Source organism: Aulostomus chinensis, chromosome 19, assembly GCF_037954235.1.
Source record: "Aulostomus chinensis isolate RoL2024-O1b breed Wild chromosome 19, RoL_Achi_v1.0, whole genome shotgun sequence".
In the NCBI taxonomy this organism is placed as follows: domain Eukaryota; kingdom Metazoa; phylum Chordata; class Actinopteri; order Syngnathiformes; family Aulostomidae; genus Aulostomus; species Aulostomus chinensis.
Window position 1 is genome coordinate 13900669 of NC_141338.1, and position 60512 is coordinate 13961180.

Consider the following 60512-nt stretch of genomic DNA (forward strand, 5'->3'; position numbering starts at 1 on the left):
AACAGCGGTGACAAAAACCTTCCTTTCAATGGGAACAGACGTCTCCTTTGACCGGTCAGGGGGAAAGAGAGCAGAAGAGCGGGGCAGAGACAAAGACAGATGATGGAGTAAGACAGATATACAGAAGGAAAGAGAGGGACAGAGATAAAGAGGGAGAGAAGGGGGATGTGAGCAGGTGAGGCAGCTTGAGCCTCTTCAGGTCTGTAGCCTCCTCCTGCAGGATCTGGGAAGCGGGGAAGCACAAAGTCTCCAGAGATAAGCAGTTGAAGGTGGCTGAATGGATTGGTGGATAGATGGAGGTGCCAACTACTCCCTTGGTTTGATTTCCTTAAAAAGAGCCAACACCTTCTACAAATTGAGGCCATCAGTGAGTATCTATTTAATTCATGACCACATCGTACGAGACATTGCTACAGGATAAACAAGTAAAAACACCGTTTCTCTTCTGGGTTTTGTCTAATACTTGAACTGAAGGGTCCTAACTAAGATCCTGTCCCACTGGAAATGAGTTCAGGAACAAGTCTTTTAACTGCTATTGTCTTGTGTCTAGAGAGCAAGAATACTATTAAATTAACAATGTTGTGTGTGTGTGTGTGTGTGTGTGTGGGGGGGGGTGGCAAAAGAACAAGAAATACCAGACTTGTATTGCAGTTTTATGCCTCTGTGACCTTTGGTTACCAAAATCTTTTCCTTGAATCCAGGAATTTAAAAAAAAAAATTCTCTGAAGGGGGTCATGAAATATTAACGAAGACTGGATGGAGAGACAACACGGACACATGACACGTCAGGCCGGCGGCCGCCACCAGAGGCATCATCAGCAAACAGTCGCTTTGTTGTCAGTGGATCGTGACTGCGTGCTGACGATGCACTGCTGTTCCTTGCACCTGCAGGTGGTTCAATTTGAGTGGAAAATAAATATTCTTGTGATGGTTCCACTCCCGTCAACGTGGGACAACTATGAAGTCTTGACATTATTTTTGAAAAGTGGTGTACTTGTCGCCTGGCACTTTGGTGTCATAAATCATGTCATAAATCCACTGAACCTTCTGACAGGTGGCATTCTCCCACCCTGAACTAATGTACCTTTATAAATTTGAGGGAGAGAAGGTGCAGATCAGATGGATTCTTTTTCACCCCAATATTGTCTATTGATCTGTTTACCTGTCGTGCGTGAGAGTGTTCAGAGCGTCTAAAAAGTTTGAGTGAACTGAAAGGACCGCATCCCTCTTCTTTTAGGGCCTCCTCAATAAGTCGATTTGACATCACGGTGATCATCTTAAGGCTCTGTGTGTCCTTACAAAGGTTATCTTTCTCAACATTTAATCTTGTATGAGTTTGTACTCTGCCTGCGGTCATCAGGGAGACGTCTGCGAACAAGTCTGTAGCCTGGATTAACTACACGCCAGGTCATAAACAGCAGCACACACCCGTAGGACATTAGCTGAGCAGCTCTCGTTCAGAGGCTTTATCGGCGTAGCTGCTGCTGCACTAAACTTCTACGGAGGTTAAGTTTTGGGGCCAAAAGAAATAATTTCTTCCATCTTATCAGTCTCCCCTTCCCAAATGAAGGGCAGAGCGGAAAATAAGTTACAAAGCGGGTGAGTCCCTCTCCACAATGGGAATGAATGAAGGTGAAAATAAAGAAAAAAAAAGAGTCTAGTTTATTTTACACGCAGGTTACGTGAACCTCGGTGACAAATTAAAGATAGAGGAGCCACAATTAAATCATGAATGAAACTTTATTGACAGTTTTGATTAGAAAGTCGTTCCGGATTCAACTCATCATAGTAAAAACCAGGAACAAAACTAGAAGGCCACACGCTGGAGCTGAGGGACAGAGTACGAGATGGTAGCACCTCATTTCACTGACAGGTGAGGTGCTGAGACGAAGGACAGCTGAAATTAAGAGGAAAACAACAGTAGATCGTAGAAGAGGGAAATGAAATCAAAACATCACGAGCCTTCATAGAAGGAGAGAATAGAGATCTCTTGTAGCGTTCAGAAATGCTGCAGAGAATGACAACACTGCTGTTCAAACAGGTTGTTGAATAACAAGTGGATTTTCTCACTATTTGATATTCCCTGTGCCAGAAACATATCAACTGTTGATATGATGTCCCAAGTGACGAGCTATTTTCTCAGGTCAGCAGTGGAACAAGAGATTCCAGCACCTGAACTTCACTCTCACGTCGCTGTGCAGGACATAACTCAGCCAGTCTGAATGTGCTGATGCTGAAATCAAGATGAAACGCTGAACGGGGTTTGACACAGACTGGAGCCGACCAAATCTCCCGCATGTAGGATAATGCTGATTGGCCAAAGGTTGTTGTGAACTGAAGGGGGGGTGGGAGGGGGGGCTGCTTTGTCTATGAGGTGGGAGGCTGGAAGGTCTTCGAGGTGGCAAGCATGGCTCGAACTTTGGCCATCAGATCCTAAACACAGAGACAGAGAACACAAGTTTATCGTACTACACATTTCCAAAATGAAAAAAAAAAAAAGGGACTGCTACGTTCGTCTGGAACACTTCAGTTACACAATTAAAAATAAGAAAGTATTGCTGCTTTTATTTTGGAAGCAAGATCACTAAACTGAGTTTTGTGGGTGAACATTCCAGGATTGTAAAATACGAGAGATGATTTCCAGTTACTGTCCAAATGAGAACGCGCCCCTCATCCAGATTGTGTTGTTGATGCCAGAAACTGACGAGGAGAGTACTGCTACACGTTTGAATACCACTGAGCAGAGAGCGCATTCATGAAAACTTAAGTGTCTTGCAGATCCTCCGATTAGAAAAGTTCCACCTCTCCTTAATTGAAGCTCCCAGACATGTGAAAGAGCTGCTGGGAATGCTGGGAATCATCTCCCCAGTCAGCAGAGTCTCTGCAGCCTCCAGATGTTTAAAGCTTGCTGGTTCATTGTAGCGTCGTTGTTTTGCTTCCTCGTGTCCCTCTGGCTCCCACCCAACTCCCCAAATAAGAAAGAGGGCAGCTACTTTCTGCTCTGCGGAAGCTAATTGGGGTTTTTTACCTGCCCAGTTGGAAATGGAAGTGAAATTATGAGAGCGCGACGTGTCTGGTACGTCAGGGAGACCCAGATTTCCCCTCAGGTGTTTACGGTTGATACACTGTCAGGATATTGGAGACGGAGCACGTCAGGAGGATGAGGACGGAAGGAGGGGAGGCCGTTCAAACGCGTAGCGTCATCAGTTGGGACGGCTCAGCATTGTACGGTTTGGAGCTGTCATCTAAAAACGGGTCTGCTACAGTAAAACTATTAAGGACTCTACTCAAGTGCTTTGTACTACAGTCTTGAAGTATCTTTACTTGAGTATTTGCACTGCAGAGGACATGTACGCTACACTTTTCGGAACCTGTTCCTTCCAAGTTACTGTGAAGGAAAATATACTGCACAGAACAACAAGTCATGGGTGCAGCTGCACTGAAGGACACGTCACGTTCACAGGTCAGTGGTTCCTCACACTCACGAGCTCTGGAACACTCAAACTTGTAGAATGTGTACTTTTACTTTTCATACTTAAGTAAACTCAGTCGTGAAAAATCAAAGCAAAATAACACAGCTGTTGGCTGTGTGAACTGGATTCTTATCTCGGCTCGTACCACACCATTTCACCTCGTTTAGTAAAAATCGGCCTCCGGTTGTTGTGGAATCCTGCTGACGGACAAACAGTGCAGAGGGAATAAAACCACCATTCAGAAGAAGCTTCAGCTCTAAAGGTTGCAGGGAGCTGCTTTCTTCCTGCCTCAGGTAAAAATGTTAATTTCTCTTGACCAGGCCACGGCTGCTTGCATTGCTGAATAGGAGGAGTTCATTTGCATCCCCAGAGTGGTTTTTCACACATGGACACCCCCCACCCTCCCGAGCTCTCCTGACAGACGAGACAAATTAGCGTCTGTAAACACTTCAGGAAGGAGCTGTCATACCGCATCACTCACAAAGCTCTTCCTGGAAGCCCTGGTGACCATGAACACACTTCTTGTCAGCTGACCGTCGTCCCCACGATACAGATGTATCACATGATTTGGTCATCACAAGCAATGTGAGCATGACAGGCAGGGCACCCTCACACTGGTTGCTGCTCCAACTTTGTGCAGCTTCTACTTGCACATCTATTGTGAGGTTGAATAATAGCAGCTCGAAAAGTACTGTTGGGAAAATCCTTAGGAAATTACGCAACAAGCGCGCGCGCACACGCACACAAAATTCTCCAGTTCTCCACTCTCATTTGTCCTGACGACACTTACGCCAGACTTTGCTCTTACTGTCACACTTCTGCCTCTTCCGAGCTTGCAGCCACTCTGTGGTGTGTGTGTGTGTGTGTGTTTACTTTCAGGAGTGCAGACAGAAGTGCAAGACTCAGGCAAAAAAAACAGCTGCCAGTCATCGTGATTAACCCCAGCCATAAATGCCAGGTTCAGCCTCCACAACGTCGCCAGACCGGGGAGACTCTCGTTACGCTTGCAGCCGTCTTTGGTTCTTGGTCTTATTTTTTTCTTATGTTGTCTTTGATTAATATCCTTCCCTCTGCTCACTGTTAACCTCAGCCTCTGGTCTCCAGACCTCCTGTCTCGTCGCTCTCCGTCTTTGGCTCTGCTCGTCTCTTCCAACCCCCCCCAGCTTCCATCCTGTCCAGTAAATACGCAGACTACTAATAGGGCATGGTGGTCGTGCTTGTCACGGTGACCTTGACCTTTGATCACCTAAACACTTTCAGTTCATCCCTGAGTCCCAGAGGACATATGAGCTAAATTTGAAGAAATTCTCTCAAAGTGTTGCATAGATTTGAGGTAAATAAGGACTGGACACACAACCTGAAACATAACGCCTCCTCCACTGAGACAGAAAACCTGTTCAGCGACTTAATGATAAAGGAACACCCAGCAGGTCTAAAAGCAACCCTCAAACGCCGTTAATCAATCTGAATGAAAAAAAACAAAACCGAACAGCAGAGAGGAAGAGGAGACTCGAGTCCGAGGAACAAAGATAAAGAGGACGAGGAGAATAGCAACCAGGCTATTAGGAAGCGCTGAATTATTCAAGAAGTGTTAGTAAAACATCCCAGATGGTGTATTAGTGTGAGGTTGTGCATATTGTGGAGAACAGCGTGTTTTTGTGATCGAGCTCATGTTGGCATGTTGTGATACAGGCTGGGGGAGAGATTGTGTTGCTCTGAGAGGGAGAGAGAGAGAGAGAAATAAATAGAATGTGTTTGACATGCATCAAGAGACCCGAGATGTGTGCTGCATCTGGCCAGTAAACACTGGAAACCCGATCCCAGACACTCCGTCACTCTCCCCCAGTTGCACTGATGGCTCTATGGAGCGTTTAATGGGGGACAGGAGTTGCGGTGTGAAAGCTCTAGAAGGGGGGAGACAGAAATAAAGAGCATCTAATGATCTTGGCACCTGCTTTCCTTCCTTCCAGCCGTCCAGTTTACAACCTCCAGCCAATCACGCACTTTCCCTCCACAAATGGCACACGTTTGATTATGATGCATTTCTGAGAGGCGACTGGTGGCAGCCATAAATTGGACAGTGTAATGTTAAACAGGGTGGAGCTGAGAGAATGTGTACCAAGGTCACAATTCATTTGTTGAGGTGTGTGTGTGTGGTTACACTGAGTAATGCGTTTGTGCCGCTTTCAGACACACAGCATCCCTTTAGCTGTGAACTCTTACACTTAAATGAGGGGCACAATGTACCAGAGTTAAAATGCGTGCTCTCTCTCACACACGCGCACACACACGCACGCACGCACACGCACACACACACACACACACACACACACACACCACACACACACACACACACACACAGAGCCTTTAGACAACCATCTTTGTGGCAACTGTTTGGAGAAGGTGTTCTGCTGGCTGTAATGGTTCCTTTTATCCCCACCGATGTAAGTGAGGGGAGAGAATCAACACTTTTCGCTCTTTCTCAAAATTCATTCCAAAGTTGAACTTAATTTCATTTGGGAGCTTCAGTTACTTGACATAATCAAATCAAATCTCTCCGGGCGGCAGCGGAGAGATCGCTAGAACAGAGAGGAGATGTTGGACTAAAATCAGGCTGTGATTTGATAAATTTGCCCGACTCAAACACATCAGTGTCAATAAACCTCACGTATTTTCATCCTGGAGGAGGGCTGCTCTGTTCCTGCAGCCACGCTAGGACCTTACCTCTTTTTGTCTATTGTTTCAATGTACATCGTTGATCAAACCGCCCTCGAACTAAGGGTCCCAGGTCACTGAGGGGAACTGGAAGCAAGCTGATGTATCACACCAAGGGCCCCACTGATGTAGGGTGTTTGGTGTGGATGCTGATATCAGGAAGTCAGAAAATTCCATTATTGCTACCTGGGACTGGGAAGACCAGGATATGTAATGGAAGCTAAACTCCATGTATTTAAATAAGCAGAACTTAAACGATACTGGATTTTGGGTGCTGAGGCTAGCACCTATATTTGGGGGTACAATCTTCTAAATTTGCGATATCAACCAACATTCTTTCTGCAATAATCCCTTGGGTCAGTAAATGAAAAATACCACACTCGTGAAATTTGAAGCATTTATGTGTCTTTAAAACTGCGGCTTCAACCAAGAGGCTACAGAGAAGAAGCGTGAGGTTTGCCGTGGCCGTGTTGAGGCCGCGTGTTTGCGGAGGAGTTTGTACAAAACATGACTTTGACTTTGTGTCCTTTGCGATTGAATTCACAGTTCAAAAGTCATAATAGTGAAGATATACGCATCACAGCATGATATTGACAATATATGTGCTACCACGGAGGATGTGATGAGGCACAGCCGCCGTATTCTGTAAACATGCGTTACATAAACGACAATGTGTAGATGGATGACAAAAGAATTCAAATCCCAAGAAAGTACAGAAACTGTTCTCTGCTGTGCGTGTGTGTAAAAATGAAAAGCACTTTCCATTTTCCTCTATCCATGTTGAGAACAACAGCCGGCACTGTAAAGCTCAAGAGAGGGCATATTTAGGATAAAAGCAAAGAGCAATACCTGAGTTATTTTGGACTGAACGGAGGACACTATGGAGGAGGACACAGCCTCTTCTTTCTCCTGAGAACCATCCCTGTCGAGAGAGGAGATGCAGAGCGGTGAGAGACAAAAGAAAAACAGAGAGAGCGGAGGACAAAACCAATCATGTTAACAGGCGAGGCTATACAATATGCATGACATCTTCTGAAATGTTCAAAGTGCGACAGGCATCTGGAGGAGAGAGGGAAAAGACAAGAGACGTAGCACATGACCTGTAAAAACAAAAATATCAAGCCGCCACATCAACCAGGACAAAGGCAGCCTGGCTTTCTGGCAGTTTTAATCTTGTTTACTTTATTGCAAGTTTTCTAGAACACGTTAATCTAATCGAGTATAACACACGCACACAAACAGAGTTCGCAAGCTGACGCATGTGACTTCCATGTATTTAAAAACCCTTTGACGATGAAGAAATGTCACCAAAGTCAAACTGCCAGAAAGCAGCTGCCCCCTTGGTTCAGCACAGAGCTAAAGGGGGGGAGGAAAAAGGTTTGAGTTCAGTGTCTCATGACACCTGTCTGAAGCAACAGGTTGGTTATGTACCGCACAACCAGCAAAAAAAAACAAACCAAACAAAAACAAGACACCCTTTTTCCTGAAATTTGAAACGAAATTAAGTGGGAGGAGAAATATGGCCTCGCTCAATTTTCCACACTGAACAAAGGCCAATCGTATGTCAAAATATAGTTCAAAGCAATTATTGTGGTGCAACTTAAGCTACCTGCATACTTGTTATATTCTACAGTCTGAAGAAAAACATTTTCTGCATTTGCTTGACAAAGATCACATAAAAAAAACAACGGCATGATTTTGAAAGTTTGTCAAGGAAAATGAATAAAATGTGAAATAAACATTCCCTCTTCAAAATCCCAAGTCGTGCTGCAATTGCACCTGCAATCACAACATTTCCAACAGGGTCTTTATTCCAAATTTGACCGTGAAAATCCTTTCAGTCCATCCTGTTGTCCCAGTGGATGCCTGATCATATTTGAAGACATTCCTGACATGCCAGTGACTTTGATTCTTCCTTCAGTCTCAGCGGACGTTTGCTGAAGATTTGGAAAACGATTCTCAACGTTTTACAGAGATGTTGCACTTGTGAGGTGACTGTGACCGACTACTTCCTGTCAGCTCCTCTTTGAGTCATGGTGGCTGTACGCAGGGAGGTCAAGACGTACAACAGACAACTTGAGAAAACCAAGTCTATGTCTGGGGTCTTCAGGGAGGTGTAAAAAAAACCCAAACAAAACAAAAAGAAAAATCAGCTCAGAAGTCTGAGAAAAACATTTTCTGCATTTGCATGAAAAAGATCACATAAAAAAACAACAACATGATTTTGAAAGTTTGTCAAGGAAACTGAAAAACGGTGTAAAATAAACATTCCCTCTTAAAAATCCCAAGTCATGCTGCAATTGCACTTTCAATCACAACATTTCCAACAGGGTCTTTATTCCAAGTGTGACCGTGAAAATCCTTACAGTTCATCCTGTTGTCCCAGTGGATGCCTGATCATATTTGAAGACATCTAAAAAGTGATTTTAAAAATTTGGCAAAATTGCTTCTTGCAACGTTTGCACACACTCAGTTCTGCTCAGGAGATCTGATGAAGCTCAACGTGCAGTGTCAGTAGATTTGTAACTATTCATCATGTGTTGGCGCCAGCTTAGGCCTGGCGATATGGACTCAAAACAAAAACCCTGATTTTTTTCACAATTTTTTTCCCCGTGGGTAAATGATTCCACCCCAGTGAGCTGTTTTTTTAGTGGGAGTTTGTCGGTTGTAGCGGTCTTGTTCCCTTCGCAAAGAGCGGCATTTCTCCCTCTCAGCTGGATGCCTCTGTTTTAGATGCTGAAACAAGTTTGTTCTGCTGCTGCCTTTTGTTACAACGGCTTCAGACAAACTTTGCAGCGCGCAGTCACTTGTTCAACGTCTGTCGCTGCAAACCCAAACCAGTTCCAAACAACTGACGATACTACACCTTTCTTAGAAACCAACTTCTCACTCTCATTCGCCATGTTGCTGCTGTGCGTGGGCAGGAAACAGGGGGAGGGGTGAGGGGGAAAGCTGTGGAAGCTCCTGGGGGACAAAAGGTGCGCCATAGCAAGAGGAGTAAAAAACTCAAATTTTTTATTTTTTAAATTGTCTGCAACAAAAAAACTCGAATTAACTGATAAAATAGATATATCGCCTAGGCCTATACCAGCTGGTTAAAAATTGCGTCTCGTTGAATTTTTAATGCTTCCATCATGTTTTAAAATGGGGCCGACATGGCTCAGAGGTAGAGAGGCCGTGTAGCAACTGAAGAGTCGCTGGTTTGATCCTCACTTCCCCCGGTGACCATGTCCAAGTGTCCTTGAGCAAGATTTCAAGACTTCAACATGCTGAGAAACCAAGGTCTGGAGGCTTTTTTTTTTTTTTTTTACTTTAACTTTATTTACCCAGGCAAGCAATTAAGAACAAATTCTTATTTAAAAGGTTGTGACTGGCTGGTTACTAAAAAGTGGAAATCATTGTTCAGGAGGGTAAACTCTTTTGACTCAGCAGCCAAAAATATCTATTTTAAGGAAGGGATAGTGTTTGTCAAAAGCCTTCAGAGGGTAAATTAATTGACCATCATTTTCAGTTTGGCCTTTCAATGGACGTGCAGCCCAGTTTAGACAGGCTGCTGAAGTGCTAAACTTGAGGACGTGTGTGTTATTGATTCAGCGAAGCTTCACAGGCCTGGAGGCCCTCTGACATTTTCTTTCATGAGTAAATGACATTTATTTTTGCTAGAAAGAAAAGAGAGATCTAAATTGTTAGTTGGTTGATGGACTGGCTTGAAGAGCGGTACCTGGAGTGAGCCTGGCTGGAGGCGGGACTAGATGACGGAGAAAGCGCTCTGCTTGGAGAGGAATAAGGGGAGAGAGAGGAACCTGCAGTTTGCATCTGGCCTGCACTCCTCCTTTTATCAAGAGGGGACCTGGGAGACAAAAGTGTGAACAGCAGGAGCTTCAATGTTTCAGATTCAGGTGCAACACTGCACAAAGTTCCAATTTATCAAGGGGGTGGGAGACGTGGTGAGGGCGGGGCTTGTGTACTCAGCAGATCCTGCTTTGAATTCATGCAAATAGAAAGAGTCAGCTGCAGTTTCCACTGGTGGAGATTAAGAGTCTTGGCTTAAGTTGAACTTTAATACACTTACAGGCACGTTGTACAATACTGCACAGCGAGTGGTAGATGCACACAAGAAGCAGTGTTCCTGTTGTATTATTAATGACCTTACATACGAAAACCACACCAGGGGAAGTCTTCCTGCTCCTCTCCGGCTGGACAAACCAAACTAAAAGCAGCCTGTGTACGGAAGACTTGAACTGCTTACATTAAACTAATCTAATCAATTATTGTACTCATAGTTCAGAGATAAATAATCATTTAGTGTTGAGAGGGAGCTAATATGAATGGAAAGATGATCATTTCTTACTTTGGCAGGACATGTGCACTGATATACTAACAAAATAATTAAAATGACTTGTATTTCACTGTATTTGTTTGATTTGTGTGTGTGTGTGTGTGTGTGTGTGTGTGTGTGGTGGGGGGTATTTTTGTAGGCAAATCCAAGAAGTGGGCATTGCCATGGAAACCAAAATCTGAAAGGATGTTTACGTTGGATTTCAAATATTGCAGAAAATAAAGTCTGAGGCAAAAAAACCCAAAAACAAAAACATAAATGAGACGTTTTTTGTTGTGCAAAATAATCTTTACTGACAAACTTCACTTTAACGATTTGCTGCAGCGTAAATGCAATTGGTGGCAGTACAAGGCAAATGTAATGCTGTGAGCCAACGACATCCTGAACGCATGAATTCAATGTCAACTCAACTCGTTTTTCACATTTTTTTTTTGCTTTTGCTCTGATGACTGTTAATGCCTTTGTCTTCTTTAACCCTCGGTAGTGACCAACATTTTTTAATCCTGTAAATGCTTTAAAATCATGAGCGTGGTGATCAATGAATTTTTTTTTTTTTTTTTTTTTAAGACAAAGACCAAAGCATTAAAATTTCTTAAAGCTGTGTTATCTTATTTCAGGCAATTAACTGAGAACCCTGCGACTCTGAGTGGCGGGAACCGGACCCTCAACAATGCTAACTTGGAGGTTTCAGGGCTCATTCCCGCACCGCTCTGTATCGCCTCCTCTCATCACCGACTGTGGACGCCTGCTGTTAGTTTTACCTGGATCTAGAATGCCCCCTGGACAGTCTGGAGCTGCTGCTGGGATGATAGCGCTCCCGTTCTCTCTCATCACGTCTCCGTTCTGATGACGGAACCCTCCTGTCCCGTCTCCCGGGGGAGCGTGAATGTGATCTTGCCAGACAGGGAGGAGAGAAAAAGCGTAAGATGGGAGGAGGCAACAGTGCCAGAGGCCACAGAGAATAAATAAAGTGAAAAATCGGTAAAAAGAAGAAAGGAACATTGTTTCAAGAAGACTCCCAAAAGAACTCCAGATTTACAAATTACTGGACCGCAGGACAAAAGCACACATCATCATTAGGAGAATTACATCAATAAACACTGTTCTACATGGGCTCTCAATACAGTTTCCTACACAAGCGTGAAAGAGAAACAGGATTAAATATTTATGGAGAGTATAGAGAGATTAATTCACTTCACACATTTGTTTCCATGAAGAACATTCAGGTTTTCTGCTGGCTGATGTGCAGAGCGTGCCATTTAACAACTTCAAATAAAGAAATAGTGAGGGTTACAGAAGGAAAGTGTGTCCTTCTCCACTCAATGAAGGCAGAAATGGGAGGCCAGAGGAGTGTCAGCTTGAGGTGGGCAGGAAAACAACGTTGCTCACTTTAGCCAGACAGATAAATGTCACAAACCAAGAAACAAATCTTTACATTGAATCACTCTCTCACACCTTATCTCCCTTGTCGAATTCTCTCTTCAAATTCTCACTTCAACTTTTAATACCCCTCTGCTTCCTTTTACCCCTCTACATTTCATTCATGTGCTCATCCCACTTTCATCATCTTTTGAGTGTAGGAAGGAATAGAAAGCGTAAAGGGTGATGTAAAGACAAGCGGGGTGGGGGGGGGGGTATGTAACTCTCTTGTAGACTGTGCTGTGTACTACAGCTATGCATGACGTGGAATAAAAATCAGAGCGTGATAAATCCTAATGTTCACAGACTGACATGTTTTATATCTCCCATCTTTAACAGCAGTAGCACCGTTCACAGACTGCTGTTTCCTTGACGTTTTATTGGATATATTGATTGTGGGGGGATTAAGGAAATATTAAACTCAAAAGCACTCAGGGAGCGTACACCTCCAGCAAAGCAGCGATGAGCGGGCCCTCGCGCACTCACACGCACATCACAGTGTGTGGCGGTTACATTCAGCCTGATATTTGCATTTGTATGAAGGAGAAGACCGACGCTGCACTGTGCCGTCAACATGACTTCCTGTGTCCATTAAGCGGCGCTGAAGAAAAGACACTGTACACTGCGTTGCTGTACATCAGGTGAAGACAACGCAGTGCAATTTTCTTGTTTGTTACATCAGACCTCCTTCCTGTAACCACGAGGAAGTGCTGTGACTTCAGATGCAGCAATGTGGGGCTGCGAGGTACACCGCGTTTGTGAGAGACATTTAAATGGTTCCATTAACAGACCTTTTCATTTAAAAACGCGTGTTTGCTGACGACAGAGTGAGTCGTGTTTTCTCTCACTCTAAGATAAGTTCTTGACTGATCCTTGTAAGATGTCATCCATCCAACTCTTTGTATTTCATAAACTGAGAAAAAACAAGAAAATATTTATAGCTCATTTGACTTTGTCTCTTTAAATACTGAGCCAGGGTTAACAATTCAACGTAAACCTTAAGGGTCCCTTAAAATGGGTTTGTTCTGTAGCAAGACAGCTTAAAAACAGTAGAATTCTTTTAAAGTGCACTTTCCAGGGTTTTGTGCCTGCAGCGACAAGAAGCTGACCTGCAAACTGTCAGAAGACAAAAGACCCTTTTCTCTCACGTCATGTGCAATAGTGACAACAGCTTACTTTGGAGGCATTATTCTGTAATGAATTTTGTCATGGGGGGGGGGGGGGGTTTAAAAGCAAAAACTTTGCTTCATTGAAGTGCAGAAGTTTGAATGTCTGCAGTATCTTACCGGGACCTGCGCGATCTCCTGTAGGCACTGGGAAGGGAGTGTCTGCTCTTCGACCTGGACGCTGATCTGGATCTTGACCTCCTCTTGTGTTTTTTCTTCTTTTTTTCTTTGTCCCTCCCTTTGTTTCTATCTCTGTCTCGGTCTCTGTCTCTATCCCTATTCCTATCTCTGTCTCGGTCTCTGTCTTTATCTCTGGCTCTGTCTGTCCCTCTGGAGGTAGTGTAGGAGGATGAGGACGGGGCCTCTCTGCTGCGATAGGTTCCTTGGTTCTCTGTGAGGGGCCGCTGATCCTGCAGATAAGCTGCCGGTGCAGAGGACGAGTGAGGAGGCTGTAGGTCCGACAGAACTGAGAGGGCTTCTTGCATCTAGAGACAGACGGGAAGACAGAAGAGCGCGAGACCAAAATCAGACACAGATGCTGGGAGTTGTTAATTGCTGGTCTAAAGATAAAACCAAGAACAAACCTTGCATTGACTGAGTGAAACAGTCTGTTTGTCTCTTTGACATTGAGGACATTAAAAGAACTCCCAGATGCCCAATTTCTCTGTACAATTTCTGCGGGATCAATACGAGGTCCAGCGATTGAAGGAGATCCTAGTCATGCACAGAGCTGGCTGGTTCCACATGTGCACTGTGTCCACCCTCACCAGTACTTTTCCAAACTAAACACTACTTTAAATATGTGCATGAGTAACAACTTGGGGATTCTTGCATCAAGGTGCTCATTCCACGGCTGTTTGCAAGCTGGAAATACTCATACATTCCAATACTCTGGCAAAAACTTTTAACAAAACATAAATAGTAATCATCAGTACTGGATTTCTTTTCAACAGCAAGAACAGCAGACATATTCAGCTAAATACTGTGGGGCGGACATGTATATCAGACGATAAAGAAGACGCTACCAATAGTAACTGACTGTTGGGCCACATGTGGCATTTGAAGGATTACTCCCCCAAAAACAGTGTTCTTTTCTTCCTAATACTCACACATTGATGTCCTGAGCTCACAATGTTATCCCTTCTGCATCACTTCATCGTGACTCAAGAATGCAGAATAAGCCAGCCACGTAAATTTAGCTCAAGGCTAATGGTACCAGACAGCTGACAACAGCTGCAGCAGCAAAATTGTAAAAAAACAAAAACACAAAACAACAGCAGCAATATATGAAGTGTCAAGCACATCATTCAGAATAATCCACATCGTCTTAATCCAATCATATGCTCTGTAATTACCGAACACTTTGATTTGAGCTAAAAACAAACAAACCCTTACCCTTCAGGGTTGAATGGTTCAACTGAACGCACAAGCTGGTCTCATTCCATGCAACCATGAACGAGCCTGAAAGCTGGAAGGATTATAGTTTGTTTTTAGCTCTTCTGTTGCCCTACAAGGGTGCCTTTCCAGCTCAAAACATGCGGCTGGCACTTCCTGCATTCTGGAGTCCCAAGCAAGTGAAGCAGGAGGAAAACCGTCCACCAGCTTCCATTTACTTGTCTTGACCTTTTAATACACGAGAGGCAAAGAAAGATATATCGTTTTCACTGGCACACGTGGCTGAGATATGTCCTGGCAAAACACACGAGGGCCGTACACTTCCACACCTTTAAAGTCCTCCTCTGACTCACTTGCGAAACTGAAGCAAAGCACTTGGCCCAGATAATAGCATTCTTTGAATTTGGCTTCCTCCAGGAAGAAGTCTGGCTTTGTTATGATTTAGTTGTCGTACCCTTGGGTCGGATTTGGCTCGTCATTCACTCGCTGCTCACTTGGCCGACATCCATGCCAAAGGAAATTAGCTATCTGGGATGTGGGCACTAGACCTGGCCTGGACTTGTAAATGCCTGGTTGAGACAAAGTCAAAGTCTCTCCTCTAAAAAAAAAAAAAACTCTCTCATTAAAAGATGGCGTTTGCTGCACAACACAATGCAGTCGTCTGGCTCTGCACTTATACTTATAACAATAAGCGGCAGAGTGCCTCTAATTAGCCGAATGTGTCTCTGTCTGCTCATATTAGATTGGATTGCTGCTGGATTCCCTCGAAAAAAGATGGCTTCCGTCCATCAGCGGATTAAACACGACACTAAATTGTCAGAGGTCATGTTTTATCTTCCAGGGTTAGATCTTCTATTTCTACTGGGGTCATCCTATTCCACAAATGTATGCTACCATGAGGATGTTTGGGTAAAAGAAGACATCTGACATACTTTATATGCCAACATAAATATAAATGATAGGAGAGCTCCAGTGATAAGTAATGAACCTTGAGGGCAGAAAAGAAATGAATGTTTGTACACGTGAGAACTGCATATTTTACTTCAATCACTCCATTTCAATCACTTTCCTCCCTTTACCAATCTCCTAATTTTTTTAAGAAATGGGTGGAGCATAAGAAGAGGGTAAAGGAGGGTTAGAAACAGAGACGGGATGATGATGAAAGAAGATGAAAGACAGAGACAAGCAAGGAAAGGAGGTCCAGGCAGTGTTCGCCGCAGTAGACAATCAATATTTATCTAAAAACAGGCAGCAACATAGAGAGGAGGAGGAGGAGGAGGAGGAATATTTATCACACCTCTGTTTGTGCACTATCAGGTGTCTGGGCTAAGGCAGAGATAATGAAATGACAGGAAGCAAGGTTCGGATTAAAATTAGGTCTGACGTATGGGAAAGCTTATCCCAATACCAGGAGAAGAAAATGTACGACGTCTCACACCTGCTCCAGCAAGATACTAAAGTTCAGGCCGTAACGAGAGTAACAAGGAGAAGTAGCAGTACTGGGGGATGCGCAGGGATTAAAATGTATTATAAAAACAGATGATGTTTGTGTGTGCGCGCGCGCGCGTGTGTGTGTGTGTGTGTGTGTGTGTGGGGGGGGGGGGCACAACACACGAGTGAAGCCACTGTGGCAACATTATTTATGTAAAATGTGAATTTACTCATGTTCAGTTATGATGTTCCTCAACAAACCAAGGTGTGTAATAGCGTATAACATTTACCACTACATACAGAGGGCAAGTGGTAATATTTTACAGAATTTACGAGAGTGTGAAAGAGGTCGTTCATTTGAAAGCAATCTTAAAATTCCCCCGGCGATATGTGGCCCTCACAGTGACCTTGACCTTCGACAACCAAAATCTTTTCACCTCATCCTTGAATCCCAGTGGACTTTGGAGCCAAATTTGAAGAAATTCCCCGAAGATGCTGCACTTTAATGAGGATGGGACTTTCTTAATTGGAGTTCAATAATCCACTGCAGTTGTGCATGATGAGGGCTGCTTTAGTGTACGATTAATTTAGCTGCAAACTGGGATTAACAGGGAGAAGGTGGATGAATGGGAAATAAAACAAAAATTAACAACATTTTAATGACCAGAATGCAACTACAACTAATAAGCATTGAAGACTCTGCCCGAACAGAGAAACCAAGGACAAAGGAATGAAAAATACACACGACTAGAAGGATTTGCGAATTGTTTTTAACTTGCATTTTTTGGATTAGTACCCAGAAAACCTCAGTCAGATACGCAACTAAATATGCTGTCAATTTAAAAGGTCGGTCTGTTGTCTGAATGCACTTGTTACTTTTATGTGGGAGTAATGCGTACGGTGTTACTAGCTCAGACCAGCTGAGAGCATTTTCAACACATCAGTCTTGATAAAAGCAATACGAGCTAAATGTGGGTGCGCAAGATTTCGCACATGTAGCGAGAATTGTTCAGATTAATCTCAAAAACAAAAAGCGCTCGTTCACACGATAACTGTTTTCACATAAGTCTGCTGTATGGAAAACGCTCTGCGGGAACGGCAATAAAATGCAAACATCTTGTCATTCTGTGCTTGTAGGACAGAGGTGAGGTGAGGCAGAATTTGGTGCAGAATAAATGAGAATATTTAAGGGTAAATGTATTTATGAGATTGACAGTGAAAGGTGAGTCTCTCACAGTCACGGTCATAAATCGAAGTTTTACCCAAAAAATAAGTTTCAAATCTATCACTGATGGCAGCCTGTGAGGAATGGAGAACACTCATAAACCTTTGTATATTAATAATTCACCAGTGTTGTTGGCAACACTACTCACGCACCAGGGTGTGAATGTTCAAACAATGTGTACTTTTTCTTGCACATAAACTGGTATCTAGTAAGGAGCAATGTGCAGTGACATTATGTACCACGGTATATTTTACAGCAAAGCCTCATATGGTGAAGGGGGAGAGAAAAGTCATACTGATATGACCCTAAAACCCTCAACTTAGTAGTACTTCGTAGCTTGCATTTCTTATTAACGTACTATATCAAGTATTCACTGACTACATTGTAGATAATATAGCGTGACATAAATGTTATATTTATCAGTTTTAGTAAACTGTGGTGCTACAAATCACTGCAGTTGCTCAACTCTCGTACCTGACGATGGCCGTTATGCTGCATTATTGATTTTTGCTTCATAAATCTAGACTAAAAATGTACAGCAACGCCAACTGAAACATTCCCCAGTGGTCTGAAGCCACTTGGAGTTCTATCGCGTGGAAGACTAAACTGCATTCCTGACATGTCTGTGGAATTCTGATGTTCTCCACCTGATGTTTGCTTCAGTGTAAAAGCTAAACTAACTGAATTAAAGATGCAAAGTTGCTGTAACTTCTCCCCTTAACCCGTTTACATGTGAAAGCCACCTAAAACTAAGAATAATGAAATGGACTAAAACGGGAGGAAAAAAAAAAACTTTTTAATATTCATTTTTGCGAAAAAACTAGTATAATGTACATTCTAGTGAAGAACAACCCAATCAAAATCAGCAGCAAAACCACAGACATGTTAAGGCTCACCAAAAGGAAATGAAGTCCAAGCTAAAGTGGAAACAGTTTCCCTCAACCAAAACTATATCATTTTTGAGGGTGAGACTAAAATGTTTGAATTTAAGTCAATGAAACTAACTCATTCGGAAGTTTTTATTATGACATCACCACCAGCGCCACTTTTCTGAGTCTCAATTTCATTTTTCAAACTGCTCATGTTTTTGCTGCTGTTTTCATTGCTGTGTCTAATAACTTGTGGAGTCTGAACAGGGCTTTTATATGCAAATGATTAATTAAGCCAGAGTCTACTTCTACTTCTTTGCTGTCAATGTTAGTGTCCATTGTTTCAACCAAGCTAACGCTACTCTCTTTCTCTGTACAGTCCTTTAAAAAAACAAACAAACAAAAAAACAGTATCTGTCATCAGTGTGCCAATGACCTGAAAGTTGGAAGCACCTAGAGGATTTATACGCTCTGATGGCCACAGCAGAAGTCACAGAACATCTGGAGTGGAGTGACGGAGTTGGCGTGATAGTGACAGAGGCCGGCCCACTGCCACCTGGCCTGACAGGCAAAAGGCCAGTGCACCACACATGCAGCGGGCTCACACCAGGACCTGACATCCAACATCAATCAAGGAACACATGAAATAAGAGCCATTAGATCTTTCTTACACTTGAAAATATTCCTACCTTTTCCATCCAAATTAAATACGACAGATAGAGGGATTTTTATTTAATTTAGCATTGCTCCTGTAAACTGTGCAATGGGGATTTTTTAAAATCATTTAGCCCATCATTACCACTGGGGTATAATAATAGAGAAGAGGGAAAGTAGTGGACAGTAGAAAGGAAAGTCTCTTGAATATCTTGGTTGATTTATGGGTGAATATTCCTGTCGCGATGCAGGGAGATAAAGCACAAAATGTCAAATGTCCTTCCAATAAAGGCCTGAATCTTAAACAAATGAGCAAACATCCAGACCTTGATTAGATTTTCCAACATTTACTTTTTCAAGCTTCCAACTAAAAAACAAAACAAACAAAGAGACAGCAATCTCTTAATCTCGAGCATCAATGCATGGTAACACAGGATGAAAATCCCTTGCCCACAAACTGGAAACGACTGATAGAACGGCATATGGTTGAAATGTAATATGCACAGAAGAGACAACCCAAGTTAAAATGGAAAAAAAAAAAAAAAAAAAGCAAGAAAACAGAGTGTGACATCAGTGCATGAAGGTGATGATATCATCCTCCTTTGGCATGAATGCTGAGGCGGGTTAAACGCTGGGTTATTGAGCCAAATGTAGCAATTAGGATTTTGAATTTACTTCAGAGTTGACCGCAGCTAGTGTGATAAGAAGATAAAGTTAAAACCGTAAAAGTCGAGAGAATTAGACACTGACCTGAAGGTACAAAGGTCTAGCCAGGCATGTAGGATTAGATCGTTTGATGTAACGGGAACAGTAGGTTCCCTGGGGCTTATTTAGCCACTGCCACTGGTTCATTACTTGGAGTAATTTGGGAGGGTGAGTTAGCAAAGCAGCTTAGTCAAGGTGCCGGAAATAAAAAAAAAAAAAAGTGAGTGGGCAGCTTATTAGCATTGAGCATGCATGTCGAGGAGGCAGCTAAGAAGGCCAGAGACTCTCCAAATACGTTCAAATTCCTTTATTCAAACCATAGATCAGTGATTTTTACTGGTCTGTATGCCGGCCAGTACCAACTATTTGTGTAGCCCCTTACTGTATATGTGGTTGTACATTTGTAACACCGCCAAACCTCAAATGAAATGTAAAAAGGAAAAAATTAAATAAAATAACCATGATAGGACGAATGCTGGGTCCTGAAGAACAAGTTCATCTGTATTTTCCAAAGACGTCCTTTGTTTTTTGTATAAATCAATATGTTGGCCTAAGCAACTCCCCAGCCCACTTCCCTCAAATCCACATGGCGATTCACCGATGAGCAAGTCATTAAAAGAAAGCCTCACGCTGTTGCCACAGCTGCACGTTTCTGATTTCAACAGTCGAGCTGCAGGTATGCCTGTCAGCTCAATTACACGATGACTGAAGTTTGTGGATGCACTCGTGAAGGGTGACATGGGAAGTGTGACTACATCACCTTCTTTCCACAGCCTTCTGACGGCTGAGTAGAGAACTAACGTGGTGAAACAGCTAATCTGGCATTCATTCTTGCTTTCCACAGCAATAGCCCAGGAGTGTGGAGGTGAGAATGTAAACAGGGTTTTAATGTCCCCCCTCCACCATCACCACCGCCACCACCCTCAAGCTCTCAGTAAAAGGCAGCAAGCAGTAGACATCACCTGAATTCAGCAGCAACAACCGGAGCACTGCAGGGATCTGTGCTGAGCCCATTTTTCTCCATGCTCCACTGTAATGACTGCAGCACCATTCTAGCTCGTCTCACAGAAAACTCTTTCGCTCTGGACTATCACAGCAATGCTCCATTGTTCATCTCAGCAAAACAGAACCAATAGTGGTAGGTGCTCCATCACTTCGGCACCTCATCTTCATCAGTAATGACACAATTGAAATAGGGGGGCAGCGTCAAATATCTCCCACCGCACAATAAACTCAGCTTCTCCCAGCATACTAATGTTGACGTCTTCTCCTAATAATGTGCCAAAGTTTTGCCCTTCTCTGCTGCTTCAGGGATTTCTTCAACCTGTCTCATTCACGCGCACTTGCACACACACACACACACACACACACACACACACACACACACACACACACACACACACACAGCTGCCAAGATAATAGGTCTCCAGCCTCAACTGCAGGGCCACCACATGCTTTGCAGACACACAGGGCTTCACACTGCACTGCATTCTGGGCGCAGGTACTTACTGAGAGAAGTCTTGTTTTATGTTGATTTGGCTGTTGTGTTTTCTATTGTACTTCATGTATTTATGTCTGTTGCTGTTGTGTGACGATGTGCGTTGTGTGAAATGTGGATTTACGTTGTACAGTGCTGCGAAGAAGAATTTCCTCACCGCAGATGACAATAAACTATTTCCACTCTGTACACAACTCTTTCAGGCACTGCCTGAGTGTACATACGAGTGCAATGTTATGAATATCATCTAAGGGCAGTTGTCTGAAAAGCACCTTCTTATTTCACGTATTGAAATGATTAATGTGCCTCTACGACCTCTACAAGTGACGGCTTTTGAATGTTCGGATCAGTAAGAAACACTTTCACCTTCAGCCGTGGTTGGACGAGATGACTTCTACTCTGGTTAGTTTTATCACGGAGACAAACACCTAATAAACAGAAAAAAACGTCTTTGCAATTCCGCTTAAGCTAAAAACAAAAAAGGCACAGTTGCATCGAATCAATGAATCTCTTCTCTTGAGGAAGCAGTCATGAAATATGATGAGAAATATAATTTGACCTTGTTTTTAGAGGAGATGAAGTAAACGCATGCACGCACACACACACGGACAACTAATCAGTTTCAATGTGATAGCAAAGTGGCTGCCAGATCAAGTCAAACTTTTTCAGTTTGTCTCAAAGCGTGTCCTCTCCAAGCGAAGGTTTCCAGACACACTGACAGGCAGCACCTCTCAAACCTCAAAACTGGTTTCTTTGGCATGATAAATGTCTGAGCAAGTAAATGTTGTTGGCAATTATTAAGCAGGTAGAAAACTGATCAAAACCAGCAGTAAGGGGTCAGGTTACAATGTTGTATTCAACTTGTTATTCAAATAAAGAATTTGATCATCAGCTTATTGATTCTTTTCTTGCAACTTGGCGTATCCATATTTTCTTTCAAAAATATTATTTTCCATTTTTAAACTTAGGTGATACCTCATCCAAAAGCTGTATTTTGCCTTTCAAGTACTCACAAATAGCTGTCTTGAGCTCACAAAGGTGTTTTTGGACTGCAGCATTGGTTTATTTGTGACTTCAAAATGCAATAAGAGCCAGCGATGGATGTTTAGCTCGGCAAATCATGGCTAACAGCGACAACAACGAAACAACAGCAGAGCTAAAAATGTCTGTTGACGGACTCTGACGTGCATTGCCCTTTATCATTCTGGTTTGTCACCTGTTCACGATAGCACAGAGCACAACCAGCTGGCACATTCAGAACCAAACAGTCACGGGAGGGCCAAACCTGGAGGGGTTATTCTTTCTTTGTGGCACAAATTGGACAGTGTGCTTGAGAGTTTGAAGAATGGATATTTATGGACAGTGTTACTGTTACTAGACATCAGTCTCCATTAGCTTCAAGCTAAAAGTCCATGGCTCTTTATGCATTCTGGAGTCATAGGGAAGTGATGCAGGAGGAAAACAACTGTCCTACACAAACATGTAGAAGCATTTCTCCCTCTTTGTCCGAGGTCTCTAACTGTTTACACAAACACAAATGTGCCTCTTCCTCTCTCTCTCCTCTTTGTGTGTGTCCCTCATCCTTACATGACAGGCAAATACACTTTTTGGGAGCGATGCATCACTTTAATGCAATAATTCAATGCACAAAGTCATTATAGAGCCCTACTCCTTTTTTTTTTTTTTTTAAAGTTCTCTATAAAGCGTCATACATTGCCATGTGACTGCCTGAGCAATGACTGTTGACTTGGTGTATGTTCCAACTAAAGACACGCGGAAACATAACCACAATGACAAACATCGGCCTACCTCAAGCTGTGCAGATAAGTCTAGTTCAGCTCTCTTGGCCTCAGGCCCCCCCACCAATGGGCTGCGGAGCGTTTGAAGGAAGAGTGCTGCCTTCCTCTTCCTCTCTGCCTGCAACTGTTTCTCCTTGGACTCCTTAGATGCCTGAGCCAGCTTCTCCCTGGCTGCAGCTGCAAGACGATCTTCCAGTTTCTGCTTGGCTGAGGGCAGCGAGATGAAAGGGTAAAAAAACCAGTACAGATTATTGTCAATCAGCCTCCTTTGTTTTTAACACAGCTAGATACATCTCTGCAGGATGGGGGTGAGTGGGGAGAAAATAATGGCGAAAAAAGGGAAGGGGCGGTAAACACTCTTCTTTCTATTCAACCCTGTCGAAATATGTAGTCTTTGAAAATAAGAGAGTAAAAAGGAGAAGCAGGATGATGGGTAGAGCGAGGAGAAACTAATAACTAGACAAACCTAGAGTAGGGAAAGGAAGAAGAGTGGAAGAGAAACCATAAGAGAAAAGGATGATTAGAGTTATTTCCCACTCTCGCAGCCGCATTAAACGAAGGTGACGTCTGGCATTTCATCTGTGCTGCAGATTGACAAAGTCCCTGCTCGAAATGATAAGGGCTGACTAAGTTTCTGGTGGCAGATAATTTCATGCAATTCAAGATTTCTACAGAAAAAAAAAAAAAATCCAGGCAAGAGGGAGCATGTGGGAGGAGAAGGAGACAGACATCTGCATGACAATGGGGGTGGAAAATATTCACGGATTTGAGAGATGAGGGAAGGAGATGTAGTGACAGAAGCGGGTGGAGGACAGATACATGGGGGAGAGCAGAGAGAGCAATGGGGTTGAGTGAGAAAGAGAAAACAAGACGAACACTGAGGTGTAAAGAAAATGCACGCTGAAACCACGTTGTTCAAGTAATGCGAGCGCCGGGTCTACAGTTATCCCTTCATGGTTTAAAATAGGCCTGCTAAATAATTTGAGAGTACAGCATGGAAAATAGCCAAGTGGAACAGAATCTGTCTGTAACCCAGACAGTGAAAGATTTTATTGATAGATAGATAGATATATAGATAGATAGAGAGATAGATAGATATATAGATAGATAGATCACACTCATCAACAAGATCTTCTACCAAATCCATGAAACGTCCACTGGGGGAAAGTTTGCAGTCCAAACGATTCGTGTACTCATCACTGGAAACCTTTTCAGGTGCGCGTGGCTTTGTTCCAGCCCATCAATACGGATTAGCATTCTGCTGTCTGCCACCGATTCTCCTGCTATCAGATCAAGTTCGGCCTGCTGACCGACAGCCACTTTGCCACACAGGAAAGCCAATTCAGTCAGCTATTTATTAGGCTCTTTCACCGACGGCCTGTCAGCTCAAAAAGAGACCATTACGCTTTGAGACTGTCTGTTGAACCTTAACTGGACCTGTCAGCCCCCTTGATGGTGAAAAGTAGCGCATTTGTCTTGTCGCTTCATCGTTTCAGCCTCTCGTTTGCAGCTGTCTCTCTGGTTTAAAGGAGATTATTAGATGTTTGCTCTGTCCGTCTAAATCTTATAAAACTCTACAATCAGCATCTTTTAGGCTTCGAACTCTCTTTAGATTGACTGGTTGCACAGCTGACAAAGACTGACACTTCAATTATGTGTCACTAGTAAGCAGGTTCATATTATTGTATCACAATACAGAACAGAAAATAACTGTATGGAAGGAAGAGTTGAGAAAAGTAAAACCGGCAATTTACTTCAGATTAAAACATCTCAATCAGCCCCTTTCAAACACGCAGAATAAAATAACTTCATTGCTATGAATCATGGCTCACTTTTATTTCTTGCAGTTAAGGTGGCATTATGGAACTAAAAGGGGTTATTATATTTAAGTATCTCTGCATCCTAATCAAGCTTGCTAAATGTTCTAAAAGACTAACACTGAGGATACTGAGGTACGTTTAACATACTACAGGATGGCGCAATCCATCCAACTGCTGATAAAAGATTATCTTTAATACGATGATGATCTCGCTGATGTTCTGTTCAACTCCAGAGGCAAAGATTCTACAACATAAACTAGAAACACAACCTTACACAGCCTTATCTTTATCGTTTGCCCTTTTTTTGGATTAGGAATGAAGTATTTTAGATTTCACTGAGAGGCTGAGCATCTGCTCTAGTAATTACAGAGTCATTAGCTGTGATGAACAACCCTCTCGAAGCCACACAGCCGTGATTGTCTTTTTGGGAGATTATTTTTGGCATCGTTGATATCGACGGCTTCTGTGCTGATAAATAAGGTCAAATCGAGTCAAATGGGCCGAGTGAGAATCGCAGAAGCATCTGCTGGCTGGCAGGTTTTTTTTGTTTTTGTATAGAACTGATATCAAAAGGTCTGTTTGGAATGTCACTGAATATTTCAGCTGCCTTGTGATCATTCAAAGACGAATGCAGAGGAGGAGTGAAGCTGTCAAACCTTTCTTTTTTCAAGATGTGAGGGATGTGATTGCAGATTTTGTTGGGTGTAACAGGATAACAAGATGCAATGAATCAACTTCATACACAAGAGCTTCCAGCTTCAGGCGAGAAAAAAAAACTCCAAGTTTTGAAATGATGCTTATGAATGTATAAAAAAAATTAGAGAACTAACTAATTTTGAGGCTAAAATGGGCAGCATGCATATATGCACATTATTTTTGTTGAAGAAAGCCTCCGTGTTATATTCTCTAACCACAACTGAGACAGAAACAGAGAGAAAACATCTACATTCGTCTTTTGGGAAAGAAATACGACTTGTTTACTGTACTGCTCTGCTTGTCTCTTACTGGAGGCTACAGCCTGTTGAGAGAATTTATAATTCACACACACTCGATTTATTTATCTCCTCTCCTCTGGTTTTTCCTCCCAACTCCTTCTCAAAAAGTACCAGCAGGCCGTTGTGACAGAGATGTCCTATAAGCGCTTATTTGCTGACGACATGAGGAACAATCGAATTTGAGCACACTAGGATTTAGTAGGCATGCAGCTGCAGTTTGGACAGAAATAGGTTCTGTCATAAGCACCATCAGACACTGGTGTTTATTAACATTTTGTCATTCGTACAGACAGAATGAGGCGGCTGGTCTGAGAGCTGACAGAGAAATAAGGCCTCGTCAGATCAAGACTGTGTATTTATCGAGTTTGAAACATGACCTTTCCAACTTGAGGGTAATTAAAATGCTACTTGAACTTATTTGTGGGATATATTTTTGTTTGACCTTTACTGAGAATCAAAGAACAATATATTCAGCAAAGACTCCCCCCACCCCACCTTATTTCTGCATAATAACCCAGAATGTAAAAGTGCAGCATCTCAGGGAAAGCAGAGCAGGATAAATAAGCACAACAAACTGCATAAATATACTAAAAATTCCACTCCTACATGTGTACCTTGTTTTGCCTCCAACTCCTCCAAACTGAGGCTCGGCCTCTTCTCTTCTGGTGCACTGACTGGAGGAGGCTCCTTGTCAACAATTTCAGCTCCGTCAACCACAGCTTGCAGCCCCTCACCTTCCAGCAACTTCAAACAGACATGAATGATCATTTATACTTTATTTGTTTATGCCCAGCCGCTTCAAGGTACCAACAACATACTCTCAAAAATCAGTTTTTGAGTCATAAACCAAACCGTTGATCTATACTTGCAGTGTGTGAACTAACTTTGTCCTCATCAGAGTCGTCGTCCAGCCTAACTCGGTTCTTCTCCAGTGGCAGCAGGTCATTTTCTTTTGCCTTGATGGCAAAGCAGATAGGGGCAAAAGAAGCTGTGGGAGCAGAGAGAGATGGATTCAGAATACCATCCTGGCCTGCTTTTCATATCAAATAGGAAGTAAAACGCAAGGCTACTTCTTGACGACGACGAAAAACAGACGGGACACAAAAGGAGAGGGAGGATAAAGAGAGGCAAAGACGGTAGAGAGAATAAGAGGAAATGGGAGAGACGTAAACGAGCAACAAGACAGCAAAGAGTCAGATAATTAGCTACCATTTAAATATTAAACAGCAATGCTGTGTCACATTGATTTCTACTGTTATCAAATGGGTCTGCCCTTGTAGATATAGGAGAGCGGACAGTGTGGCTGGTTTCCTGGACAAATAACCATAATATCGCACCTCGATCCTTCTGGTGGAAGACTGAGACTGTTTGTTTTCTCTGGCCCACTCCATAACCTGTTGCCTCGTCTGAGTGAAAGTGTGTGAATTTGCATACATGTGCATGTTTATGGCTCTCAGCGGAGTTGTGGTAAGCAAACTCTTTCATCTCCGAATAGACTTTCAGCCCCACATCACCGATGGAAATTGCTATCATAAATACCAACAGACTCCCAGACACGTTGTTTAACAGCAGCATATGTCATACACACAAACAGGGATACACACTATAGTAAATACGCAAGTACAAACCCACACAAAAGGCTTTGCATCTCATTCACTGAATGAACTGGAGAGCGGGAGGACGTGAAAGAAGCAATGCATTCAGTCTAATTGTGTTGGGTTTTTTTTTTTCCCCCCTTCTGTTGAAAACCTACCTTTTGTCAGCTTGGAATCCTGGACCGACTCGTCTGACTGAAGCTTACCATCATCACCTGCCTCCATCTGGATAAGGGGAAAGAAAGAGAAAAGACACGCAAACGCTAAATGTATTTGAATCAAATCCCCAGTTCCTATTCATGCATGTCCAATTCATCGAGGAACAACACACCATATTTTATTTTCATAAAATGATTTCCTACAATGGGAAAACTAGTAAGACTGTAACAGATGGAAACCTGTTTGCCCAAATAGTTGTGATGCGGGTTCATTCGCAGATATTTGTAATTTTATGAAGTAGGTGTGTGTCACGATTTCTATTCCAAATCGAAAATTGGCCGAAACGGCATTTTCCCCTTAGTTCCTCCCATTATTTTTTTCTTCTCTTCACCGCTGCCCCCCTCAGCATCATCCAACGGGCTTTCAATTTAAAAAAAAAACAACAAAAACAACAAAAAACCGACAGAAAGACACCCCTGTAAGAACATTAGCATTGGCAGGTAGTAGCTGCAACCACAACTACGAGACTCAACTAGACCTCCTCTCATCTTTTCTAAAATCACCAGTGTGGAAATATGACGCACTGGCTGTGGAATACGCCTCAATTAAACTGTGAAACAGATGCGCAGGCGGCAGACCCTCCACACACATGTTAAAATACCTGTCAAAGTACTTCCGATATATACGCGCATCTTTCTGGAAAAGTCTTTGTCTTTGATCTTTCACAGAAACACAAATGACTCCTGAATACAACTCTGTTATTCATAGATGCATTAATATTTTGAGGGATTTCCAGAGGCACAAAGTCATGTCCTGATTCAATTTTGCCATGTCACTAAATGCTGCTCAAGGTCACGACCTTTCAGTATTATGTTTCTTCTTCTTCTGTATGCCTTTTTCTCCTTGTAAATGACCTATCTGCAAGTAAAGCTAGGTGCCTCAGAAGCTTTTAATATTGCAATTGGGTAGAGTTTAATATTCCACTGTATGGTCTGTTACACTTCACTTCAACAAAGTATCTTCACACAAACCTTGTAGCTGGGCTTTTGTACTTAGATAACCAGAGACCCACCAGCTGAAAGGGTGGTGATGAAGACAGTGCCACAAGAGAGAAAAAGTAACGTCATTGGTACATTTTATCATGTCTAAAGAATGCTTCAAAGGAAACTTCCTACTATTCAGCTGTAATTCGGCAAAGCACTTTACTGAGGCCCAAGAGAATAGAATTCTTAAACTCTAAAATCAAAGCTGAGAGAAGCGGAAGCGAGAGGAAACTCACCCAAAAACATCTGTGGAGACGGCTGGGATAAGCATAAATTTTGCCCACACACACACACACACACACACACACACACACACACACAAACACATCTAAAGATGCTAGTGGTGTGTATGTTTACATGAGTAGTTAGTTGCAGCACTGTAACACAACAAAACTAGAACGTTCTGAAAGTTAAACTCCACCACTCTTGTGTGAGAACATGTACCAGGAGTTCATAGCGAGGTTGTAAAATCGGTGCGCTTGAGAGATTATGAGCTCTGCCAACCTTGGCAAAATATCAGATTCCAAAAGAAACGGGAAGATCTAAAAATGTGAGTGATGAGTCATCCACTCAAGCGCAGGTCTAGATCATCTCTCACACAGCCTCAGTTTGACCAGTGCTGACAAAATTATGTTGTTTCTACATCACGGTTTTGTTTAAGTCACTTTCCTCAGAATCACCATTTAATGGTCGGGCCTAATTGAACCATAAACGCAGCCCATCATCCAAATAACCTCCCAGTTGATGCTTGTGCACAGAATTCAAATCCAATCATATTATGGTGATATTTCCGACCAAGAAGAGTGCCGTCTTGATGAGTTAAATTGACTGAATCAAGGATAATCTTGCAGTGCCATGTGTCCAAATTTAGTCATCTTGGAGAGAGTCAGAATGCTGTCATTTATCTTTAATTGGATATAAAAAAGGTTTTTTTAAGGTTTTCCGCTCAAATCACACACATGTTGTCATGTAAAATAATTGGTGTTTTTTTGTCAGATTTTTCAAACACCTGTGTGTTCCCAGAAGCAGGGCAGAATCTCAAGCTTCTTTTCTTTATTTTTTAATCAAGTGACAGAACAGATTTAAAGCCAGTACTCGAGTGCTACAAGAGAGTGACTTCTATCCAAAATTTGTTTTGAGATCAAAGTGTTACACAAGGGGATTTTCACCAGTCAAGCATTGAGGAATATTTTCAAACTAATATTTGCTTATTACAGTACATGTACATGTGTGCTGATGACGGTGTATTCTTGTCTGTGGTATAAAAACACAACTAGTCCTGGATGACAATGTATGAAAAATGTTTCATTCTGTCGATAGTGCTAAGACTGGTAAAACAGAAAAGTCCTCCAAAGTACACATTAAGATTTCTTATTTCTGCAGAAAAAACAACTATTGTTTCTATAAATAGAATTGTTTTGGATCAATAGGGTTTGGCACGTTTATTTAGTCAAATTAGGTATATTTTTTTCTATTTTTCCATATTTTGTTAAAAGGTTGTTTTTTTTTGTTTTTTTTTAATCATCACAAACATGACTGTGTCACATTAAACCCTAAACCTGTTCATCTTCTATCTGTACACAAACATGTTGCTGCAAAGTTTGTACACACAAAATACCACATTGTGTGCTGATATCAATTTTAGTATTTTCCCGTCGGTTCGACTGGACCACAGTGAACTGGGGCGTAACATTAGCTGTGAAGTTAGCCACAACTTCTACCCTGGCTAACTTAGGCTTGGGCTATAAGACGGATCAGTGACTTTAATTTTCATGACAACCTGCTTCAAAAACTAAACGAACACGCACAAAAAAAAAAACCTATCCTTTTGTCATCATGTAGCTGATAACGAGAAGCGCTATCTGCATCACAAACACTAGGAAGGGTTCTAGAGAGAAAGCAGGCCAGCGGTTTGTTGGAGCACCCTGAGATGTAATGGGTCACACTCGTCTGCACTCTGACAAGCTAATGCATTTGATTAATCAAAGACAAATTCTCCTTACTAAACTTTCTCAGCCACTTATCATTTTCCTTTTTCCTCACCGTGACACAAAGCCAGCACGACAAATCCCGCTTAATATTAGTATGCATATGTGTGTATGCGCTTACGCGTGCACATTCACAATTGGAGTAAAGACACGAGAGCAGTTCTGTACTGACTGGTACAAAATGAATAATGTCATAGAGGCCTACAAGTGCCAAAAGTGCAGCGTTAGACTAGCAAAAAGGGTGCAAAGTGAATTAAACAGCATGCAGTAGTCTTTCAAAAAGGTACCCAGACACTAGCAAGAAACTGGTAGAACTAGAAACTGGTACCTTTACATAAGAATGTGTGTGAGTGGGGTTTGACAGTCTGTGGCCACCTTATAAACTCTTCAAGGTTAGGTGTTCTTGGCCAGGAAAAAGCATAATAACAAGGATGGCTGTATAGGTCATCTGCCTTTCAGGCATGAGTGGAGCTGTCTTTAGTCGGGCCACATAGAGGTGTGATTCTATAGGAGTTGTTCCAAGTGGATCGACTGAAAGGAAATGCCAGGAAGTTATTGATGAAGCCACACTGTTTTTCCTTTGTTGTATGCAGTAACTGCAAATGAATGAAACCAAGAGCAAGTACATTTCAAGGTTTGGAGAATCGATTGCAGACATTATTAGTTTATAAGTCTGAGACAACAAACTCCATATAAGAAAGCAGGTAATTCAGACCAGTATAAACCCAAATTAGAGGTCAAATATAATCATGGATTGTACGGTACAACAGACCAGGGAGAATATTCCACAAATTCTTGTTATATTTTGAGCCTTATCAATTAACAAGGCTCTTTTCATGTCTGAGCAGCATTTTTTCCCCAAACACTGTTGATGTATCATGAACAATTTGAAAGATGCAAGTGAATGCTGAATGAGATTACACTGAAGCCAAACTCAGCTGAATAAAGTAGGATTTGTATTTTTATTGACTTTATTTTCATGCTTGGGAAGTACTTGGTGAAGTATCATCTGCCTGGTCTGTTTCGCAGCAGATCCAGGTCCGTTTTCCTATAATTCAATACTTTCATACTTCGCAGGAATGACATTCACCCGCCATCCAACGCTGTTGTCTTTGCTACATACATAAACGTCTACTGCACCAGGGAGATGCAGAGTGTGGTCAGGGAGGGAAGTTACTGCTGATTGAAGGTGGGATACTAGAATTTTAATGTGGATGAGAGACCGGCCTGCTCAGGTGAGGGAGCACTGACAAGAGGTGGGTGGGAGGGTGGTAAACACTGTACATGCAGCACTCAGTTGGAGGCAAGGCTTTGACAAAGATCTAATCGGATAAGACCTTCACACATAAGTACACGCAGCTGCAGAGAGAAATAGGAAAGCAGTTGACAGCAACAGCCTTCTACAAAAGCGTATGTAGCATTTGGACTTTACAGGGAGCAGCAGCTGCCTTGAGGTTAAGGAGGAAGGCTTGGTACAGAACATCAGCGGGTGCTGCCGGGGTGACAACCCACTGCTTCGGTATTTGTGTGCTCACTATATCAGGACGGGTCTGAATTAGGGCTGCAGCTTTCGATTCGATTCAATTAGTTATCGAGTCATCAATCGATTATTCTGGTGAGTAATCGAGTAGTCGAATAAGAAGTATTGCATCATCTGCAATTTTTGCAGACACCAAGGGAGCCATTAAAGTACAACAAAAGCAATAAAAATGTTGATTTTTCAAAAAAGGGAACAATTACATGCAAGATTTGTAATTGTAATGAGGTATTTTTACATTGTGGTATTGATGCTTTTACTTAAGTAAAGGATGTGAGCACTTTTTCCATCACACCAGGTCAGAAATCAGTGTTTCAGTGCCTCTGTGGCTCAGTAAGTAATGCTTTATTCATGGCAACGTCCCACATTAAAACACGCCACCACGACATGATCTCTATTTTTGGAGATGCGCACCTTTCTCGGTCCGTCAAGAAGGTAACTCTTTATTTGCACAACTCTCCCGAGATTTGCGTCCATTGTTCTACTAAAATAATCAAAATCACAAGAACTTTTGCGCATCTCGGGTTCCCTTCTTGAACAGCAAGACGTTACACTCTGCAGTGTTTCACACACACAGACTTCATTTGTGGGGACACTCAGGTTTTGGCATTTTTATTTTTTTTAATCAGTCCAAGAAGACGACGGCATCTACGATTGATTAGTGATCAGTCTGCCCTCCTCTCCTCCCTCACCAGTTCACTCTGCCTTGAGAAGGTCTGACAGTTTCTGACAGAGACACAGACTCTCCAGTTTAATGTAAAGGCCTCCTCACAGAGATGTTTAATCTTACAAGTACACCTGGTTGGTGTTGATGATGTCATTCACCATCACGGAAGTTTCCACTGTTTTCATAAACGCTGTCATTAACAACAAGTCTCCTCCACATGCAGCTTTCTGCTGTGAAAACTGAACCGCGGGTGAATTCATACATGGAAAACAGAAATAAATGTGAGTTGGGTTTTGGGGAGACTTCATAAAACATCCTGCTGATTGATGAAGAAAGTCAGCAGCTCAGAGGGTGAGAGAAACACACTGACCTCCCCTGTGTGTGTGTACTGCATGCGCGTGTATGGAAGAACTGCATTGATGCAGAGAGGAGAGACGCTGCAGCCCTGTGATAATAAAATAGATCCCAACTTAAACTTAAGCTTATCCATACTCTGATCTTGAATAATTCAGCTGCTTAATACCGAATTTCAGTGCCCATCCCTACACGCAAAGCAAAGTACAGTTCAGATTTAAACGAGGCCTCGAGGCAAAAATTTTCCCTCAAGGAGTTTTAGTAATTGAATTACTCCAGTTACTCCAGGAATAGATTCCGCCCTAGTCTGAATCACAGTCCTTTCTTCCCTTCAGGGTTAAATAAAGGAAAAAACAAAAACAAAAAAGATACACACTGACAGGTAGAGTCCTCCCAGATTTTAAGTGGAAATGAGGTAACTACACCAGAGTCTGAATGTGTTTGTTCCTAAGCAGACCAATGAAGCTGAGGACATACACAACAACATATGCTTCACTTAAACTAACAGAGTGCTGCCTCTGTACTCATGACCAAAACTTACCATCTTCTGTCCTCGCTGTGCAAACTTGACTTAATGAATATCGCTGTGCAAAATTCAATGCTCAGAACATTTGTTTACCTCTGCTGAGAAGGTAATGTGACCAACAGTGGTTGTTTCTTTGTAACCATGACAACTCAAAAAGTTGGTATGATTTCAGGAAATGTGGTGAGATGATGGAACTTAAGTTAGGGAACGGATCTGGATCTGATGATGTCCTGTTGGACTGGCAGAGGGATGCGTTCTCTGTGTGTCATCTAGCTTTACATTGCCTGTACAAGTGAATAAATAAATAAAATAGATTTTATCAAAAAGATGGAAGAGGTTTTTGTGTCAAACAAGGCTACTAATCTCCCAACCCAAAGTCTGGGACACCAAGCAGTGACAGTGGAAGCATGAACAACACCACCTGCAGCTTCAGACATAAAACACTGTCATATCCTCTTCCTGACAAAAGGTGTTGCACTGATTCTCATCTGAGTAAATTTCTCTCATATTTCTGGTAACTGGATTGGATAAATCTATTAGGATTTCTTCTTGCTACTAAAAGTAGAGAGGCATTAATGTTATTTATATGAATATATTTTTTATTGCTTTATTGATTGTTGTTGAAACGACTCCCACGGCTGTGTTGCAATGCATCGTGACAGGGTTGAAACATACTGTACTGAATCACTGGCTATTAAAAACGCATTATATCTGTGTGCATGTACCGTGATACATACTGAATTGGTCTCAGTAGGAGACCCACCATTTATCAATATCAACAGTCATGGCTTTGTGGTAGTTGAACTGGGTAAACTGCATTAAACACCACCAAAATACTGCCGAGTGTCATAGTGAGGAAAAGAATATAAAATGGTTAAGAAAGCTTGACAGTAATACCTCTTGCGAGCCTTTGCCCTCTTTCTGCATGAAGTAATTCTTCTTGTACTCGTAATAGGTGTTGTACTGATGCCAAGACTGCAGAAAATCAAACCTGTGATAGACAGAGAAAAGAGCACACAGCGTTTAAGACAAGAGGTGAGCACTCGTGATGAAGAGGTTTCTACATTATATAAAGGGGAAGTTGCTGATAGGAGTTCTTAAAAGCAAGACCTGACATGATTAAAACATTTATTTTGATGAGCACACTTACCGCGGATCATTCTTGGCACGGACACTGGCTTCAAACTTTAGACCATTCCTTGCAACATACTCAGCCAGCTTGTCTATGACAGGCTGGATGTCAGGGGGCGGGGGGATGATGGCCGGTGCTGCCGGCGTGCTAACCGGAGCTTCAACTTTCAAAGTGCTTTTGGGAGGATTGAAAGAGATTTAACAAGATTCAGTCATTAAAATGCTGTTCTCTGCTCTTACTTGGGTCTAAAGATTCAATTAAATAATTTATTCTGATGATAATTATTCATAGTCCTTGCCACCAAATGAACGACTAAAACAGGAGACATAAATCAAGAGGGGCATGCGTCTGTGTCTAAAGTTTCTTGAATCCAATACCTGGTTTCTGTAATGGTGACAGGAGCAGCAGAGAGGGTGACCTGCGAAGGTGCAGCAGCTGGAGGTGCCATGGCAATGGTTTCAGTCGGGGTGGGTGTAGTTCCAAGATGAGGCAAAGCTCCAGCAGAAGTAGGGGGGGTCATCACAGCTGAGGGTAAATTATTGTAGTATGAGGTGGCATCTACTCCTGGGGGAGGCGGGGCTAAGCAGAAAGTTCCATCTGGCAGCATGTAGTACCCGTAGTACATTGCTGGAGAAGAGAAGGAAACAATTACAGGAAATCTCTCTCATAAATGCTTCATTCGTGCCTGAAGTTGGACAAAGTGTTCTGTCAGTGGTCCATGAGGATGACATCACAGTTTTACATCAGTAGTTTAGACATAAGGCCGATGCTGCCTTTCTTTGTGCATATATGAATCGATGGGGTTTTAAAACATGGACACAAAATACCATCTACCCTATAGAAGGAACACAGCGTTCATGATGCAAGTGCTAAGTCTATGTGGCGCTACTTTACCAATGCTTGGTACAGTGTAGGTGAACACTAAGAGCTGAGAAACAGTTTCTGTATCAACAGGTCAGGAAAAAAAAGTCTTCAGCCACTAAAAATGGAAATGGTCATATCAGGCTTGTTAAGAGAGTGTAAAAACAACACATTTGCCACAATTGGGCTCATTCATTGTGTAATTATGTTGTCAAAGCAGGAAAATGGAAAAGCTGGATGAAAAATATCGGCCTGTATGACTGCTGGAACTTTTCTGAGAAGGTTTTGAAGTACTCCAAAAACTATAACAGCTGTGGGACAAACAAAATCTAGCGTATGAACTTAAAATTTACTGTTGTTGAGTTGCTAACATGCTCAGATGGCAGAGTGTGTGTCAGTTCCACAGGATGCAGATTTGAACATGTTACTGAAAAAAAAAGAAAAAAAGAAACAACAGCTTGACAACACTTAAGCAGCAGCAGAGTAAAGGGATAATGTAAGCAGCCGCGTTCTTATTAGTCTGTGAAGAGCAACACATCATCGCGGTCGTTGTGGTGGGAACACGAGCAGCGTGGCGTAGAGGCTCAGTATGATCTGTTCCCTATGTGCTGCAGTTGGTTCATGCTGTCCTGTTCACTGTCATGCTGTGTCATTATTATGTGATGTTATCATATGTCAGCAATGGTAATTAATTTAAAACTGTAAGTAATCATCTGCCTTGTTGGTGTGTGCGTATAACAAAGACCCTTTGTTGAAGTGAGGGAGACAGAAAAGTGAGGGGGGGGGGGGTAACCCGGGGGATGTGGACAAAGTAAATGGTCAGTGTCAATGTGGGGACAGTGTGATATTAACACAGTCACAGAGCTTGTTAACTTTAATGGCAAATCCAATTTTCTCTAATCAGGAAAATGGAAAACTCAAGTACAAGTTCTCATTTAAAAAGTTCGTAACATGCGTTATAGCCAAGATAAAGACTTGTAAGATGAGTCAGCGGGGGGCCAGAAAGGACATTCAGTTGGACGGTTGCTCGGACAAGCAGGTGGTCAGATATACGGATGGTCAACTGACAGACTGGACTGAATTCATTTTATATCGATTTTGGCTGTGTTTTTATGAGCAGTTGCTGAGGACACTTGTGATTGTCAGGGTTAACGGGAGTGATTACAAAACAGAGAAAGGTAACCCCCAAGGTCTGTGCCAGCCCAAAACACCGGAGACCTCTCTTGTAGGATGAAGCCAAAGCACGGCAGCATAGCTGGGCAACTCACCAGCCCCCATTTTGAGCAAAAAGGACATTAAGTGGCTTGGCCCTCTGTAACAAATTTTACTAACATCAACAGCTGTACTTCTGAAGCCAAGATCAGGTCAAAGACACCCCCAACAACTGTCTCAGGGATGAATAAATCACAGTAATGGACAAGTTAACACTCACGGGTCAGCTGGGCCAATAACCATTGAAGCAACCATTACAGAGGAGGATGAACACATTCACAGAAAGTCACAGCAGCAGTAACGTAATAATGGAGTCATATAAGGTCTATTTCCAATATAATAACTCCACAAGGTAGGCATTCTTTTGAATTTTATGGAAATACTATAGTTTTATTCATTAAAGCTGTATCGTGTCAATTTGTCACCATCTACTGGCCATAAAAGTTATTGCAAATGTCAACAATGTGCCATGTTATCTGTGTTTGAACTGCAGTCTAAAGATCCATGAAAAATCAAACTACTACGCTGACGTATTAAAAAGCTCGACACTTTCTGAGTGTGGATCACTGGATGACGTCTTCAGCATCAACAGTAACAGCTGTGACATGTTGTCAGTCTAAAGCCTTCTTGTTCTTCTGCACCTGGATGTATCCCTAGAAATGCAACAGTAAACAGTGGGCTGATGGATATTCTTTAACTTGGTGGTTGAAATATAATCCAGTCAGTATTGAACCACTCAGAAATGTTCATTTAATGTAGTTCCTCCAAAAGGTTCCTCGTTCCAGGGGAATGTTTCTTTGAGTGAACAGGGGCTAATGTGGTGCATCTTTTGAATTCCCATGTGCGATTCTTTAGTGTAGGTACTGTATGGTTCAATGTTTCAACAGCATGCTGTAAAAGCTCAGTCGTTTGAGTTTATGTCCATTAATTAAAATCCCTACCAGGGAGTCGTAACTCAAATCAATTGGGTATATAAAAAAGGTATATAAAACCTCATCTAAATCTAAACCATTGCAGTCATGAAATAAGTTTGTGATTTCATCCTGAATACAGATAGTAAACAACTTCATCAGAGGTGTGCGGTATTTTGCTAACTGCCTGGAGCTCATGGAAAAGTTGGCACATAGCAACTTAACTCTGACAGGGCCTGTAACCAGGTGGACTCTGGAGCCTGGGTCAGGTCCTCTGGTTTTCATGAGGCTGGGTCTGGGTCTTTTCAATTGTCTGGGTCTTTTCTATTGTCAGCATTTTACAGAAGGCAGCTGTATTATTGACCAACAACAGTGAGAGAAGACGAGAAGCAGAGAAAATGGCTCATTTCCCAATGTCAACATCGCTCTCACAGATGGAGCTTTAACACGTAAAGTAGAGCAGAAAAGAACAGAGGAGGAACAGAGGGAAATTAAAAAGTAAACAGAGTAAAATAAACCTGACTAGAGCAAACACAAGAGTAAAGTCTATATATTGTATATTTTTAAAAAAAATACTCACGGTCAGCAGTGTAATGCACTGTTGGGCTGGGTACAGCTGGCTCTACTATTTCCTCTGGTTTGGGTGCAATGGTGGTTGTGCCATTTCTTTCCTGTTTGGCTTTTCTTACAAGCGCTGCCAGAGGATGATCCGGGTCCATCACTTGTAGTGGCTGCAAAAGAACAAGGCAACTTCACAATGATGGTTAAAAGAATATAAAGAAATAAAAACTACAATTTAAAAAATCCGCCTCCACAATCTTGAATAGCTGCTCACACCCCATTTGTTAGTCTCCTTAGTTGATACGATTAATATAAATGAAAGTTGACAAAATACTCTACTCCTCTAAAGGAATAAATCCACAGCCTTTACACACTGTTATACAAGAAACTATATATTTTTGTAGCATTTGCAACTGGTCCCCTACATTCAAAGCTCCGATGTTTTCTACATTGTTTCTAAGATTTACGCAGTGTTGCAATACATCATATGAAAGATGTATGAACTGTACTGTGCCTAATGTTTGACTATTTAAAAGATATCTAGATGCTTCAAATCATATGCAAGTACAGGGGTGGTGCAGCACAGGAAAGCACCAACAACCAATGTATCAGCATGGAGAACAAACAGAATATAGGTGTTACATAATGCAGTACACTTGGTCAATGTGAGACATGAGTTCAGGTGCATTTAAAACATTATAAATGGAGAAGGCATTATCAAGTAGAGATGTCTTGATTAGGTATTTTTGGCCCCGAGTGCTTCAGTTTTGGGGAATGCTCAAAGTTGGATTCAGTTATTTCAATTTACTTTACTGTTTGGGGTTCATACAATTTTTTAAAAAAACAAATATGTGTCCATGATGTTTCCAGGACTTTAAAGAAAAATTGCACCACCATACATTCTCTGAAAGGTCTTTTGACATGTGATCGTAATTTTTTTCTGAATTATAAGCAAATTTCCAATACTTCTCTGAAATTTGCTGACTTTATTCATTCTTTTTCAACAACTTCTATTAGCCCTTTTGAACCCTGAATGTTGATTAAAATGTTGATGAAAAATATGTAAGTCAGAGTGAAAGAACAATTACTGCCAACTTAGTCTGAAAACTTATTTATAACAAGCTACTTGACATTAATATGGAGGCTCTGTTTTCAATCGAGAAGATTTAATTACTGATGTGACGGAGCGGAGGTTTATCCTTCACAAGGAAATCTTTGGACGAGCACAGACATCTAGTGTGGGGAAGCACTTTATATACAACATCAGACAAGTTCAGCTTTGGCATGACAGCAGACACTCGTGGAATTTACATTAATTAGTGGTAACTGATACAAGCTTCTGCCAGAATCATTTGTCCTTTTTTACCAGTAAAAATAACAGACAGTGCGAGCTGAGAAGTTCCTACCTGAATGTTTGCAAATGATAATTAGCATCAGATCTTAGGACCCAGAAAACACCTCGAACTGGAGCAGCAATAAAACTTCTAAAGATGAATCGACTAATTTTCACTCCTATGTTTCAACTTTGTTTTAACTGCTTTTATCTGTGCTTTGGACTCTAAAAAACACACTGAGCGGAATTCCTGTAGAGCCAGGCTTCAGTAAAGGAGAGGCATGAATAGCTGGACCAAGTGCACAGTAATGGAAGGTTCAGATTTCGATTCGCTTAATCTTAACAGATGCTGATCCTGTAAAGTCCACCCTGATACTGGATTGGCAAGGTACATCTCCACTATAAAGAGATCTTCAGTTTCACTGCTATAGATAAGCAGCCAATATAATGTAACGACTGTATCAAACCACTGAAGCTTCACAATGTCTGGCCTACGCTCTGTTTACATTACCTTCATTAGCTCTTCCAGACGAGAGCTCTTTTTAGGGGCGAACAGACTGGGATGGAGGTAATTGCCGTCCCCGTCGTCATCTGAATCATCAGAATGGGATTCTACAGAAGAATAGTAACAAATAAAAAAGAGAGAGTATTAAAAACATAATTGATCTTAATAAAGGTTATTATCTACGATTCAAGATGGTTGGTTGATGGTTGGTTTCACTTCCTGATATATCTGCATTAATTACAGCGCATGGCACTTTATGACTCTTGAAATTTAAAAGGACAGTTCAGACCAATAGTTCAGCTGACTGAGGCTCACTCAAATTTTTTTCACACACTCAGTAGGTTTCAGTCAATGTCAGTTGGCTTGAACTTGTGTGTGTGTGTGTGTGTGTGTGTGTGTGTGACCCCAGTGACCCTGCATTATGAGCACAAGCATGGCTTGCAACGCGCAAGAATTCTGCCAATCAATATCGTCGTTGGTAAGTAGAAAATAGGACTCAACTTAAAAAACAAACAAACTGAACTGTCCCTTTAATGTAGCACTAAACCGTTATGGAAAGACAGTATACTATTTCATTCACCTTGTGGCTGCTCCTGCTGGCTGGCCGAGGCAGTGTTGTACCGACCTTCCTTCATGGCCCGCAGGATGTGTTTGTAATAAGGGTTCAGGTAATGGTCAAAACGAAGGAAGTCGAACTGGGAGTTGCCAGCTTGCTTAGCTTTCAGCACGATCTCAAACTGCGCTCCCTGTTGACATACAAAGTTGGCTGTCCGTTCGATGATGTTGTGAGTCTTGACGGTTGCCGGCTGAAAAAAAAAAAAACAGTCAGGTGTTGAGAATCGTCTACTGACCAGTTCGATAATTACTTTCTTTTTTCTGAAAAACAGTCAATTTTTGCAGAGAAAGAGTTAAATACCTGTTGTTGTGGGAGATAAAAATATGAAAGCAAATCTTCACAAGCAAAAAGTTGATATTGTAGGACAGATAACTGTCAAAAGCTACATTTTTAACTTATTAGGAATACATTTATTAATTGTGCTTCTATTCGTACCAACATTTTCCATCATTATAAACTAATTAACATCAGGAGAGAGTAGGAGTGATTAATGGTAACGGTAGGATGCAGGCCTGACACGAAACACCATCAAACAGCCTGCAAGCATCATTCATTCTCCCTCTGCTGCTGAAGTGAGGAGACTCAGTGCCACTTGTTAAAGGGGGAGGTGATTTCCCTCAGACTCTACAAAACTTTAAATGATGAAACAATCTGAAGATAATTAGGCTCAACTACTAGACACAAGTCTTCATAATGGGCTTGTTCGCGACAATCTTCTATTTGCATACTGTGTTTTATCATTATATATATCACAGGGACCAGGACAAACCTAGCAGATAGCTTTTAATATCCAGGTGGTTCTTGATTTTGTCTGCATTGTTAGGCGTGATCCTGGTTCAGTTTCCTACAAATTCATTTCCAGTGCAGTGATTGTGCCTTCAAAATAAAAGCAGCAATGGCTGATTACTATTATGGTTTTGCCACAGCTAGCTTTAACAGCATTACTGCGAAATACAGGCCGGGACTCTGTGCTATACATATACATGACTTCCTCACCTCTCTCCTGGTTTTACAAACATTACCCCCTCTATTACCACACAGAATACCTAAATCTTCTGACTTATGACACGCAAAGGAAATGTTGTGGCCCAATCTGAGCCAGCTGGAAGTGTACACGGACCAAAGCAATGCCTTCCAAAACTTTGAAAAATCAACATTCAAAACTAATCTACAGCAACCCCTGTTCAAGTCAACCCTCCCTTTTTTATAGCGTGTGTGCATTTTCAGGTACAAATACAGAGACAAATATGTCCGCCTGATCCAAGCTGTGTAAAAGGACCGATGACGCAGCGACATCGGTTCTGCCTGTTAAGGACAAGTGAATCTGACTTCTCAGATATACGATTGAAATGCGACGCACGGTTTATGAATAACATCATACCAAGGACACGAGCCATTTTTATCTGTGAAGTGCTTTCATACAAAGCACTCTTATACTCATTGTGATGACATTAATTCTGGAAATACACATGGGGTGGAAATCAGTGGAACAAGAAATAGTCCATTATTAATTCATTATTGTTCCCCTTGTGTGCTTTCAAAGATTAATTATTGTCATTACCTAGAGAGTACAAGTGCAGACATGTCCGACCAAACTCACATATTGCATCAAAATGAAAATCATAATAAATACCACCTTCCAAGACACTGGCAAAAGAGATGCCAGTGTCAAATGCTAAAAGACTATTATTATGTTCTGAGCTGCCAAGAACTTCCTGACATACAAGGACCCTTCACACTCTAATTGAGGAACACTGCTATTAGTAGAAAAGGAAGGAGTGTGTAATGATTATTTTATGTTGATGTGATACACACCAGAAAAACACATCCCCACCCCTGTGACTATAACTCTGCAACACCAAAAGCTAAAAAAAAAAACAACAAAAAAACCTCAAAAACACAATTAAGTTGTAATGGCTATTTATGTGAGAAAAGAGTCCCCTTGCCTCAGTCAACTGCTGTTTAACAGTAAAAACACTGAATCTACTCTGACCTGCCTGGGACATGCTTTGCATTTCAATTGCTGATTAAAAACTTTGAAGGCCATTAAAAATACACTAGATAACTAGATATATTATCCACAAAGGCTTTTCTTTTCTTTGCTGGAAACAGCCTTAATACTGCAAATATCGGAATTCTTGTAATTTAGCAAGACAGCACAATGTCCCAGGTAGATTCTGGTCCAGACATTTTCCTGCTCTCGGCTCATTCCACCCGACATCTCCGTCAGGTCTGTCCATTAGCAAAATCAGAGAGGAAAGTTTATAAGAATAGTCATAACATAAACAGATCACCTACCATGTTTTGGATTTTTTTTGGTGTCTTTTTTACGTCCAGGAAGGGATGTACTGCCTATGCAAACAGTTCATGGCGACATTAAAGCTTATACACAGTCGTATATCTTTATTATTTAACCAATTCCAGATTTGTCATGCATCAATCACTTGAAGCTCAATATCAGTAAAACTGATGATTGCAGTAGATTACCAGAACACAAAAGGCTGCATGTCCTGATTTTTCAGATTGTGGATTGAGACCAGCTGTAAAAAAAACTAAACTGGACTCAGACACTGAAGCCCCTGTTAGGAAAGGACTTGTGTTTTTGTGGAGACTTGCATTCCTCAGCAGGGCACCAGACTTCAGCTCTTTTGTGGTGCAGACCAAATCGCTTTGATCCTGTCAAGTGTGCAAAACTATTCAGAGTTTAGGTGCTTCATTTCAGTATCTGAGGAGTTCCATCTTATCTGCATCAGTGAGCCAATAAGCAAACAGTATGCTTCCACATTGCAAGACAATCATGATGTTGTGCGCAGCAGAGACTGGGCTCACTCTTTGCCCAAGAGAACAAAACAGAGGCTTCATTTACTGACAGTCGACGCAGACAACGTGAGGTGCAATTATATGTCTGTTTTATGAAATCTTCTTATGCACCAACTTGTTTCTTACAGCTATTTTAGCCCTAAATTTAGTCTTACAGATAGAAAGCAAAGCCTGATATCTGTATGCATCTCCTTGCTCCCGACATTTATAGTCTACCTCTTGTAACCATCCATCACTCATGCTTGCAAAAACTTAAATGTAACAAGAACTACACAATAGATGTCAAGAGCAAGCACAAATATGGGAATGAGAACATTTCATGAATGAGGCCCATTGCTGCCAAGTCCGGCTCCGCCTATCCGTCAGCTTTTACAAAATCTCTCCCGCAGATTATGGAGGAAGACTGCACTGTGTGTGGGATTTTAAGAAGGTATTGTTTAGTTTGCGTATAGCAAACAAACGTGTAGAGCAGGCTTGTTTGTTACCAGAGACAGCAGACATGTTGAGAGGTGATGGGTGAAGCCTCTGTATGCAGCACAGCATTAATAGACACAACTTGACTGTTTATTTGAGCTGAAAACTACCCCTCCGCCACCATTTGTTACTTTGATCAAGAAGGCATGCTACTCTATAGAGAATTGAGTATTTATAGTATACAGTTTAGAGAATGTTAAAGATCCAAAACAAACCTGACAGAAGAGCAGCACTGAGAGGCACAATACAAATCCATCTGCTGCTTCAGCACCACAGACAGCGCCATGGATTTATCAGCACACAGCACCGTTTAAGGCGTCTGATATTTCAGAGCCACAGTCGGAGCCATAGATTTTAACTTATACAAACCCCAAGTCAGATAGAGCATCAATAAGTCAAGCAGACGAGACCAACAAATTCCGCTAAACAAAGCCCTGCACTCTCCACTGGTGCTGAATAGAGCCATCGAACAGATATTGATTAGACCACCCTTTACAAGCTAAACCTTCCCAATTCTGAGGAGAGTCATCTGGACAGAAACATTTTAGGGTGCAATTTAGAAAACTGATTGATTAACTGATGATACATTTCTAAGACAAAAATCAAAACAAAAATAACCCATTGAAGCAATAAGTAGGAGATTGGTGATGTTAGCCACGACACAAGAAAGCTGAGATACAGATTTCCATTCGATGGATTTCCAAGTATTACAACTGCACAACTTTTAAATGCACACAAAGGTAGTACTTATAAAGGCTGCTTGTATGAGACGACAACATGTTTACAACAGGGATGGGTGTGAGTAATCTCTTCCTCCAATGTGAGAAAACTTGATCTTTTATTAATTTTTTTTGCCCATCATGTCAAGCTGGATCCTGGATCAGACACTCAACAAAAATCCCATCTAATGCGACATGTAGCTCCAACAGTTTCAGGGAATACTATACCCACCCTCCTGGTTTTATCATGACTATATAGACATAGATATATATTCCTCTTCTTTAACTTGCTTGTAAATGCTTGAGGCAAACATGATGACTGGCAAAAACAAACTCTTTCATCCCTCATTCCAAGAGGAGAATAAATTCCTTCAAGAACAGATAAAGTCTTAACATCAAATGTAACTGTGATTATATTCGATTGACAATAGGCATCAGTTATATTTCAGTTGGCTGCATTATAAAATGCTCCCCCCTCATGTAATTAATGCGATTAATCAAGCTGCAAAACATCACTTGTGCCTTTCCCTGGATTATGTTGTGTATTTGTACCATATCTATGACTAAAATGGGTCATTAGCAGTAATTTGATGGGTTAGTTACTACTCACCAGTTCCACATCGGGGGGAATAGCCAGCCCTTGGGGAGCAACAAATGGTTCCTCATTCTCTTCAGGCTCTGCCTCCTCTACACAGGAGAACATTAAAAAAAAAAGATTAGGTCAAACATTGTTAGTTACATTTAACACCTGATTATTACATGCCCAGTTGATCAGTTAAATGACAACCCATACTAAATTCATGATGTTTTGTGAGGAGAGTGTGACAAACAAACTTGTGTTAGTAAGTGTGCGATTTCTCACCGGTTTCCTTGTTTGCGTCCTCCTCCTCTGTGGGCTGCGAGGGGTCATAGTAGTCAGCGCTGTATTTGAAGGCCACTGCATTGTAGGAGCCTTCATCAGCCAGAGCCTCACTCAGACGTTTGTACTCCTCCTCTGCAGCACATGTGAAAACACATGACACGACAGTTTACTCCCAAGTCACATGTCAATCCAAGTACACTGCACATGTATCTGCTTTTATGGAACCCTGGATAAGACGCAACATCCCATTACTAATTATAAAATGTCAATTATCATAATGAAACACCAGCAGAGTCACAAGAAGGCAGGGAATGCTTGATGACACTTTAGTGTACTTACTGAATAATTACTCAATTATACAGTATCTTATTAAGGCTTGCTCATGAATAGTGACATATGATGTGACAATAGTTCACACTTGTGCATCTGAGCGGCCGCGTCGTTGCATAGAAATGTTCGTTCTCTGCGACATGAGCCATTTTAAAGAGCTATCTTTTTAATATCACTTGTTTAAAATGTACAGTAAAAATAACTCTAATACGATGACAGTTATTACAAATACTGTCAAAACGTACACGGGAGATTCCTTAATTAACTTTGACATTTTATCAGAGGCACACAGTTTAATGAGCATGAAAAAAAAGAGATCTATTGCTGGTCGCTAGTTAGTTTGCTGCAGACGCTGCCCCTTCTTTCCCATTACAATTCAAGGCAAACTATCCCTTTATTAAGAAGGCAAGGACATAATTCCCACTAAAACTATCAATATTTCTAATGCTTTCCTGCTGTCCCTTCAGTGGACAGATGGGTAATAGCCTGAGTGAATGGGTTCAGACCTCAAAATTCAAGGGCAAGCCAGCCTGTGGGATGGACCTCTGTGTGAGTGAGTGTGAGTGTGTGCGCGTGTGCGTGTGTGTCAGAAATCATTAGCCAACTCATTCTGTCCTGTCAGTTTGGGCATAAGACACCATATTTCACTTAAAACTGTGGCTTATTAATTCAATTACAGCCACTGAGTGTGTCTTTCAGAAAGGTGCTTTGTCATCAAAACATCCTGTTTCATTATAGTGTGAAATGACTGAGATGCAAGTATCCTTGTTGCGTTGAGAGTGATCTCCATACAAATGGCCACTCCAGATCAGAGTCAAAGCCTTTTAAATAGAAGGGGAGCTGAGCTTTTAGGCAGTGCAGTGAAGATGCCACTTCCTTCGCTCATTACAATGGGGATAGTGCGTTTTAGGAGCGCCACAACTGCCAGTCCCAAAAAAGTTAAACAACTCTCAGAGAAGTACATCTTGACAGCAAGTTTAAGCAGCACATAAGCCAGTGATCAGATTGGTAGACACCCATGAGATTTACAATGCAATACCATCCAATGAGCAATTAATGGAAATTAATCCCAACATGGCCGACCGCAATTTTAAAATCACAGGGAGACGAAATATTTGTTTAAATGGAACTGTGTCAAAATACCACTTCACATCAGCTCTTAAGATGCTGCACAGATGTCCTGCCTACACACCCTCTTCTACAGACTCTACATTTCTGATACAAATCTCTAAGGAAAACACACTGTTTGTGTGACTGATTTCCATGGGCTTTTGCTTCTTTTTTTTTTTAATGAAAATGAGAATTAGGACGTTAAAATCAACACACCCGCTAATGTAACAAATTGGCTGGTAATATCAGTCAATACAATCGCAATTAGATAATGTGTCAAAATCTTGCAGCCCTACTTCTGGAGCAGCAAAGAACATGGAAGAGAGACTGATGACGGCTACGACGCCGCTTCCTGAGCAGAACAACTGCACCGCGAAGGGAGCATTAAGATATGAAGTAGCATGCAATCATTTGTTGTTCAGTGGCAGTTCCTGAACTGCTGATAAGTGCATAACACTGGCACCCCCACCCACTCCACTGCAGTGCCTTGTTACTCTTTTAGAAATCCTTCATGGAGGAAAAACTCTAACAACATAAACTATAATGCAAATTATAATTGCAATTGTTAAAGTCTGAGTCACACAGAGTCGATTTGATGTGAAATGTGTGCATACTGTCGCTCGCAGCAGTCAATAATCACTGGAATCAAACACAGCAGTTACACTGACCGCTTCCATCACCTGCGACATGGCCGGCAGTGTGCGTTTTCACATCTCGTGACCATGCAGCCCTCAAGGCAGTACAATGATAGAATCTCTGTGCTACAGGGCATGCAGATTACCCTGAAACACAATCAGCTGGTCACAAGACAGCCATGCAAACACAAAAAAAATTTGTAAAAAGTAACACTTTTGGACTAAAATGAAGGATATTATCCGGTGTTTGTCGGTGATACCACCCAGGCCTGGTTGGTAATGAATTCCTCCCAAGTGCCCCCCCCACCCACCCTCTTCTGTCTTTCCTCCTCATTTCCTCACAGATGTTGACAGGCAATAAAAGCACTGAAAAATGATTCCTAATAAGATGTCAAAACCATTGTAATGGCTGCTTCTGTCTCTCTCACACACACTCTCTCATTTGGTGCATCTATCCAGATTTCTTCTGGCAATTTCAGTAGAATTTAGCATTAATGTGAATTGTCACAGTGTTCTATTGCAATAGATGGGATTGGATCGTGTCATATCACATCACTGGCTGCTAGAACTGTAATTCAATGCATCATCTTGTTAAACATGGATCCAGATGTGTAGTGAATCCTCACAATTCTGTTTTACAGAGATTCCTCCTCATTACTGCATGATCCCACCAAGGATGACAGCGTCACATTCCTACAGCACTCCACACAGCTTGATACCCCACCAGGAGCGTTTCAAAGTATTGTCTCCCCAAATTTGTCAATATTCTGATTTGGTCATACTTGCTGATTTTTTCTTCTTCTACAATGAGTAATTTGGCTATGTTGCAACAGGATACAGCACAATAAAGTTTTCTCCAGCTTCTAAGATGAGCATCTTGTCATCCGTGGTGAGCATCCTTCAACAGGATGACTGCTGACTTTGTGCCACTGCTTATCACGGTGACATAGTTATGTAAGAATCTGCAGAGGCTTTTATTTTGTAAACTTACCAAATGCTCAGGGCAATGTCTTTGTCTGACCTCCAGCCTAAATCAGTCTGCTCCTTACAGCATGAGATGGCTTCTCTCAAAATCCTACTTAGCATGTCTTTTTAGTCCAAAAGTTGAACAGAGTCTGGTGGAATCACAAGCATCATTTTCAATGGCTGCAATCAGCCCCTGTCACAGGCGGAGCTGCAACACAGCCCTCCCCAGCGGGATGTCACAGTTACGCCGCATAGCTTGTTCATAGGCAACCTATACAAAGTCAGCCCATTGTGTGATTTTTAGACAACATGCCGGCATTCAGCAATCAGAGGTATGACGTGTACAGCATCAGAGACCAGAGTGATGCTGTCTCCCCTTTTACAGAGACTTCGATTCAGCGGTGACATGGTGAAACACCCACCTTGTCTAGCCTCTTCTTCCAGCAGGTCAGTGTGCAGGGCCAGGAATCTCTCTTCATCGCACAGCGCCTCAATTCTCGCCTCTTCCTCTGACAACTGGTAGGATGTATTCCACGACCCGCTGTCATACTCTGAAAGGTCATGTAAGTGACCACGCCCATCATATCTGTTGGACAATAACATGGGTTAGAGACAGCCGTTGACAAAGCCTTACATACACAATAAGGACCTACTTACCAAGGGAAGGGGACATAAACCCCCAAATTTACTATAAAGACATTCTACACCTCTGTGACAAGGAATGTCAAAAGGAAACATACTTGTTAAATACTACATCGTGAAGTCTTCTCATAATATTGACTATGTAATAATTAAGTCCAATATTCCTCTGAATTGAACTAACAAGCTTTCTGCTATTTCCTTCCTAGAGATGTCTTAAACAACCAGCAACCCTACCTTCAAAGAAAAGCAATTAAAGCAACGCCCCTTACCTTACAGGGTTCAATCCCCCCCTGTAACACTCATCATTACTTCTACATCTGCAAAGAAAGTTACATTCACACAAACCCGAGTACATAAATACCTATCCGTAAGAACCCAAATGGGCGACATTTTCCTGGGTTCCTCCCTCTACGCCACCTCTCAGTTGCAGTTTCTTCATGAAGACAAAGAAATGGGGTGCCGTGGTTGGCATTCGGGGTTTGGCAGGACCCCTTAGCCTACCTTGCTGGGGAAAGAACTGGGTTATGTGGTAAAGACACACATACATAGGCTGTACAAATGAAACACAACTTAGGCCACTGCAGGTCAAGGTGATTCAACAGTGATTATCCGTATCAATTAAACACAATTATTGAGTTAAGCATGAGTTGTGTATGCTCACAGGGAAAAATCAGAACGGCTGAATTCATTTGGGTGCTAATATTTCACCTAGTAAATCACCTTAGCTGCAGGAGCTTTAGTCTTGCTTAGAATTTGCTCTGGCCTTGTAGGGAGGACATTTGCTTAGCAAACACATAGTTTAGGAAACAGAATAAAACAACGGTTGTGTCATTCATACTCCACTTTTATGGCCATGTTATAAAATGACAAATTATGCCTGGTGTTAAGAGTTTCTAGAGAAAATTCTTCCCAACATGCCAAGATGCAAAGCTCACCTCCAAACTAACCCAAGAAGTCTGGAAGGTTAAAGCAGTTTAACATCTTTATTATATTTTTTTTATTGTAAACTACTGTTGTCTAACATCTAACTTGCAAGAGTATGTTCAGTTTGTGTTTTGTTTTTGTTCGGTGCTGCATTGTAAGAGGATAAAGGGACAGCTCTTTACACAGTTTAACACAAAATGTAACGGCAAATCAAGCTGATGAGACTTAACTGCATTGGTGCAAACCGGGGATCTCGCTACGTTGGTAACTAGTGTGACGTTATATTTTAGGTAAATATATAGGCTACAAGACTAGCTTTTCATCTTAGCATGCCAAATCTAGAAACTTCATGAACCATTTTTAGCAGTACAGAACTTTAAAAACACAAGTTAGCAGACACGAAATAAAACATTCGCAGTCAGTTTCAGGTATTTCCAAGCTTCTGCAAGACAAAACTCCAAGAGGTCCCATGAATTTTGAGACAAGCTAACGGACAGCATAGATTGTTAGCATAATGTTTCGGCCTAAGTGTTCAACCGACCTATCAATCATGATGCGCTTGTCCCCCATCCATGGGATAAGATGCTTTCCATGTTCGTGGTATACAGCCCTTTCGTCGTCTCGGAAGAGTTTACAGGCATAGCCGAACACCAAGAGGTCGGCGTATTTATCACTGTCACTCACATCCTTCTTCACTGGCTTGTTGCTTTGGTCTTTCTTTGCTCCGCGACGGTACATCTCCAAATAACAAAAAGAAAACAAGTTCCTTTGCGAGACAAATTGTCAATAATGCCACACTGGTAGTTTGCTTTGAACCAAATCTTGTAGGTGCTCCAAATATTACGATAATCCGTGGTGTTAGCTCCAAACACTGAACTCTACGCGATGCTGGGCGCCATGTTGGAAAACAAGTAAAGCATGCCGCGTGTTTGATCCGCACTTACGTCAGACTGATTAATAAAATAAAATTATCAATGAGTGTGATATTAACCGAAGATAATAAGTCTACACACATTTCCGCTGTACTTGCGTATAGCGAAGCACAATTTATGAAACAATGGTTGTAGTATTACCATTGTAGTCGATTCTCACATCTGACGAATGTGCGCGTCTTGAATCGAGCTGTCCCAGCTAATGTGTAACGGCTCAACCAAACACTCCGGAGAGGACTTTGAACGTCATGTCAGTATATTCATGCTGCGCTCCAAGCATAACGGGGAAACACGTTGAAATAAAAATGAAAGTTTTGGTCAAAACTCTTGGGTGAACGATGAAGTTATAATAGATAATTTGTCAAATAAAATGTAGCTTTCTGTGTTAGAGACTCAGTTCAAATCAGTTGGCTCTGATGCAGAGTCCTCAAATCTGCTCTTACTTTCAGCAGTTTTCACATGCCAAGTACCAGCACACAGATTTATGATGTCAAGCAACTGCTGGAACAAAACAAGGCTGTCTACATGGTTGTCTTCATGATAACGCACCAACTATCCTCTTTGGGATTTCAGTGGAAGTTAACATCCTGTGTGTTGCATTATCGCCCGTTGAAGTGTCTTTATTTATTTATTTGTGAAATGAATGGACTGCATATGTTGTGGGGCATTCCAAACCTGTCTGACAGCACAGGTGAGATTGATGCAATCTCTAGATTCCCACTGTTTAATCTGATTAATGGAGCCAATTAACCGGAGACTTGTGTTGACGAGTGTCTTCTGTGGTATTTTCGATGGATTTGGTTTCACTGAACTGCATGTGACAACAAACCAAGTTGCATCAGAACTGCCTGCCGATATCTGACCTGCTGTTATAAAGGAAACAATTACATAGATGCTTTAGTAACATGAACGTTTGCATTTAATCAAAAGTGAGTTCAGGAGAGCTTTATTGAATTCATATGTTTGACTTATTTCAATGACAATAATCATAATAATCAATCACAATTATTAAAATAATTTGAAAAACCTGCCATGACAAACAAGCCCTGCAATGCCATGGTCGTATATAACGGACAGATCGGATAGGGTAGAATAATGATATTTAGCTATACATTACAGTATTCCCAGAAAGTCTATTAAAACAGCCACTTTAAAAGTCCCTCAAAAAACTGTCTGGAATTTGGTCTTTTTTAAAATCTACATTGAAAATCATTTCATTTTAATCTGAGGTGCAATTAAGGTGACTATAGATCACCTAGCAGGGCAAAAGCATGATGATATTGTAGAGCTTTAATGTAATATAATAGGATATAACATCATATAGTATAACCTGAGGGGTTTTATGCATTTAAAAAGCTCACTGAGTCTGATCAAATTACAGGGCTCTGCTAATAAACTAGAATCACACAATGAGAGGCAGAGTAGGTCGGCTTTGTAACCCTTGTCACAAAGCTTTTATCTTCCCCTCTATTATTTACAACCTTTTGTTAAAATTTGTCCATAGGCTCAGTCTGACACACTCAAACTGTCCTCAAACTGAATGCGTTTGAGGACTCAGCTGATGGTTTATCCTATTGCAGTGAAAATGTTGTTGCTGTATCTTGGTGATGTCTCCACCCATCAGTAAATATGGTCACAGGTATAATAGGACATACTGTTCAACAGCAAACTAGGCAGGCTACATCCTGGTTCCCTTAATTATCAGCGCTACCGTCTGATGTAATGACCAGTGTAGCTCATCTAACGATAAAAGCATGACATCTCTATACGCATGGCTCTCTCTGCTCAATAAAGGGGCGGGGCATGTTGTCGTATCAATGGCTGTGACATTGGGTGACATCACATAATCCATGGCCCCACCATTGTACATGTGGAACTGCATTAGCACATCTAGTAAATAGAATAATAAAGCAAAATGCACTTAAAACTAGAAATTTCCATATGAATATACTGGGCAAGACTTGACATGTGTTTACTCAGTAGAGTTTCACCTCAACAGGCTGCTACAGCACGACTGTCAATGTAAAAGCACTGCCCTGTAAGTATTTATGAAAGTACTTTCTTCCCTGGTTTCAGTAATTTTGTTTTACTCATAAATAGTGTATTTGACAAGTTTGAAAGCATCGAGTAAAAAATGTGCCCTTATTACAGCTGAGGTGATGGCTGGTCATTTAATTCTGAAGGCTTCTTCCCCAGGGCTAGGCTTCCCTCTCAGGCATTGTACTAATATATCACAAGTTAGGCGACAAAGCCTCATGGCATTTTTGAGGACAATTCATGGCTCTCTCCTGCTGATTCTTCAATTTATAAGGTGGCGTATATTATGAAACACCTGCAGTCTCCACCATCGTTTTTATTTTGGTGTGAGTTGTGGATGTAGAGGGAACATTGCACTGGTAATACTGATGAGGAATAAAAACACTGGTGTTAATTTCCCTTAACTGATATTTGACACCCTAATAGGGAAGATGCTTCAATAATGAGCTTTCAGAATCAGAGCAACAACATGAGGAAACTTCGAATGTTCTAATTATATTCTTTGATCCTGCTGAGTAATTCTTTGAGAGGATTAAACTGTCATATTAGATAGATTTGCCTCTGTGGAGGATCACATAAATCTTCCAATTCCCCACATAGAGATCCATAACCTTTTGCATCAAGCGACTGTATGGCAGAATGAATGAAAAATGCAAATCTCTACCCCTTTCAACACATTGTTTTTTCTCGTTAGGCCTGGCACAACCTGTCAAAAGTGTTATATTAAAACTGAATTGATGGCTGCAGTAAAACGTACCCAGCAGAGCACTGAACAGATTCTTAAGCTCAGCTTCGCACGCTGATCTAGTGACTGGAGCCGACAGGGCCGTCAGCTCCTCCGGCCTAAAAAAATGACCCCTGATCATACGCCGGACCAAGGACATACGTTCCTTATGCCGACTTTCATAAAGTCAATAAAGGTAATCCTTTCCATGAGTGGCAGGTCTCAGTCAGGTGTGCTGCTGGAGCAGGGACCATGCAGGGGCCGTGCAGAGGCCACGCAAGGCTTGGATCACTGTTCTGTCCTGCACCATAGGTCAGTGTCTCTCATCTCTGTGGCACTTACATATAAAATCCAATCCTCCATATATTTATACACATATTCAGCAATTTATACTGGTAAAACGGCAAGGCACGCAGTCTGGCGCCAGCTCTGAAATTGTCATGAGTTAGTCAGTAATGGGTAACAGATGGGGGTCGATTAGGTCAACGGCAAGCCGAGGCAGAGAGCAGCAGAGCAAACTAGTTTTATTACTTCCATAGTGTCGCCTTCTTCAAATAATCGCCTAAGTCATTTTTTTCAAGTTTTTCAGGAAACAGAAAAACTGGAAGCAAAACATCATAAGGAGTTGTTTAAGGCCAAAAAAAAAAAAAAAAGTCAACAAAATGACATAGGCAGTTATTTTAAGAAGGTGGCCATATTTGACTTCTGATGATGTTGATGAGACCTGAGGGGAAGGTCTGACGTGTTCCATCAGAAAGTGAACGTCACCACACACAGAATACGTGTGGATTTTGACTGAAGTGGCTGTCAGTGGGTCAACCTTGTAAAATCGGAAAAGTCAGGCTTTCCTGAAGGATGTCCACAATTATTGGACAGCTCGCCATGAAACTTTAAACACACTCTTGACACCATGAACGACGAATCCCAAGAACTTAACTAAACCTCTGACCTGAGACATCATTTTCACGTTGTCTGTCCCACTGTCATAATCGGAAAATCTCTGGAACATCTCGAGGGAATAACTTCAGATTTAGCTCAAATATCTGCCGCGACTCAAGGAGGAGGTTGACAGAATTTGTTTGTCAAAGGTCATTGTCACCTCAAATTAAGCATCTATCTCAGGAATGCGTCTTTAAATATAGTACAAACACCCACTGGGACTCAAGGATGATTTGAAAAAAATTGATGTCAAGAGTTAAAGATCAAGGTCACAGTGACAGGCAAACTTTTTTGGAGTAAAATATCTCAAAAACTATTCGGTGGATGGCTTTGAAATTTGTTTCAGACACTGATGTCTAAGCCGTAGAGCAGTGATTCATTTTCTTTTCATTTAGTTTATTCTAATACTTAATTTACTTTAGGACCAAATACCCACAAAGCATCAAGGCACTTCTCTTGGCTTACAAAACAATCACAAGAACGGCTCCAGCCTACCTGGAATCCCTGATCCAGGTCTACTCCCCTTCTCGCCCACTACGCTCTGCATGCGAAAGACGCCTGGTGCTTCCAGCCCAGCGCTGCTCCAAATCTCTAGCCAGACTCTTCTCTTCTGTTGTTCCCAAATGGTGGAACGAACTACCCAACTCTGTGCGTTCTGCTGAGTCCCTTTCTACTTTGAAGAGACAATTGAAGACTCAATTGTTCAGAGAGCACCGAGGCACTGAACCTGACTCTTCTCCTCTTTGTCCTGTGGGGTAGAATAAGTCAGAGGGTCCAAGACCCAGCACTTAGTGATTATGTAGCACCAACTGTGTTGTGTGATGTTGTATGTTTGTCAAAAAAAAAAAAAAAAAAAAAAGGGAGGGGGGGGGCGACACTTCCACTGCCACTAGATGGCAGTACCTGTGACCAAATCACAACTGAAGCACTTTTGCGCTTCCTATGTGCTTTTCCTTAATTAAGTCTGAATTCTTGCTTGTGTTGTAGGTCGCTTTGGACAAAAGCGTCTGCAAAATGAAATCGTAGAATTGTAGAATTTTTTTCTACTCAGCCCCAAGTGCACTTTCTGCTGAGTGTTAGTTGTGACTGTTAGCATGCCGACCCAATCTACAAGGACGGTAAACAAAAAGGATTTTACTGTTGTTTTTATAAGCATGCTAGCATGTATTAGAAAGCACTGCTGTACCTGCGTTATGGTGCCTTCATCAGGAACTGGAAAGTAGGAAAGTTCCCACCTCGGAGGTTGGCGAACACGCTGCACTGTACTCCTGTCAAACTCAGAATACCTCGCCCATAGAGTTTAGGTCAGGTTTGCAGCATATTCCATTTTGTTATCTCTGAATCTGAGGGCTCTAGTCAGTCTTGCAGATGCAGAAGCTTCAAAATCCACATAAGTAGATCGGCTTTTATGCAAATAACACAAGACAGCAAATCTTGACTCTCAAGTTTGTCGGTCAGAACTTATTATTTTATCAACTATTTAGAATTAGATAATCAATAAAAGCCTCCTTTCTGTAAATAGATCTTTCCTATTGCCCTCTCCTAAGAATAATTGATCCTCCATGTGACAGCAGCACCAGCCAGAACTGAATTAGTATGGGCATGGAGCCCATTCTAACCCCACCGCTGCCTCTGAGTATATATGCATTCATGAAACCCAGTCTTGGCATTTATTTCACTCACTGAGCTGCAGGGCCCAGAGATTTAATCACAGGAAGTAGGAGACTACAGCCCTCGACTGACGTGCCGGAGAGGGTGTGAGAGTAAAACCTTGGCTGTGTTGAATTCGAGTTTCAAGGAAGTTATTTTCATCAACAGGAAGTGGTGCCTTGCACTTTTTTTGGACAAAATTTGGCAACAAATTCAACTCAAACCGACTTTCAATACCGTCTTAAATTATTTTTTTTAACACGTTCAGTAGTCTCTTACCTCAAGGAATCCCATCACACTTCTTTAGTATCCTTATTTGTGTTTGTATTCATATTTGTATTCATTATGTAATTTTGCTTCATGGCAGTAACCTCTGCTGTTCCCAATGGCAAATTACTCTGGCACATATTAATCTGTTAATTTTGGAGTTGTCAGTGTTCTGAGCCAATGTACAATGAAACAGCTAATTTTGAAAAAAAAGATGGGGATGGAAATCTGACAAAGATGTATACTACACATTGAAACTACAGTATAAAAGTAATCTCCTCCATCTTACTATGACAACTACTGTATTTCTATTCAGATGTTTTCATGTCATGATTGCATCCTGTTACATTCATGGAAAATATATTACTCGCTTCTGCACTTCTACATTTTTATGATGCTGCCTTTAAAAAAAAAAAAGAGAGAGAGAGAGAAAAAAAGTGCTAAATCTTTTCTGTGTGACCAGAAAATATTAAGTGGAAAATAAATTCCCTCCACAAGGCAAATCTAGACAACCAAGTTCACTCTGAAAGTACAGAGCTCATTTAAGATCTGTGTTTAAAAAAAAAGAAAGAAAGAAAGTTTCATGAAATTTGGTCCGAGTTTTTGTGTAAACCTGCCAAAAGACAAATGGTAATGAAAACATCAACTTATTGAGAGAGCCACAGAATAAATATAGTAAAAGCTGTATTTTCAAACACAGTGCGCAGCAGAATCTGCTCCATTGCCAGTAAATTCTCTGGCAAGCAGAGGCAACTTGTATTCCAAAATGCTCCACCTGTTTTATAGATCTATAATCACCTCTAACCTAAGTATATAACCTAGAACCACCCCTATGATACACACAAACTGATTTAAAAAGACAGAGAGGAAGCAATAATGCTAAAATAATAGGCACTGCAATAATAACATCCATCCATCCATCTGTCCATTCAGCCATTTTCTATACTGCTTTTCTGTTAACGGTCACGGGGGTGGGGGTGTGGGGGGGGCAGCTGACATTGGGTGAGAGGCGGGGTTCACCCTGGACGGGTCACCAGTCCATCACAGGGCCATCAGGAGCAATTAGGGTTCACTATTTTGCTCAAGGACACTTGGACATGGTCACTGGGGGAAGTGAGGATCAAACCAGCAACCCTTCTTTTGCTACACAGCCACTCTACCAACAACAATAATGATAAGAAATTATTATCCTGGGAAGATTACATCTTTTTCTGATGGACCTTAATATTTCTGGAGGGAAATCACTGCAAGTAAATGATATATAGGAGATTTCAGTGCCAGGGACTGGGCTGTGGTCAGTACACAGCCAAGTGCTCATTCCTCATCTTGGAGTCAGTAATAGCATGGAAGCCTGAGAGTCTTGGATAGAGAGAGCACAGGAGGGCAGGTCTGAGGCATATTTCAAATACTGGACATCACATTTTAAACAGAAGCAAAAATACAGGCATTTAAAAAAAAAGAGGTAAAAAAATATAGGTGGTGCAGTGGTTAGCACTGTGGCCTCACAGCAAGAAGGTTCCAGGTTCCAGTCCTGGCTCCATCACAGGATCTTTCTGTGTGAGTCTGCATGTTCTCCCTGTTCCTGTGTGGGTTCTCTCTGGTACTCCAGCTTCCTCCCACAGTCCAAAGACATCAAGAGGGGACGAGGCTGATTGATACTCTAAATTGACTGTAGGTGTGACTGTGAGTGTGAATGGTTGTTCGTCTCTATGTGTTGGTCCTGAGATGGACTGGTGACCTGACCAGGGTGAACCCCGCCTCTCGCCTGAGGACTGCTGGGATAGGCTCCACCCCCCCACCCCCCGCGACCTTTAACAGGATAAGCGGTCAAAAATGGATGGATAGATGAAGTAAAAACCACATATATATGATTGTATTATCAATTAATAAAAGGACACAGGATTAACCTAGGGAAAATATTGTTTTTCTTTCAGGGGACCTTTAAACTCGTCAGAAATATACCGCCTCAATGTTGACAAACAGACCTGCTTGCATTTAAGAGGAAACCTTCGAAGCAGTGTGCTGCCAGAGGCAACTGGAGAAAATGTCAAGCTGTAAAAGAGCAGTTACTATCTCTGAGGAACTACAAACATTCAAAAAACAGCATCCTCCAGATAGCTACCTGTTGACATGTCATGTAGAATGATTTATTGTCTTGCTCCCACACTTTATTACATTGTTTGTAAGAAGAAGTCAGCATATGGTGTCTCTGAACAGCTGTTGCTTGTGGGGAATATTTAGCCAAAGAGTTAATTTACCACTTTGCGTCTGCTCCCTGGGACGGCCCTGAGAGCTCGTACCGCACCCAGCAACCACTGAACGACTGGAATATGCTTTTGAAAGTACATATACGGGATTTAATGAAATCCCTGTTCAGAGATCATCATTTGAAGACAAATTGTTTTGTGTTCAGCGTTTATTTATCCACTTCTACATCTTTGTGTTTTAATACCTGAGTCCCAACATGGCGTCTTGGGATCAGTAATTATGACACGTGTTCTAGCATATGCAGGGTTGTTACTCAGCATGTTCAGCGACTGTAACTGGTGATACATGATCTTGACTCGGGAGTCCGTCACATTTTTTATACATATTTGTATTCATATTTGTATTCGTTTTCGTATTTGGATTAATTTCATAGTTTTTCCTGCACAGCAGTAACCTCTGCTGTGACAAGTAGTAAAATGCAGGAAACTTTTTTTGCACATGTTGATCTTTTAACTTGATGTAGCCCATCTATTCCCACCACCTTTAGGGAAGGGTCACCTAGTTCGTTAATGCTATAGTTTGACTCATTAATCCCCAATAGCACTTGCAAACACCTAAAGTAAAAGTAAAACACCTTAGATATACCGGAAGTAAATTAGACAGACACCAGGATGTAAGTTTTAAAGGTTTTAGTTATGAAATTGTGAGGGAAAAGATAATTGGATGTTAGGGACATAGACAATGAAATGTAAACAGTTAAACCTTCAAATTGCTTTAGCACCTTCACATAGTTCACCAATAACAGTAATGATACCCAAATAATAATAAATAATAAATATGACTGGCCAGGAATTTAAAAGCAAAAGTGCACTTGTTCTTAATACCTAAGCCGGCATCTAATAAAGTAAACACCAAAAGAAACAAACCGCACTCCCACGTTGCAGGCCTGTTACTTGTCCTCCACAGATGGCGTCCTCACATAGGAATGTTACTCACACATCAGATGACTGGCGTTTACTTATATATACCCAACCAATCCTCGAAAGACCGACGCAACGTGATGCGGATGCTCCGATGACGAGTCTCCCAACTCTGCTCCACAGTCTGGCAGAATTCTGCAGTGGTGCAACATGAAATTTTGATTATTTTGGGTTTCCCAGCCTGTTCAGCCAACATAATGGCTGATGCCATGGCTATCTTTACTGTTGATTTTTGTATTTTCCCATTTATTCACTTGTTTGTCAAAATTCTCTTTTACATGAAATGATATTGATTGGATTATGATTAGGCTTCATGGTTTGGAGGATGCTGCCAGTGTTTTTCTCTTGATTTAACAGAGAGCTTTTTGCTGTTGAAAAAAACAACAACAACAAAATACTAAAAAAAAGTCACCCTCAATGCTTCTATCATGCGCGCAACAGCTGCAGAAATTAAAGAATCATAAACTAGCGCTTAGTATTCATGAGTATTCTTAATAGCATGAAAGAAAAGCTGTGTACAGATGAATAAGTAGTTTTTATTACAACTAGAAACAGTCACGGCTGTGCCGCGTTGCCATGATGTGCGGTTAAAGTCGAGGTGCACATCAGGCTACAACGTAGGTACAGCGTGGGGTCTGTGTAGCTACATGGCATCCAGTCAATGCAAGTATAAATCAGGCTTAGCTCTGATGTAAACCCATTCAGGTCAGTGTGGGGCACACTCAGGCTTTGACACCAACATATAACATGAAAGTCGATGTAGGGTGTGCAGGAGATGGATGGGCCAAAT

The 60512-nt window shown here is 41.6% G+C and overlaps 1 protein-coding gene across 4 annotated transcripts; it reads right to left on the minus strand.

The window, feature by feature from the left end:
* Positions 1 to 1718: 1718 nt before the first annotated feature.
* On the minus strand, positions 1719 to 50921 carry sfswap (splicing factor SWAP). Of its 4 annotated transcripts, XM_086187039.1 has the most exons (20): positions 50527 to 50627; positions 49423 to 49566; positions 48842 to 49005; positions 45379 to 45510; positions 45127 to 45203; positions 40468 to 40693; positions 39894 to 39994; positions 38069 to 38219; positions 34882 to 35131; positions 34523 to 34678; positions 34270 to 34363; positions 27257 to 27323; positions 26388 to 26491; positions 26118 to 26247; positions 22699 to 22895; positions 13233 to 13597; positions 11289 to 11420; positions 9910 to 10038; positions 7038 to 7110; positions 1719 to 2433 (listed from the first exon to the last, which is right to left on the minus strand). In XM_086187039.1, the coding sequence occupies exons 2-20, from the start codon at positions 49449 to 49451 to the stop codon at positions 2368 to 2370; spliced, it is 2643 nt and encodes an 880-aa protein (XP_086043165.1). In that variant the 5' UTR covers positions 49452 to 49566; positions 50527 to 50627; the 3' UTR covers positions 1719 to 2367. The 4 variants fall into 4 exon arrangements, with proteins under 4 accessions (XP_086043165.1, XP_086043162.1, XP_086043164.1 ...); XM_086187036.1 differs by lacking the exon at positions 49423 to 49566 and having other exon boundaries at positions 50527 to 50921; XM_086187038.1 differs by having other exon boundaries at positions 49423 to 50673.
* Between the last annotated feature and the right edge of the window lie 9591 nt (positions 50922 to 60512).

Bases quoted from the DNA above. Each gene is read 5' to 3' on its own strand.
- sfswap (XM_086187036.1), bottom strand. From the start codon at position 50,723: ATGTACCGTCGCGGAGCAAAGAAAGACCAAAGCAACAAGCCAGTGAAG. The intron at 34,364-34,522 runs GTAAGTGTGCTC...TGTCTATCACAG, and splicing joins CGTGCCAAGAATGATCCGCG to GTTTGATTTTCTGCAGTCTT. The intron at 10,039-11,288 runs GTAAAACTAACA...TTTGTCTCCCAG, and splicing joins AGGGGGCATTCTAGATCCAG to GTCCCCTCTTGATAAAAGGA.